At 48.3% G+C, this 71071-nt stretch overlaps 2 protein-coding genes across 14 annotated transcripts; one reads left to right on the top strand and one right to left on the bottom strand.

Moving 5' to 3' along the window:
* Window positions 1–31104: 31104 nt before the first annotated feature.
* On the bottom strand, window positions 31105–58237 carry ERMARD (ER membrane associated RNA degradation). 10 transcript variants are annotated; one of them, XM_037020829.2, is made up of 18 exons: window positions 58156–58213; window positions 55120–55288; window positions 53491–53630; window positions 52453–52554; window positions 52082–52171; window positions 50089–50186; window positions 49518–49654; window positions 48321–48435; window positions 46708–46810; window positions 44873–44902; window positions 43682–43750; window positions 42343–42516; window positions 40095–40178; window positions 38875–38951; window positions 38186–38311; window positions 37592–37810; window positions 36260–36373; window positions 31105–33565 (listed from the first exon to the last, which is right to left on the bottom strand). In XM_037020829.2, exons 1-18 carry the CDS (start codon window positions 58159–58161, stop codon window positions 33391–33393), a joined length of 2028 nt encoding a protein of 675 aa, XP_036876724.2. In that variant the 5' UTR covers window positions 58162–58213; the 3' UTR covers window positions 31105–33390. The 10 variants fall into 10 exon arrangements, 8 of the variants coding, with proteins under 8 accessions (XP_036876724.2, XP_036876726.2, XP_036876728.2 ...); XM_037020831.2 differs by having other exon boundaries at window positions 58069–58165; XM_037020833.2 differs by lacking the exon at window positions 58156–58213 and adding an exon at window positions 57912–58147.
* A 23-nt stretch (window positions 58238–58260) lies between these two features.
* DYNLT2 (dynein light chain Tctex-type 2) lies at window positions 58261–70670 on the top strand. 4 transcript variants are annotated; one of them, XR_012124365.1, is made up of 4 exons: window positions 58261–58428; window positions 63861–64392; window positions 65768–65974; window positions 68282–69072. XR_012124365.1 is itself a non-coding variant. In XM_073219914.1 (4 exons), exons 1-4 carry the CDS (start codon window positions 58330–58332, stop codon window positions 70546–70548), a joined length of 576 nt encoding a protein of 191 aa, XP_073076015.1. In that variant the 5' UTR covers window positions 58289–58329; the 3' UTR covers window positions 70549–70670. The 4 variants fall into 4 exon arrangements, 1 of the variants encoding a protein (XP_073076015.1); XM_073219914.1 differs by lacking the exon at window positions 63861–64392 and adding an exon at window positions 70438–70670 and having other exon boundaries at window positions 58289–58428; window positions 68277–68435; XR_005062007.2 differs by lacking the exon at window positions 68282–69072 and having other exon boundaries at window positions 58262–58428; window positions 65768–68270.
* Window positions 70671–71071: the final 401 nt, after the last annotated feature.

Raw genomic sequence — 71071 nt, 5'->3', positions numbered from 1 at the left:
CGATGCTGAAGGCTGGCAGGCCTGGGACCCATGGGGCAGGAGGCAGGCTGCAGGCCCAGGAGAGTGATGCTGCAGGGCACCGGGCAGCCGGGTGGTGAGATGGCCGGGTGGCTGGACAGCTGGATGGAGGACCCTCCTCCTGCAGGGGCCTTGGACTTTCCCTTAGTGTCTCCAGCTGACTGGAGGCAGCCCGACCATGCTGTGTAGGGTCATGTATTTGACTCAAAGTCGACTGATTCAAATGGTAATACTGTCTTAAAAATACCTTCTGGCAACATCCAGGGTAATGCTGAACTGATATCTTGGTGCCCTGGCCAAGCCAAGTGGACACGTGACATTAGGCATCCCGGGGGCTGACAGCTCCCTCAGCTCCACACTGGCCACAACACCCTGGGGTCTCACTCAAGGCCAGGGTCTGTCCCTGATGTGCATTTCCTTCTGAGAGAATGTGGACGCATTGTGCTCTTCAGCCCCCACAATGCACCCACTTCAACCTCTGAAAAAAGTTCCATAAGCGAGTGCCACAGTTAATCTTACATGTCCACATCTGCAGTCAGCAGGTGTGATAGAAACCGTGGCCATTTCCTAGGGAAAAAGGAGCTCTGCCCACATCTGTGGCCAGAAATGCAGCCCACTGGCCACCACTAGGGACCCCAGGTCCCTAAACTGATTCCTACACTATACACTGTGGGTGTGTACCCCCGGACAGCGCTGGCTTCCATGGATTCCTCCTCCCAGAGACCACTCAGCCAAGAGCCTGGAAGCACCCCAGAGACGGTGCATCTGCCAGCTTGAACAGCCTTCCCAAGCACCTCCTCACAGCCAGGCCTTTGACAGACGCTCTGTGGTTTACCCCAAGGGGCTCTAATTCAGTCACACACCACATATGCTGGTTTCAAATGCAACAAAATGCAGTCAAGGCCATAGCTCTGGGAGGGTCCCGCCAAGCGGCAGAGTGGTGGCCGGCAGAAGGGGCCATGCCTTAACCGGAACCCGATGGAGTGAACAGCGCTCCCGAGCACTACAACTTCAGGAAAATGCAGCTTCTTCTGCTGGAGGTTTGCAAGCGACAGAGGACAAAAGGGGATGAAACCAAGGGGGAAGGCAAGTGCAGGAGCCGCAGCCCAGGACCAGCCATGATGGTCAAAGGCAGCCAGTGGGTGGGCACCGGTGCACAAAGGTGCAGCTGCCAAATGCAGACCAGAGTAAGCCTGCCATGTGGGGCACGCTGGCTGCTGCTGGGCAGATGGGCTACACTGACAAGGCACGATCCGGGTGGAGCTCAGGCTCACCCCAGGCGCTCATGGACTTGGCAGACTATCCTGATAGCACTCAGAGACCTCGAATGCCAGCCCAGATGCACTGACGCTAGCAGGCCAGAGCTCAGTCCTCCTGCACCATGGAGGCTGCTGAAAGGGAGGGTGACGTCAGAAGGCTGTTCTACACAGAGATGGGGGCTCAGGCTCACCTCCTCTCAAAGCAGGAATTCTCCATAAAATGTGAGGTCAGGTGACTCCAGTCCTTCACACTGACCTGCTGCTCTGTCTCTGCGGCTTCTTCCCCAGTGAGGCCTGTGCCGCAGGGCAGTGAGCAGACAGGCAGGCCCTCCAGCTTCCAGGTGGCCTGTGCATCACTCCTGGCCAGCCAGAGGGTGCGGCTTCTGAGATGAGGGGAGGCTGGTGGGCTCAGGGTGGCAGGTCGCGACCCCAAGGTATGCCAAGTGCAAAGCCGAGGTGGTCACAGCCCTGTCCGTTTCCACCCCCCAGAGCAGCAGCCATGAGCTCTATGGCTGGGAGACTGAGAAACTGAATTTTCAGTTTTATTTAATACTCATCGACTTAAATTTAAATTGCCATGTGTGGCTCACGGTTGCCATACTGGACAGCACAGCCAGTCTCCGAAACCAGTGTCTTATTTACAGACTTTCAGGCTCACATGTTAATTTATAGAGCCTAAAGGGGAAGGGAGAAAGACTCTAAACCAGCTAGAAAGCCCATCAGGGATTGGCTAAGCAGGCCAACAAAATGAAGTGACCTTTGTAAGACTCGCTTGGCACTTTTACCTTTGTTCTATCTGGGATAATGCTCCTTAAAACTCCAGTCTATTGGCTGGCCACGTACGGAATTCTGAAAGTTGAGAATCCCCCAGAATAGCTGCTGCATGCTAGCAGCACAGAAAACAACTCTGATTACTCCCAATGAACAGCTACTATGAGACCAGGCCCAGCTGTTCCCTTCATCACAGATGCTCTGTAGGTGAGGGGGCAAAGGTCATATGGGATAACAGGACCACAGAGCTGGAAGGGGCCTGGCAAGATCCTTAGTGGGTCTCTTGCTTTCTGTCAATGAAGGCTGTGTATTAGTCATCTGCTGCATAACAAACTACCCCAAACCTTAGCTTAAGCTACAAATATTTATTGTATCAATTTATGGAGCTGAGAGTCTGGGAGTAGCTTTGGTGGATGGCCCTGGCTCAGGGTCTTCTGTGGGGCCCATCATCTGAAGGCTAGACTGGGGCAGAGGATCCAGCTCTTGGATGCACATGGCCGCGGCTGCCAGCAGGAGATTTGCAAGCGACAAACCTTCAAACACCACGCCTTCGCACGGCGAGATGACTGAGCAACAGTGGGAGTCACAGGCCATCCCTCCTGACCCATTCTACAAGCTGCACAGAGCAATCAGTAATAAAATACAGGTGGTATCAACACCAAGCATTGTGGGGTTCATCTTGGAGTCTGGCTCACCCTTCTTACATCCATTTTGATCTCTCTTCATTTGAAACTCAGTCCACGTTTATGTAACACATCACCTACTTTTGAAATAAGACAGCTGAGTTCACCTCAGTGAAGAGAGTCCTTCCTGGCTTCCTAAAGCCTCTCCCGCTGCGTTGCTCCACTCAGTCAGTGCCCAAGCCTAATCCTGCCTGCCTCCTCCTCCTTGCTCGGGTTTGCCAGTGACTTGACCCCTCAAGGTCTTGCACGATGGTGTGCGACAGCAGTGGCACACGATGACCACACAGAACCGTCCCAGCTGCCCTGTGGGGTCCCCTCCTCCCCTCTCAGCCTGCTTCCATTGGGCAGAGGTCACGCCTATACTGTGAAGAGACTGTGTGTGGAATAGGAGCGCCAGCAGGGAGATAGGAGGGACCAGCCAGGGTCCGCGCGCCACACTGCATCCCCTCTGCCTGCTGGTCACTCAGCCAGCATCTGCCTGCATTTATGCAGCAAGTGTTGGCTGAGCCCTGTCATGTGATGCCCAGGGATGCAGAGCGGAGTGGCAGGGACCCTCGGGGAACACTGGCCTTGCGCAGAGCCACCAGCTCCGGCACAGCACGTGGGCTCTCCGCCCTCAGGTTCGAATTGACTCCTCCGCTTTCCCAACAATTCATTTTAAAACCGGTGAGCAGTTAGTGTTGTTTGATTACTGGATCACAACGTTATCTATCTGGAACCAATACAACATCGTACATCAACTCTATTCCAATCAACAATAAAGGTTATTTATGATTTAGAGCTAATTATTTTAAAATGCAAACAAAACAGCAGTCCAAGCACACCACAGGGACTTTTCTCCTGGACACGGTCAAACAACCGGCATCTGCACAGACAGCCTTCACGCACCTTCTCTCCCCAATCACAGGTCTGCAGGGCAGCGGATACGCGGTGGTTCTGCAGGAATCAAGCTGGAACTGACACTGATGGCCCGGGCAGCACTCCTTCTAACTGCCCCGTGGCCACTGGACATTTTTACATAATTATTTAAGGAACACAGCAGGGACTTGTGAACCCATTTTATCCAGCAGGACATGAAGGGGTTCACCGTGTGCATTTTGCCCACACCCCCATACAGTGCTCAAGCAATGCTATTCAGCAGAGTGACTCTGCTCTCATTGTTCTTACAGCCGAGCACACAGAGACGTCAGGAGAGGGGCCCTCCCCCAACCCTGGCCTGCAGTGGCAAGCCCAATGGGGCCTGAGAGCCACAGCATGGACTGGCCCCGAGGAAACCGGGTAACTCCCCATGGTCCCCTTGCCAAAGGCCCGACCTGGGGCTCGTCAGCCCAGTTTCCTGGAGGAAGCACAGGGGTTGGGCCTGCGAGCCTCCGGTCACCACACTTCCATCCCCAGTGAGTCAACGGCCCTGCCTCTCGAGCACCTTTCTCTTTGGGAAAGGAAGGACACCTCACATCCCGGGTGTGCTCCGGCACCCTTGCCCTGAGCTCCTGGCCCAGCACACAGGCCCGGGGGCTCCTCCAGAGCACGTGTCTCCCGGGAGGCACAGCGCAGCCTTTCCGCATGGGGCCTCCGGACGCACGAGGGGCATCGCCAGCCGAAAGCGCAAACAGGAGAATGAGCATGCGCCGGGCAGCAGAGGGGACCTCTCGAGCCAGGAGGCACGCGGTCGCCTGCCCCGGAGCTTGACTCCTGTGCCATGAGCGCTGATGGGATCGCAGACAGCTTGGCAGGTCACAAACTCGCACAGAACCCACCACGGCGGGTCAACTGAACTGGCAAGCAGTCGGCAGCCCCTGGGAAGGCGCATGTTGGGGGAAGCCAGGAACAGGCCCTGAGCGCTGGGTTCTCCACCTCGCGAAGGCCCTGGAGCTGTGAGGCTTCTTCAGGGGCTGGCAGAGCTCCTTTTAATGACCCTCTTCCGATCGACGGAGGCCTGGACTGAGCAGCCGGCCCGGCTCACACCGCAGCCGCGGGTCAGGACTTCGGGCCAGGCCGCTGCGCCTCCCAAGGGCGTTGCGTGGAGAGGCGCGCTCCGAAGCTGGTGGAGGGCGGGCAGGGCAGCGGCCTCCTTGCGGGAGAGAGGGTTTCTGCACCACCCCACCCCCATGTCCTGTCCGGAGCCGGTGCGCTGCATGAACCCGCCTGGGGCAGAGACCACCGGCCGGGGCCGAGCGGAGCTAGCGCAGCAGCAGAGGCGGAGCCCCGGCGCCCCCCCGAGTGCACAGGCGGGCGGGCCTCTACCCCGGGCCCGGCACGTGGCTGCCATCGTGCAGAGCCCGCGCGTCCAGGCCGCCATCCAGCTGGGAGGGACCCCACCGCGGCCGCCAGCGTGCTGCCCGGGGAGCCGGCCTCCTGCCGGGCCTGCCCGTGTCCCGCGTGCAGTTCGGGGACGCGCAGGCCGAACGGGCGTGGGCAGGATGGCCACCGGGACGGGCGGGAAGAGCCGGGACTCAGGAGGGTGTTGCAATGGGCGCCCGGCCCCGGGTTGGCCCCCAGCGGCGCTGCCCGCCCGGCTCTGCCCCCGGGAGCCCAGCGCGACCCAGGAGTGCAGGTCAGCTGCTTGCACCAGCGCAGGAGCAGTGGGCGCTCACTTCCCGTAACCTGCTGGCAGAAGCAGCTGCAGAACCTTCCAGGACCCGCCTACGCGCTCGACCACCTGCCTGCTGCCGCGACGACCTCGCACCAAAGCATGACTGTACCGTGTGCTTCTCCCCGGGAGCGCCCTGCGGGGCGGGCACCACAAGCTGCGAAGCCCGAGCACGAAACCCCTCCTCCTGGCCTCAGCCCCACGTCCGGCCCCTACCGTGGCCACCAGCCTTTATGCTTATTTTTTGGATTTTTTAAATTGAAGTATAGCTCACCCAGTATTATACTGGTTTCGGGTGTGCACCATGCTGATTCCACAGTTACATACACTGCACAATGCTCCAGGGATGTGTAGTTACCCTGTCACAACGCAAAGTCATTGCAGGACCGTTGACTGTATGCTTCCTGCTGCACTTTCAGCCCTGTGACTTATTTTTTTTATAATTGTAGATTTGTTCCTCTTGATCCCCTTTGCCTACTCACTCACCCCCTCCCCCATGGCAACTGCCAGTCTGTTCTCTGTGTTCACGAGCCTGGCGCCATTTATGAGCCTTTGTCAACGGGAGTCGTGGCCCACATTTCAGAGCTCACATAGATATAGTGGTGTAGGACACAAAAGTAAGGTTTCTGCCAAGGCCAGACTGGATTCAAGCCTGTCACTGTGTGGCCCAGGCTGGGTGTGCACAGTCACATCAGGCTGATGCCTGCGTCCAGGAGCCATCCTGGGATGCTGAGTGCGCCTCAGAGCTGAAAACAAGGGCAGGCTGGTCTGTCCGCAGAGCTGGCCTCACGGGCACCCCTCTCATGTGCCTTGTGGATGCTGCACAGAGGAAGAGCTGCCTCGGAGTGAGACCTGAACGCTGGCAAGCCCACCATGGGCAAGCCCCCCACCCAGCTGTTCAGCTGCAAGGAATCCGGTAACCTGTGTGGCTTTGTGGGCACAGCCAGAGTTTGCTGGGTCCATTTTGTCATCACCACACCCTAAATCCATGGGCTTCTAAGCACACATGCAAATATCTTCTATAAAATGACTTTTCATTTACATATTAAAATTTTCTTTTTGTGCTTTGTCTCCAACAAACTCCAAAATTCATGTTTGCATAAACTGGTGTGTCTTATTTTTCCCTAGTCAGTTCCCATACACTTGCCTCCATCTACCTGGCACCATGAAACACGGTTCCACATCTGTTTGTCCTTTCTTGCTGTACTCCTGTGGTGGCTGACTCCACAGCAGCAAAGACAGATTTTTTAAAACTGTGCAACAGAATCTTTAAGGTGTAAAACTGCTGTTTCTCATGGAAAACAGCAGCCCAGAGAGAAAGCCAAACCACAGAACATCTCCATCTTCACAACAGCAGGGTCCCTGCTGCTGCAGCTGAGGAGCATGTCGTGTGCTGAGGAAGGAACAACGGGGCCCACAGCCGGCCAGGGCAGAAGCAGATGGCAGCGAATCCACCTCCCCAACTCACCAGACGTCTCTGGAGAGAGTCAGCTTCCCTGGATATTTTCAGTAACTCAACTGCTTTAGAACTGTTCACCCCCTGAGAAAAACGAGGCACATCGTTTGTAACTTGGATTTTAGCTCCTCTGAGAGCAGAAGCCATGTTTGCACGTCCTCATCACCAGCCACACAGCTCAGCCCCCAACCCACGTGAAGCCCAGAGGGGTCGTGGTAAACAGTGATGCTAGAGTCCTGCTGGGACCAGCCTTCACTAGCAACGTCAGCTCTCGGCCCAGAAGTGGAGAGTGTGTGCAACAGGCCCCAGGGTGCAGTTGGCTCCACGTTAACCAAGTGCCTGCTAATGGGGAGGCAGCTGACTGGGCTGAACACGGGCATCCCTCAGCCTGTCTTCCTGACATGGCGACAGCACCCTCCATAGACAGCAGCAGGCGGTTGTTCCCAGGGCCGTGGGGCAGCTGTGCTAACCATACGACTAAGGGAAAGCATCCTGGCCTCTCCAGGGCCCCCTGGTCATGTGCAGCCCATGCCAAATGTTGACTGGCAATGAAGTTCCCACCTTCCAGAAGGAGATGGGCAGAGCTTCAGGGCCCCCAGCCCTGGTTTGCAGAAAGACTGGGACAATGTCCCGCAAGGTGACCCTTAAGGGCATGACCCTTGAGCCCAGTGTGGAGTCTGAGACAAAGGCCGGACCCAGACAGTTTCCTAAGAGAAGTGAGGCATGGCAGCCTAGCTGGGGAAGCGTCATAGTGGCTTGGGGTGGCACACGACCCACATGCCCCTCTCTTGCCCAAGGGGCACAAACAGCTTCAGTCTCAGGGCCCCAGTGAAGCATGTGCCCGGGGAGCCAGACCCGGTGCTGCGGGAAGACGTGGAGGCTGGTGGGTGCCCGTGATGAGCAGGGGCCATGTGCAGGGGCTGTGGAGGTGGTGCTGGGTGGGTGTGGGTCCTGCCTCCCTCCATGGTTCACCCCCGCAGTTCACCTTCTTGGTTCGAGGCCTCACCTGGAAGGATCGGAAGACGATTACAGGGTGAGGGCAGGTCATGGAGGGTGGGGAGGGCAGGCCGTGAGGTCACAAAAACAACCCTAAAGGTATTTCCTGGAAAAACATTCAAGCATTCACTGGGATTCGGTGATGGGAGGAGCTACAGATTATTCAGCAAAAATGACAGTTCTGTTCCCAGCAAGCATCCCAAGGACTGTGGAGGATCATTGGTGTGAGCAGAGAACTAAGGATCAAAAATGCCCCGAACAATTTCGGCAGCACCTGAGAGCCGAGTGGGCAGATCACAGCACACTGCCGTGATGCCCCAGGAGAGGACAGGCGTTCCGGGCTCACCCGGGGTAGCACTGCCTTCACAAGCAGGTGGGCTGAGCAGGGAAGGGCCCTGGAGAGGTGACAGAGCCTACCCAGGCAAGGGGGAGAGTGGGCGCCCGGAGCAGCGAGGCCGGAGACCTGAGGGACTGGCAGGGTGGACAGGCCTGAAGCTCTGGCCGCCACCGTTTGCCTCGTCCTCTGAAGCTGGAGGAGCCGCCACAGACTTCATCTGGGGTTCACCCGTGGGTCTCTGTCCAGCACCACTTTTCTGTTGCTTCTGTCGGACTGACAGACCTCCAGTGAATCCTGGCAGCAGGTGGGACCCACAGATATCCTGGGACGCTTGCCCTGACCACTGCAGTCCTACTACACCAAGGGCCAGGAGGACAGCAGGGGCATGGAAGGAAGCTGCTCTGATGTCGGCAGACCTGCCAGGGGCCCACAGGCCTCCAGGCACTGGGTAGCATCCTCATCAGTGATCGCCTGCTGTGTATGTTGAACACCCAGTAAACCCTACTCACTGGCTCCTTCCACTCAGCATGCACCCCAGTGTCCAGCACCCAGGAAGCACCTATGACCTCATCAGCCAGAGGGACAACCTCCTCCACATTCCAGAGGTCCAAGACTGAAACGAAGATGGTCTCTGCAGGGAGGACCTGTGATGCAGTGTCTGGGCAAGATGAAAGCCCACACCCGACTCTCCCCTCAGGGGTGGGCCACTCATGCAAGGCCATTTCTGTCCCTCTGCCACCTGGGGCTTCTGTGGCCAGAGGGGCCAGGCCTCCCTGGTCACCTGTCAAGGCCAGGCTTGCCTCCTGGTGCTCCTTACTGGTCATAGGAATGGGGCTGATTCCACAGCTGGGGCCCGGGGGAAGGGTCTGGGTGAAGACAGCATGGCAGTGAGTGTGCCGCTGATGGGTCCCAGGCTTCACGCTGACCCTCTGGCCCAGAGGCTCCCGGGTCAGCGCCTGGATTTCTGTGAGTGCACAGGCAGCTGTATGTTCAGGTTGGGTGTCTGTAGCAGAGATCCTGCACCAAACTGGGGCATGCTGAGATGACAGGATGACAGCTGCCTGTGCTTCGGTGCCCCGCCGATACCTGCTCTCACCGACAAACACAGGGCCAGGCAGCGGTGAGCCAGGCCAGGCCCACCAGGCTCACATGCTCTGCCTGCCACCAGAACGTGAACAGCTCTGCTGCAGACCCCATAGCCCAGCCTGGGCCAGGCCTCCCGTGGGTATTACTCTCTGTCAGCAGGCATCGTCCGGCTCCTGACCAGCGGCCAGGGAAGGGTGCCTTCTCGCCGAGGAACAACCGGCAGGCAGTGAGCACGAGGAGGTAGGGGCTCACGACCAGTGACTCTCCCACGGCCATGTGTACCACACAGAAAATGCTCCTGAGCCAGTGCCTGTGGAGGGGAGGTATCCGGGCTTGCTTCCCTAGCTGGGTGAGGCCCAGCCGTGCCACTGGACATCAGGGGCCACACATCCCCACAGGGACCTCAGCACAGTCAGGAAGGGAGGAGCAGGCACACGGTTGGGAAGCCAGGGCCACGTCTGTGCCATCACCCCCTCTGATGCCCCCCATGCACTGCCACCTTCTCCAGAGGTCAGAAGTTTAGGCAAAATCAGTGGCAGATGTATAGTAAGGAGACTGTTCTGCAACTCCAAAATCATGCCCAACTGTTACACAGATCCTTAGGACCTAGAAAAATAAGGTGATTCCCAGAGGTGCCCCGATTCTCTGCCATCAGGAAAAGTGATCCTCCAAATGGAGCAAGGATGGTGGCTGTTGGGGTGACATCCCACCGTCAGATCATCACACCACAAACGGGGTGCCACCCGATGGTGAGAACAGGTGCAGAGCACCTGCTGAGAGTGTCACGTGTCGGTGATTTCAGGAGAAGCCATTACAAGGTAAATGTATAAAATACGTTGAGATGATGAAACAGGCCGCCCGCCTTTCTTGGGAACCAGGGAGCAGCTGGGAAACCGTGAGCTGGGTCCCGCACAGAGGATGACGCCGCATTGGGAAGACAGGGGTCAAGTCAGACCCAGCTGAAGGTAAAACACCGTAGAGGAGCCACTGACCCACTTAGAAAGGCCAGAGATTAACGCGTAGAACTTGGAAAGAGACAAAGGATGACTGGGTGCGGCTGGTCTGGGAAGCTTGGTCCCAGCTGGGTCTGGAGCGGAGCTGGCTGGACGCCTAGTGGGAGGGTCCGCTGGGGAAGGTGACAGACCGGGCCGCGCCCTCTGAGGGCATGATGTTGGGATATCCCAGGGCAGCAGAGAGCCCAGTGGGGTGGGGGTCGCGCAGGGGTGGGCGCAGGGAGGCGCGGAGAGGCGGGGACTCTGGCGACCCTGGGGAAGGGATGCGCGCCTCCGCCCACCATCCTGCGGGGCTAGCACATGCCTCTGGCAGCCAGAGGGCCTGAAGTTCCCTGCGGAGCCCACGCAGCTGCCCAGGGGTGAGGATGCAGAGCGACTGAGTGACCTGCGCAGCCTTCCCGGCCCACCTTTCTCCTCCTGCTGCGCGCTCCCCTGCCACCTCCCCACCCCTCCCTCCCAGGGGAGACAGAGGCTCCCCACCTCTCTGCCTACTTTTCATCTTGTTGGATTTGGACACCAACTCCCCCCACGTGACCTCCTCCCAAGCCTCCAGTGACCTTTCAGGAAAAAGTGGCCCATTTAGTGGGAGGCATTAGCCACCCCACAGCCCACAGGGGGGCCCTGTGCAGGTTTCCAAGCAGCCCGCAGGCAGCACCCCCCTACCCAGGGCGATTCTGTCTGCCCAGGCACTTAATTAACTAATTACGACCTGCCGACAGGGGTACATGGATATGCTCTGAGCAGGTTTTTCCCTTACAGTGCGTGTACAAGGGGCCCTGGGCAGACATCTGATCTCCCCTGAGGGGAAAGAGTGGTAATCGGCCCTCCCATCTGCCAGAGTGGCTGTGCACCCATCCTGCAGTCCTGGCCTGAGGCAGAAGGAAGAGGCGGGGGTGGGGCTGGGGTCTGGGGACCCCCAGGAGGGCGTCCTGGACACAAATGGCATTCAGGGCCCCTGCGCGTCCTGCGGACCTGCTCTGGGTATGACCCTCGGGGCTCTGGGATCCTTTCAGGCAGGCAAGCTGGGTGATGAGGCGGAAGGCTGCCCCATGATCACAGCGCTTCCAGAGGCCCATCGAGCCAGATATCACATTTAGGTGACAGGCTGATGACAAGTCAAGATAATTGCGGCCTGCGGCCTGGCCGCCCACAAGTCTGGTTTTCTAATCACCATGGAGGAAACAACCTGCTCTGGGTCATTTACTCCAGCAGAGACGCTGGCCTGGGAAGCCCCGGGTTTGCCCAGAGACTGGCCACCAGGCCTGCGGACTCCTCCCACTGTGGGTAGAAACCTGGGGGGTGCTGGGGTAACAGGTCACTCTGGGCCCTGCCCTCAAGACCCTGCCGGCCCAGACCAGGGGCCGGGCCTCCGAGGGACCCCAGAGGAGCTGGGAGGCCCCCCTGGACGGCCGAGAGCTGGCAGGGCACTGTGTGAGTGTCCACTGGTGACACCGACTCGGCCCTTGGGTAAGACAGCCTGGCCACAGCGCCCTTTCTCGGGCCAGGGTCCCAGGAGGCCTCCCCAGCCTGAGATCTGGGTGTGCTGGTGCACTTTCTTCCTAATGTTTTGGGGCAGAACCCTGTCCTTTCCTCCCTCGTCCAGCTTCTAGACGCTGCCCACAGTCCTCAGCTTGCAGCCCCGTCCTCCTGTTCGCACATTCCAGTACACCTGGGGTACACTGGGCCCACCGGAACCCCCAGTCCCCCTGGATCACCCGTTTCAAGGTCAGCTGCTGGAAGTATTGGTTCCATCTGCCTGAGGTCACCTTTGCTACGTAAGTGGACACAGTCACAGGATTGGGGATTGAAACACAAATATCCAGGGGGGACCCAATTCCCACCACACACCCTAAGAAAATGTTAACTGAAAGCTTTAAAATCTGCAAAGGGAAAGCTCCATCTGGCTGGTGAGAGTGGCTGAGTTTCTCTCTCTGATCTGAGAAATCTGTGCCTCCAATGTGGTATGTGTCCTGGAAACATTTACTGTGCTAGAAAAATTCACAATAGTCTACAATGAGTGCAAACATCTTCTAAGGTAACACTTGACTAATAATAAATTAGGACATATGTTTTTAGCTTGAAATAAATAGACTTCCCAATCTTGTGTGTTTTTTTTAAAAACTTACATACAGTAAAACAGGACTTAGTTTTTGGTACAGGGTTTTATGAGATGTGACACACATGTAGAGTCCTGTGACCCCACTAGAGACACAGAGCATTTCCATCTCCCCCAAAGCCTCCTCATGCTGTCCTCCTGGGTTCACAGCACCCCTGCCCTGTACCCGAGGTGTCTGTACCCATGGTTCTGCCTCCAAGGAATGTCCTGTAAGTGGAACCGTGCAGCACGGAGCTTTTGTGCTGGCTGCTTCCCTGCAGGGCGCAGCGGCGCCCTCGCCTGCTGCTCTGACTCCCTTCAGATCTCCTTCCTATGGAAGTGCCGTGATCTGCACACTCACCTGCTCAAGGACTTTGGGCCATTTCCCCGTTTTTTGAGGGTTCTGCATAAAACTGCTAGAAACTCAGTGTCCAGGTGTTTCCCAGCCCCCGGGTCATGGAACATGTGGGCCTTATGCTAAGTGTACGTTTCCCAGGAAGCTGGGCTGCGTGCACGCACACCTCTCCTAGAATGGTCTGGCCCCCTGGCAAGTCCCTTCTTCTCCCTCCTCTGAATTGTTCTTTGCTCTTCTTAACTTTTGCTTTAATGAAACTTAGGATCAGCTTGTCAAGTTCCATAGTAAATCTTGGAAGTCTGGTTGGGATGGCATGTATCGCATGGGCCCCAAGGGGGAGAAGCTGTATTTGCAAAATTGGTCTTCTCCTCTGTAAGCATAGTGTTTTCCATTTGTCCAATATTTCCTTTTTATGTTCTTCAACGTTTCTCCAAAGATTTTGCGCATCTTTCTTAGGCTTATTGCTATTTTACAAATAGCTTTCATGCTGTTATTCAAGATACCTTTTTTATACTATTACATTTTCCAGTTGAATCTCTTTTTAAATTTGCCCTAAAATTTTAACATACATATCTTACTGTAATTTTATTTTTAACAAATCAGAAATTGCTTAGTGTGTATATGTGTACATATCTACCCTTCCAAATGATTTTAACATTTTAAACCACTTTCATATAAATATGAAGTGAGTCCCTGACTTTTTGCGTTCAGTATTTAATCAAATATCCAGCTTATCAGTTTCTGTGCTTGCCATTGTCCTGAAGACACTAGCATTTATCTAGGTCTGGTTTTCTTGCTAAAGACCTTTAATAACCCTTTTAGGGAGGCTTGGAAGTAGAAAACACTCTCAGCCTTTTTATTTCTGAGAATGTCTGCTCTGTCTCATTCATAAATGATAGTTGGGCCATGTATAAATTCTTGTGTCTCTCCCCACCTCCAACGGCACTGGTCCTCACCTGCTGTTGTTCATTGCTGCGGGTGGGGGGCAGCGTCCCGTGCCGGCCCTTCAGTGGCAGCAGGGCTGCCCCTGGTCTTGGGGCTCTTCCCTCTTGAGCCTGGGACGCCTCTTGATCCATGAAAGTTCTCCAGATGTCACCCTATCTTCCCTGAGATGCACACACACCCTTTCACTTTACCTTCCATGTCTTTGAACGGCTCTTTCATAATATTTTAACATTAAAATTAAATTTTTCTGTAACCCTTAGCACCACTTCAAACCACTAAAATTCTCTTAGTTTCCATCTGTTTTATTCTGTCAAGTTTTTTAAATTTAATTTCAATGGCTCTATTTTTAGTTTCAAGATTTCTAATCTGTGCTTTTTCAGGTCCACCTGCTTTTTAAAATTTTGTCTGTTTATATTTAATAATTTCGTTTTTTAAAAGGGGCATCATTTCTTCATTTATGCTGTTCAGAACCCTGAATCTGTCATGTTTGGTCTCTGTCGGACCATCCCTGCAGTTGCTTTACCTGTGGGCTGTTCTGAAGCCTCCTGTTTCTCCTTGCTGTTCAGATTTTAACAACTATATGGGACGGACTTTTTCTCCCCCGCCCTGCTCCTCCTTGTCAGGCCAGTTTTGGGACCTGTGGCGCTCTCTCTCTCTCTCTCTCTCTCTCTCTCTCTCTCTCTCTCTCTCTCTCTCTCTGTAGGACATTCTTGTCCCTGACCCCAGGCATGTGGTAGAAAACTTTCTGGTATACTCAGCCGGGATGTGGGAGATTTCTGACATCACAAAACCAGCAGGCACCTGGCGCTGCCCTCGGCTGGGAGGGTCTCTTCTCCTGGGCACATGGGCTGCGTGCCGCGCGCCTGCCCAGGCCTGGAGCTCACAGGGAGCCTCACCTTCCCCACCTGGTGGCAAGCGCTCTGCATGGAGCCCAGGGCTCAGTGGGCGGGTGACTTCAGACCATTCCACTGCTGCACCATCTGCCCCATCTCTGGTCTCTCAAGAAGCCTATCTTATTTTTGAGCCTGACTCCATCTCTCTCTCCACTTTTTTTTTTTCACTTTTTTACCTTTCTGTGTTTCTTCTGTTACTGTGTGTTTGGTTCAGTACGGAAGATGCTGAGACACAATTTCATGCAGCCAGTTTGACTGAAAGACCAAGAAAAGGATTCTTCGGCTGCACTGGCTCTTGGTCCACATGGATGATTCTTGGGTCAGATTCCTCCCCTCCTCTCCCTGCGGCCATCGGGGGAGGATGCAGACTGTTCCTCTGTGAGCTCGCGGCCTGTGCAGACTAGAGCCAGGCTCTCAGCCTCCACGATGTGTCCATCGGCCCTGCAGGAGGGTCCATGGCACCCTGGAACCCCCCAGCCCCACAGGACCTCCCTGAGTGCCCTCCACACGCCCAGCTGGGCCACAGGGGACCCGGGAGGCTGGTTGCCCTGGACCAGAGGGGCTCCCACAGGCCCGCTGCCCAGGCTTGTCCAGCCTCAGAGAATGTCTAGCTGTCTCCTACCCACAGACAGCCTCAGCAGGCAGGCCTGGGTCACCCAGAGCCACACAGCCGGGGTATCAGGGTCCCAGTCCCAGCCATGTACCCTTGCCTCTGCTCTCTCTCAAGCATGGAAATTTCTGGGAGGCATCATCTGTCTCCCTGTGTCTATGCATTTCTCTCTTTATCCAGCCCTTGGGGGCTCAAGTTTTCTGAAATTCATCTCTTTGGGGGCCTTAAGCTTCTCAGCTCATCTGTTCGTTTGTTCTTGTGAAGCAATTCCTGATCCTGACCCTGGGATTTACAATAAGAACCGTACATTTGGGTTGTGCCCCTTTTCTGGCACAGAGCTAGTAAAATCTTTGCAATTTCCAAAGTGATGAGAACCATAAAGGTGTCTTGTGTGATGTCAACGGGGTGACTTTGGGAAGCCCTAAGGGTGGGGGCTGGCAGCCGGGGACCTGCCATGGGATTAGGAGGTCGGAACTTTCAGTCTCACCTCTGATCTCCAGGGAGGGGGCTGGAAGTTGAGTTCAATCCCCAATGGCCAATGAGTAATTAATGGTGCCTTTGTAAGGAAGCCTCCATAAACCCCAAAAGAACAGGGTTCAGAATGCTTCCAGGTCGGTGAGCACGCGGAGACTGGAGTGGCGGCGCAGTTGGGGGGCACAGAAGCTCCTCTGTCCCTGCGCTGCGCCCTCTGCGCATTGCATCTGGCTGTTCCTGGGTTACATCCTTTTATAACAAACCCAGCACCTAGTCAGTGAAAGGTTTCTCTGAGCTCTGTGCGTTGCTCTAGGAAATGAGTGAGACCCGAGGAGGGAGGGGGTCCTGGGAAATCTCCCATCTGTGGCCTGCGGGTCAGAGGCCCTGGGATGGCCTGGCCTTGGGGTTGGCGGCTGCAGCGGGGGCAGTTCGGGCACTGAGTCCCGCCCCGCAGGGTCTGGTGTGACCTCTGGGCAGACAGGCCAGAGCCGCACTGAACTGTGGGACATCCAGCTCGTGACAGAGCCCCACCCCGGCTGGGTACAGAGATACAACCAGGACGGTGGTGTGTATGTCTGGGGCCACTCAGGATGTGGGGGACACTTCTATGTCTGTTAGGGCATCCGTGCCCTGTGTATCATGGCACCTGGATGCCTGCACGGTGGGTCTGTGTGTGTAGAGTACATGGTAGTGGGACACAGCGAGGACAGCCCGGACTCGCAGGACGGGGGCTTCCAGCCTCAGGAACTGGTCGGAATCGAGATGTGCTGTGAGTGTGAGGTGCCCGCCAGGGTGTGAATACCTGAAAGGATGTGAAACATCTCAGGAACAGTTGTATAGTGACTGCATGTTGAAATGGTAGCATTTGGGGTACACTGGTTCAGTGAACTGTGGTGGTAAAATGGGTTCTGTTTCTTTTCATTTTCTGTGTCACTGTCATGGCGTCTCTACTGGCCAGGGAAGCGTTCCCAGGGTGCTGGCCTGCACAAGTGGAAACACACCTGGTTGGAGGGCCTTGTGCGCCTGGCGTGACAGAGCCGAGTCTGGGAATGAGGGCTCAGGGAGACACTCTGCCCATGAGCAGGCCAGCACCTGTGCCCCTAGGAGCAGCCTGTCGGAATGCTGAGCGGCTGCTCACATGACACGTGCTGTCCAGAGTCTGAAACACGCTGGCCACGTGGCAGTCACGCTGCAGAGCATCAGGCTCTGAGTTTGATCTTGCCTTCACGGCACGCCGTCCACAGACATGGGGCTGGCCCCCGTCCAAGGCAGGGGGAGACTTCCAGACCCAAGGCCAGCGATCAGTCCCCAGAGGCCCTGGCATCAGGGCCCCGGGGCACTCCTACCCCCAGCCTCTGGCCCCGTTGTGCTCACACACTGGTGGTTGAAAGGCCCCGACTCAAAGGGCAGCTCAGACCTTTGCCCCCAGGAACAAAGGCACGAGATCAGCTCCATGTTATCAGCCACGTTGTCAGGCATGGAAGTGAGTGTCGCCCATGGAGGCCTTCGGTAGCCGGAGGGAATCAAAGACCAAAGGAAACCCTGGAAGGTTTTGTGTTTCCAGGTCCCAAACAGGTAGCCCGGAATCACCTTTAAAAACGGCCTCAAAGGGCCGGAGATGAAGCTCGGATTAGTGTCTTAATCTTCAGCAGAGGCCCGGGGTAGGGCCCAGGGACGGAGCGGTATTGTCTGCGCCATTGCGGGCGTGCAGCCGGGCCGAAGGGCTTTGTGCCTCTGGACCCCAGCCCTTTGACTGGCTCTGGGGGCGTTCTCCGGAGCTTGGCCAGCTGACTCGGCTGGACAATGGGGTTTGTCAAGAGGCAGATGAATGGAGTCTCAGGCTCAGATGGGGCGGTGGCATTGCCCCAGTGTTCCTGTTTGGACAATGGAGGCTGGGTATGAGTCTGAGGGCCAGGGGAGACCCCCCGCCAGATGCTAAAATACACTCTGGGGCCTCTGCCCCCCGCCATGTTCAGAGCCAGCCCCTAGGGTAACCGAATCAGATCAAAATGGCCTGTTTTCTGGCTGCCACCCAGGCCCAGGCACACAGCTTGTGCGACTGTGGACACGGGGTGGCAGGAGAGAGAGGGGGGTCCCTGAGGGCCTGCCCTTTTCTTGACCTTCTCAGCAGCAGTTTTGAGGGTGATGGCATTGCACACGCACATGGGGGACAGCGCCTGTCCAAAAGGGCTGGTGGCCACTGTGCCTGGGATGTGGCATCACATGCTCCAGGGGTGGTCGGGGGGACCGTGGTGCCAGCTGGCCTTTGATGGCCGCGCGTCCTGTGAGCAGATGGGGAGCTGCAGCTCCCGGGAGGCACATGAGTAGAGGCACCTTCCCGGCAGGGCGAGCACTGTACACCCGACCCCCCTGTCCTGCACAGCGGTGCAGGGCATCAGCACAGGAGCTGCGAGGGCGTCGGTGGCTGCCCGCGGTGCAGGAAACAGGAGTGGCAGCCTTTGCTGGGACCTTGGCTGCCCACCAGGAGCTCTGCACAGCCAGCCAGGCCAGGCGCCAGGTGGCGGCCATGCTGGGCCTTGGGCCTTCCTGCCCAGAGGGGCCAGGACAAGGGGAGAGGGACCCCTGCCCCCGTTTGCACACACTCATCTGCCGAGCAGCAGGCTCTGTCCCGGTTCCTCACCCGGAGTCAGCCTGGGACGGACCAAGGTCCACAAACCTGGTGACACTCTTCCAGTGCAGACAACACAGGACGGTGGCGTGGGTCTTTACGTGGATGGTGAAGAGCATGTATCTCTCCATTCATACTGTGCCTGAAGACGGACTTGTCCTGGGGGTGTGCCTTTGTAAGATGCCAGCAGGGAGGGAAGTGCAGTTGCTGCCACTGGGAAGAGTGAACGGACAGTGACAAAGCCACCACTCCAAGTTTATTGGCACCAAGTGTGAGCGGGACACAGAGCCACACACTTTGATATGAGCCCTGAGACCTCACAGGCACCAGAGGCAGCTCCAGGCCTGAAGGGAATTCAGGGTGGCGCTGAGGGCCTGGCTGCCTGACCCCCAAGAGCTGGAATGGAGTAGCTGGCGAGGGGCATGCTTCTGACGGGTTCACTGCACAGGCTTAGCACCTGCAGGATACAAACATGCAAATACTTAAGCCTGTTTTTCAGGGGAGGCTCCTCGAGGAACCTGTGCCTTGTCAGATTCTCAGACCAGAAGGGCTATGTGAGCTCTGCAGGGTGCAGAGCATCAGCCAGCAAGTGAGGGGCCAGCCACCACCCTCCACACCGTCATGCCCGTCACACCTGCCACCAGCTGTGGCATCTGCTGCTGGAAGCTGCTGACTGGAGCTCACGGACCTTGACAAGGACACGAGTAGATGAAAGAGAGTAGTTACCTTGGGGACATGATCATAACGGGGCATCGGCCAAGCTGAGAATGTCTGAGAACATGGGACATAGGGTGTGTAGAAAAGAGTGATTGGAGATTTGGAAACACTAAAGCACGAGGCTTTTCCACTGAAAATCTGCTGACTAGCTTTGCGTTTCACCAGACATAAAACCGCACTTTGTTTATTTGGGTGGGTTGGGATGGGGACAACCAGAAGAAAGCTGGGCATCTCTCTAAGGCCATTTTTCTGCTTCGAGAAATAGATTGTGACACAGCATCCTGCTGCTCTGGACAGGAAGGCGGACAGACATGCACAGACACATTTACTGGCATTTCTGTCACTGGTTTACAGCCGTAAGTGGGGAATTTTGAGCCACAGTTACCTGTCGCTGATTCAACCTTGGGGTTTCCGTTCTGATCAGGAAGGGCACCAAGCTGCCTGTCTTGGTTTCTCTATGATGAAAACAAAGAGGCTTAAAATGTTCAGGCTTTCTGGAGGAATGGTGTTTGCACGTCCCTAAACACTTACTCTTAGGGTGAAAGTTTCAGGATTTGTTTTTCCTTAAATTTATTATCACAAAATTGAAAACTTATTTTCTCAGAAACTGCCCATTTTCTGGATCTGTACCTGGTCTCAGAAGCCAACAACCTACATTTCTTACCAAAAGCTCTGTGTAAACACCTAGGAATCTGTGGCCCATGTAACCTAGGGACACACGTGCAGGTCAGGAGGGATGAGTTAGAACAGAAGCAACGACTAACAAGTCAGGAGCTCAACAACCAGTAAGTGAGGGGCTCCAGGCCACTCAGCTGTGAACTGCCCCACCCGTGCAGGCTTCAACCTTGGATTTCAAACTCTACTGAGGCACAAAACACTAAACTTTACTTCCACAAACACACGCTGGTGTGCTCGTGTCACTGCACCTTCCACGTTCTCAAACATTACCCAGCTACACACACAGGATCCTGGGAACAGAGTAGCCTGTGGGCAGGGACACCGAGGGGTCACCACACAATTCTCTGTACTTTCCTGTGGATCCTAAACATGAAAAAAAGTATAAAAAACAGTTTTTGCTAAGTGGGTTCTATTCTCAGAACAGAAGGGTCTGGTTTATGAGAGTGACATCTATGTAGATTCTGAAGCTCCCTCACCAAGAATTTTTCCAAAACTGGACATAAAAAGACAATCTTCATTTCAACATCTTTTAAGATACAGTTTGTTGAATTAGGTGATTTTAATAGATTTTTTAATGTAATGAAGCTTAATTTTGAACCTTCTATTAAATATTTTAAGACACAAAATTTTGTAATTCACCCTTTCTTAAACCAGCTTTTTGTTCACATCACCGTCTGGGTCTTGGGCTCTTCTAACCGGGGTGCAGCTGCTCCCAGGGCTCCAGCACGTCCACCTGCAGCCTGCGGAGGGCAGTGCGGCCAGGCCACGCCATCCGCAGCAGAGCAGGGCTTGGCCTGCACGCAGAGTTCCCTGAGGCCCAGGACCCCACCTCCCATATGCATGGGACTCCACGCCGCCACCTAGTCTCCGGCCGCTGCTCTGTGACTATTGGGCCCAGGCAGCACCCAGCCCAGTTCCTGGGTGGGCACAGTCGTGTAGCCTTGAAGACAGGCCTCCTGGCTGACCGGGCACGTGGCCTCGAGCTCAGAGCAGCCCCTGCTCCCCATGTGCAGCCACAGACAAGGTCACCTCACAGCCACCAGATGAGCCTCCGTGGAGGCTCATCCCCTCTACTTCCTATTTCAGGCCCCTGGCTGCTTGCTCTGCTCGGCTGATTCACAGCTCCAGGCCCAGCCAGGCCGCAGGGACCAGGTGTGAGGGCTTGAGTCCAGCCCCAGGGGGTAGGGCTCCAGGGCAGAACCGGGGGCCTGTGCAGAGCAGGGTGGCCCAGGCTGCACCTACCTGCAGAAATGCCCTTCCACTCTTGGGTCCGGATACCACACTATCATGTGGTCCTGTGGGACTGAGAGGTGTATCAGGCCTAGGAGACAACAGTGTTTCAGGAATGAGGTGGGCTTCGCGTTGCACCTCTGTGACCCTCCTGCCCCAGCACCTCCATTGCCACGGAAGCTGGTGCTCAGGCAGACACAGCACCTCAAGAGTCGCTCCGTGGGTTCCCTACTAATGTGCTTTCTTATTTCTTATTTTGATTTTTAAAGGGACATTAAAAGGTGTTCATCGTGTCCAATTAGATTTACTGATTTTATTTTTACTTACCTACACACCAGCCTGTGCCCGCCCATCTGTACATGTCTGCTTTGATCAAGAAAGATGACATAGTGTACACTGATCTCTTCATTTAAATATATAAATTATATAAATACTCTTTCTCAAACTCAGGGAAGAATATAAGCTTTTAAATAATGAGATGACTGCACTAGCGCTAAGCTTTTTCTGTTGCAATATTTTGTTAAATGAATTCAAAATGCTGTTGAACTCCAGATGTGTAAGAAAACAGTATATCTTTATGGAGAATCAGGTTTTGAATGATATAGGCTGTAAAGTGCAGCTATATATAATGACACGTCAAACTAAAATTCAAAAACCTTTTAAAAGCTAGTTTCAAAAGTTGGTTATGGGTAATTTGTTTTGTCTTTCAACAGATCCAAGGATTTAAAAAAAACAGGGTCATCTTCACAGAAGCTGGAAAAGTATTTGATAAAATTCAGCATTAAAAACTTTAATAAGATGGGTGGGAAGGGAGGGATAAGGGGGGGAAAAAGAAAGGGGGCATTATGATTAGCATGTATAGTATGGGGGGGGCAAGGGGAGGGCTGTGCAACACAGAGAAGACAAGTAGTGATTCTACAGCATCTTACTATGCTGATGGACAGTGACTGTAGTGGGGTTTGTGGGGGAGACTTGGTGAAGGGGGGAGCCTAGTAAACGTAATGTTCCTCATGTAATTGTAGATTAATGATACCAAAATAAAAAATTTAAAAATAAGTAAATAAGTAATTCAGGAAAAAAAACTTTAATAAGACTAGGTATTTTCTTAAAATTTAAGTTTCATCTCTCTCAGCCTGAAAGAATATCAGTGAAGACCTACAAATAATAAGAAAATTTAGTAAGATGCCAGTGTAAAAACTTATATAGAGAAACCAATAGCTTTAGAAGATATGATAGAATAAATTAACCATTTTAATTAGCCAATAAACAAAGGTAAGGTAGCTCAGAATGAACTTAAGCAGGTGAAGAAATATGTGGAAAACACAGATACCCTCGGAAGATCACGTCAGAACATTTGATCAGGTGGAAAGACTCGTGATGTTCTTCATGAGGAAGACGGTATTGTGCAGTGTCAATTCCCAATGTATTTTATAAATTAATGCAACATGAATAAAAGTAGAAGTGAGTTGAGGTTTTCCAGGATCTTGGTGCTTTTTATTATTTTTATTGTTGTTGTGGGAAAAAGAGAAACAATCTGATTCTAAAGTTCAACTGGAAAAAGAAACAAGCAAAAATAGACAAGAAAATCCTGCAAAGAGTTAAGGAGAGGGATGTAGCTCTACTAGCTCTTAATCAGATAACAATCTTTTTTTTATTAAGGTATCACTGATATATACACTCTTATGAAGGTTTCACATGAAAAACATTGTGGTTACTACATTCACCCATATTATCAAGCCCCTCCCCACCCCATTGCAGTCACTGTCTGTCAGCATCAGTGTAATAAGATGCCACAGAGTCACTACTTGTCTTCTTTGAGCTACACTGTCTTCCCCGTGACCCCACACACACCATGTGTACTAATCATAATGCCCCTCAAGCTCCCTCCCTTCCCACCCACCCTCTCCCATCCCTCCCCTTTGGTAACCACTAGTCCCTTCTTGGAGTCTGTGAGTCTGCTGCTATTTTGTTCCTTCAGTTTTGCTTCTTTGTTGTACTCCACACATGAGTGAAATCATTTGGTACTTGTCTTTCTCCGCCTGGCTTATTTCACTGAGCATAATGTCCTCCAGCTCCATCCATGTTGTTGCAAATGGTAGGATTTGTTTTCTTCTTATGGCTGAATAATATTCCATTGTGTATGTACCACGTCTTCTATATCCATTCACCTACTGATGGACACTTAGTTTGCTTCCATTTCTTGGCTATTGTAAATAGTGCTGTGATAAACATAGGGGTGCATTTGTCTTTTTGAATCTGAGATCTTGATGTCTTTGGGTAAATTCCTAGGAGTGGAATTCCTGGGTCAAATGGTATTTCTATTTTTAGTCTTTTGAGGAACCTCCATATTGATTTCCACAATGGTTGAACTACAGATAACAAGCTTTATAATTAAAATATTGTGGACCTGGCTTGTGAGCAGACATACAGAATAAGAGACAAGCATGGAAAGAACAGGTAGACACAGAAATATGCAGGAAATTAGTGCATAATAATGGTGACATCTCAAATTAGTAGGGAAGAAATCAGTACAATAAATGGCATTATGACAGCTGAGTAGCTATCCAGAAAATACATAATAAAAGATAAAAATTGCACCCATAACTCACACTGTATCTCAAAATGAATTCCAAATGCATCAAATATTCAAATGTTAAAAATAAGATAATAAAAGTACTAGCAGAAATCATAGGCCAATTGTTTTATAACTTTGAAGTCATAGGAAGACTCTTAATTAAAACTGAAAATCCAAATGAAGTAAAAGAAGGATTTATAAATTCAACTTCTGAATATGACTAAAAATTCTGAATAAAAAAAACCTGTCATCAGCAAACTAAGACAGACAATGAGAAAAAATATATATTTCACCTATTATCACAACCTGTGTCTTTAACATACAAAAAGACAAAGGTCAGTAACCCACTAGACATATTGGCAAAACTTTAACCAAATAGTCCAGTGAAAAGAAAATACAAAGGGATGTTCAACCTTATTAATAATAGAAAAGCTATTAGATTGGCAAAAGTCAAAATATTTTTATAATATTCAGACTATGGCCACAGAGGTACTTTCATACATTAGAGAGCAAATTTTATAACCACAAAGAAAATAATTTGGAAACAGCAATAAAACTACAAATGCACAAATCTTTTGAACAACATTACTCCTAATTGATTCTAAAAATATATGTAAAATGACATATATGAGAGGCTTTTAGTATAGCATTCTTTTTATAAAAAAAGATTTGAAACAATTTAAGTGTCCATCAAAAGGAAACATCCATACAATAGAATATTATACAGCTTTTAAAAGATGGGAGCTCTCCATATACTAATAGGGAGATTCTCCAATATATACTGTTAAGCAAAAGAGCAAGATATAGTATAGAATATATAACATAATATTATTTGTATATTTAAAAACAGGGAAAGTAAAAGCATATTCATATTTGTTTGTATATGCATTTGGAAACTCTAAGGGTACACACAAAAAAATTACAACTCATAAGCTTAACATATATAAAGAGTTCCAAAAAATCAATAAGAAAGAATTTCTTACACAGAAGAATATACAGAAATTTGGTAAGGAGGATGGGGATGGAAACTAGACTTTACACTGAATCCCTTTTCATGATTTTTAATTTTTAAGATATGTGAATTATTAGCCATTCAGTTTACATTTAAAGTCAAATTTTAGGGGACAAATTATAATCTTTGTTTAAATAATACTCATTCTCCTTTATGTTTGGGTCCTAAATAATAAATATTACTATTTTCCAGCTGGGCAGACTTCCTTTGCCTTCATAGACCAGTTGTTAGCAAGATAGACAAAAAATTTAACTAACATATTATGTGGTTTGTATTTCCTAACAGGTCCAGATAACACAATCTGCTTTTTCAAAAACAAGTTTATTTCCTTAAAATATGACTTCTATTTTCTCTTTATCTCTCTGCCTCACTAATTTTGGACTCTGACAAACCAGTTTATTAGCTTGCTCCTCAGTCCCATTTGGCCACATTGTGCAGAACCTAGAGCAACTTAATCACCAGAACCATCACACCAGTGGCCAGGGGCTGCATGGGAAAGGTGAGTCCAGGCGTTTCTTGTTATCGCCTTTAAGCAAGAAATGCAGGTGACAGGAACCACAGCCACCTGACTTGCTGGGAATGGATAGTGAGGAGACCCCTGAGCCTGTGGAAATACAGCCTAAAATCACCCCGCTGGTCGTGGAAGAGGTAGGCAACTCCGCAGAGGTCTGCCGGATGGGGTTGTCTTATCTGCTGCTGGCCACTGAGCCCCTGTGGAATCATTTTAACCCAGACATTGCAGCCTGCCCAGTCCTTCCCTGGGACCCATGAGTGGGCAGCCAGGAGAAAGGTCAGAGCTATCCATCAAGCCCAGGGATCCTGGAAATCGGTGTGAACCCCAGGGAGGCTGAAGCTGCAACCTTGCAGTGCTGACAATGCCACGGCTGGCCTGGCTACCTCCCACCCAGCACCCAGGCATTCCCCACCCTCACTTTGGCCCACAAGGCCTCAGCGTCCAGTTCAGGGCCTGCTCACCACTCAGCCAGCAGCCCACCTTCTCTCCGACTGGAGTCCAACACCTGTGTGAACATCCCACCAGTACCCACATGGGGATCTTGACTTGGTGTAAAGATAGCGTGAGCACAGGTATCTGCCTCACAGGGCTGCTGAGAGGATGGCAGTGATGATGCAATGTCAGGTGACCTACACAGAACACAGGTGCATCAGGAGCCGAGTGGTCACCATGGTCACCGAGGCGGCTCTGCCCCCAGAGGCCTCTGTCTCGCTGGCCTTCAGCTGGGTGGGTTCCCTCTGCCCCCATAGTGGCCTTGGACCCTGTTCTTTACTGGGAAGTGTGCTCAGCCCCGTTCTCATGGGCTGAAACACAACCGGCCCTTGGAAGCCAGCCCAGCCCGCAAGGACTGCCGTCAGCTTCCTCCAAGGGGACAGTCTCTGCTCCCCATCTCCTCACCCGCCACCCATGCAGCCCCCTCTGCCTTGTGGTCTCACTGTTCCCCAAGGGGCAAGCACCATGTCCTGAATGCTCCCCTCACCTGCACCTGGGGAATGTATCGGGACCACAGCTGAGAAAATGGCAGAAACATGTGCAGATGACAGGGCAGGTGCTGCGGCATGAGGGTCACTGCTCCCTGGAGCATGGGACTCGGGTCTGAGATGCAGGGAGTCCTCCGGGACACAGAGAACACAGGGCCTGAACTCTGACATGCTCTAGAGAGGCGGGCACAGCACTCCCCCCAGACCCGCCAGAGGCCCCGGGCCCAGACAGGCAGCCCTCCCTCTGGGGAGCTCCCTGGGAAGCAGCCGTGGGAGACCTGGGGAACCAGCTGTGGGGGCAGAAAGCATGCAGTCGCGGCTGCATCCTAGACTGCCTGACAGGCTGTTGCTCTCAGGAATGAAGGTTCGATGCTTAGCAGATCAGGAGTGTTAGGCTTAAAAAACAAGCACAAAGTATTTCTCGTAGGAGCTGGAAATTCTAGGTCTCGAGCACTGGAGGACTCTACATCTTCTCACCAGGCGCAGGCAGAGACGAGAGCAACCGTGGGGTCTGTGCCAAGCAGAGCCTGGCACCCCTAGGCCCTGGGTAGCAGGGAAGCGGAGGAAGGCCTGAGGCATCAGGAAAGGGCTTTGTGGCATGTCTGCCTGCCTGTGGGGTGCTGCCCCTCACAGGCCCATCTGCAGGGGTCCACAGCTCACATTTTGCCCTGGGTCCCTGATGTGGGGCACGGCAGCTGGGCCTCATGGAAAAGCACCACAGAGCAAGTTGGCTCTCCTCACTCCTGATGCCTCAACCGTTAACTCACCCTAGGTCCCCTTCGAGGACGCAGTGGGCCAGGGCCAGGAGGCAGCACTGGCCTTCTCCCGTGGGAGTGACTGCAGCGTATCCCCCCTGGGGAACCCACAGGCACTCAGCTGGCTGATCCCCATGTGCTGAGATGCATCAACTGAGGCTTCTGCCCGGGAGAGCCGGCCCCAGCCTTCAGGCACTGTCTGTGCCCCACAGCAGGGTCCCTGCCTCCTCCAGCCCCATCTCAGGGCTCCCCCTGGCCCCCTGCTCCCACTCTTCACTCCTTGAAAGTTAGCTCACTTTGTATTTGTCAGTTAAGCCATTTCGTGTCCATTTCCTCGAACCCCTCCTGTTGACTGAATCCTGGGCAGCCCGCACACCTCCTTCCCTCGCCTCTTAGGGACGGAGCACCCTGCCCCGTGGCCCCTGCACCTGCCGACCCCCCCCCACCCCTGGGCTCTTACGCGAGGACTCCTGTTTTTGTCTGCAGACCCCTCCCCACGCGCCCCAGGACTGTCCTGGGTCCTGGAGACGGCTCATCACTCCTCAGCCCCACAGAGCCCTGGTGCCCCCTCTGCCTACTCTACTGCACCCCGAGTTTCCATTCCCTGCTCCTCAGCACCCAGGGCCCCAAAATAACACAGAGCCAAGGACGTCCCGAGGCCTCTCCCGTCCTACTTCTGCCATATTTCCTTCTTCGAAGCCCCAGGCTCCCCCGCACCGTGGGAGGCTCTTCCCACCGTGTCCGCTGCTTTCCGCCGCCTTCTGTGGTCAGGCTGCCAGCGCGGCTCCTCCCCGGGTCCGCTCATACCCCGGGCCCGCCGGTCACGTGACAGCCCCGGGCGCGTCTCCCTCTGCGGTTAGGCCGGGGCCGGCTCAGCGCCCGGGGCTCCCCGCCTCCCTAGCGGGACGCCTTTGCGTTTCGTTCTGTCTGTTCACCGTGTGACCTGCATCCAGGCCAGAGACAAACGGCGGCTACCAGAGGGGAGACACCGACGACGGGGCCGCTCCGGGAAGAGGCCGGCGAGGGGGCAGCGCGCCCCTGTGACCCCGACGCCCGTGGAGCTCGCCGCCTGGTCCGCGGAGGCAACACCGCGTCCTCCAGATGGGGAGCGCGGGGCGGCGCTGCTCGGAGAGGATGCGGCCCCCCCCCGCCGCGCTGCCCAGGGTCCCGGGGAGTCCCCAGGGGCACGGCCAGCTTGGCGCGGGAGGCGGCGGGGCCCTGACCTTTCGTCGCTCCCCCGTGAAACGGGCCACTGCGCCCGGCGGGCAGCACCTCGCGGGACCCGGGAGGCGCCGGGGCGAAGCGCGCCCGCCCAGCAGGGGCCGCACTCCCCGTCGTGCCGCCGGACGCCGAGAGTCCGGGTCCGATCCCGGGGGTGCCAGACGCGCGGTGACCGGTGCGTCAAGCGCGGCGATCCGGAGGCCCGCAGAGCTCGCGGAAGGCGCCCCGCGGCAATGAGCCCGGCTCCGCCGAGGAGTCTGCGCGGGGCGGCGTCCGCGCTCCGTCACCTGCTCGCCGCTCCAGGCAAGACCCCGCGGGGACTGCGGGCTGGTGGTTCGTTCCTGGACCGCGTCGAGGAGGGGATACGCGTGCGGGCCGCCAGCTTGGCCGGCAAGTCCCGGTTCCCCGAGGGGGCGCCGGGCTCCCCAGCGGCGGCGGCCGGGAACCCCTCGCCCTCCTCGCGCATCCCTGCGGAAGGAGCAGTGCCAGCCCGCGCCCTCCGCTCTCCCGGCTGCCAACCCGGATGGGCCCGCGCGCCCTCGGCGACGCGGCCCTGCTCAGGCCCCCGGGGTGAAACCGACGGCACGAGGGGCACCCAGCCTGGGCTCGGTGGCCCTCTCCGCCGGCTTCCTGGTCACCACGGGTCTCCCCTCCTCCATCGGGAGCTGCCTTATCCCCACGTTGTCCTGATGCACAGAATGTCTCCCAGGCCCGTGTCCCCACTTTACAGCTCTAGCCTTTTCTGTCCCCAAAACCCTGAGGGGGGTCCTCTGTCCTGGCCTCCCACCCCCGGCCCCCCAAAATGGGCTCTGCTGGATCCGGAGGGCAGACGGGCTCCGCGGAACCGGGCTCACTTCCCACCAGACGGGGGGCACACAGGGAGGCAGCTGCCAGGCACCGGCGGGCTCTCAGATGTGCGCATAAAGCAGTAGGCGCCCGTCTGCTCTCGTCCTGAAGCTCCAGCGGCTCTGCGGGGAGGTCGGGCGGCCTGTTCACCTTATGCACGCAGAGGCCCGGCGTGCAGCATGCCCAGCAAACACGAACACAGGATGTGTCGGGACACGCCTGGATCTGATGGCTCCTGAACGTCCAGCAGAAGCAAATCCAGTGTCCACACTGTCCTCACACCTGCCCCTGCCTCCTTGCAGGTCCACTATACGTGCTGAGGGACAGGGACTTGAACAAGCATTTAGGTGTTAAGCATATGCAGAAAGGACATTTCTTCTTCAGAGGAAAATGACAGACAATACATGCAGAAACATGGGAAAAGAATGCTTTCATTTTATATCCACCAATTCAGGCCAGATTTATCAGTGGATGCTACAAAATGGTAGAAAGGCTACTGAGAAAAGTATCCACAAATAACTCATCACATAGTTATTGATTACAAATAAAAGTTTCCTATTAAGGAAGAAATCTGATGTCACCCCACCCATTTACCCAAGGGATCGCCAATCTTCATGTCACCAGAAAGGAAACAAACGTAATGTGTCCCCTGCAGTGGAGAACAGGAACGACACAGCATCATACCTACACACAAAGTCCTGGCCTGATGGCTGAGGAAAACATTCTATATGCAGGGTTGAACTCAAAAGTGTTAATTTGAGGAAACCATCAAACATCCCATTTGAGTGACATTCCGCAAAACTGATTTGAAGTCTTCAAAAATGTCAATGTAAATACATTTGTTAATGTAAATAAAAATGTAGATAAATAAAAAGCTAGGGAACCATTTTAAAAATGAGGATAAGTTACTGCAGGACGGAGAGCTGATGGACAGCTGAAGAAGACACAGAGCAGACCAGGCCATTCCACCAATTTATGCTGGAGGAGGCAGTTCCCTTTTAATTGGGGGAGGCAGGATACGGGCGGGCTGCCAGACCTGGACCCCATCCCAAAGCTGTGGATTCCCCATGGACTGCTCAGAGCACTTCCTGCACCTCGTGAAGCCCAGCGCACAAAGGCGAGAAGCGTGTCCCGGCCAGCTCCTGCATCCGTGCTGGTGCAACAGCCCAGAGCAGCTCGAGGCTGGGGAGCCCACTGCTTCTTTAAGTGAACCATCTTCATCTTTGCTTTTGATGGAGAACTAATCTAACTCATCCTCAACTTCTCCCTTTTCTCCAAAAACTTCAGTCTTATAGGTATTCACTCAGCAGAGAAAAAAAAAAGCATGCAGGAGCCAGCTCGTGTAAGACACCTGTTGGCCATTCTTCAGGCATGCAGGCCCCCCGGCTCTGTCCCACTGCAGATCAAGTCCTCAGACACCGGCTGCAGAAACCAGTCTCTGTTCCAACGGTGACTCCTACTGGCAAGATGGCCAACGTGGTGGCATCCCTCAGCCCTCAGCAAGCCAGGTGTGACCAGACATTTGTCCCTCAGTTAATTCTAAACCAGCTCACCTGTGAGGTCAGAGCAGAGGCCTGCATCCTGGGTTGGGGTTGCCCCTGGGTGGCTGTGGGGATGCAGCTGGTGAAGATGAGTGTCAGCAGGGAGCAAGTTCAGAGCGAGGGAGGGAGCTATGGGCAGTGCCCAGCCAACCACTGTCAAGGAACAGGTGCGGCCGGCATGCTGGGGGTGAGGAGGTGCCGGCCAACGCAGTTCTGGCGGGCTGTGGTGATGGCTGCCATCACATGCGGCAGCAGGGGAGACCTGAAGGACCCATGTCACTCCCCGCAGGATGCTTGGCTTGGGGTCTTGGGGGCACCCACTCGCAGACCGGTTTGCTACAGATTCTCATGGGGAGACTGTGCCTCCTCCAGGGCCAGACCAAAGCAGGTCAGCGTCCAGGGCTGTCTGCATCACACCTGAGGCCCGGCGAAAATCAGGGACCCTCACTTGAAAGGCAGGAAGTCCTGCCTAAGGTACAGAATGGTAAAGCCTTTCCTTTCCTTCATTGGTCTCTGTTACGGACTAGATTGTGTCCCCTTAAGTCTGAATCCTTGTGCCTCAAAATGTGCCTGACTGTGGAGACGGGGCCTTTACAGAGGCAATCAAGGTGGAACAAGGCCTTTAGGGTGGCCCTGAGCCTACTGGACTGGCGTCCTCACAAGGAGGCCAGGACACAGGTGCGCGGGGCCAAGCGTACACAGGGATGGCTGTGTGGCGAGGCCTCAGGGGAAGCCAGCCCTGCCCACACCCGGGTCTCCAAGTCCAGCCTCCAGTGAGCAAACTCACAGTCTCTCTGCCAGCTGGCCATGGTGTGCTCACTGATATCAAAGGAAAGAAAAATTAAACTTTAATATGCTAACATGAATGAAATCATGATGTATCAATCACCCTTATACTGTGCAGAGCCAGCTTTAAATGTAAACATAAAAGCATTTAGCTCTCGTACCTGAAATCACACATTCACATGCAGCCACATGGGGACATGGCCCCAGACTAGCCCTGCTGTTTCTGTTCCCTCTGAGGCGCTCCTGGCGGGACAGGCCTCAGGTGGTCCACGGCCCTTCCCTTGGTCCTCCTCCATGGGTGTGGCAGCTCACACAGGGAAGTGACCGGGTCAATGCCTTATTTCTGCAGAAGCCACAATCTCGGTGGCTTAGATGACACAAATGCCCTCCTTTACAGCTGGGGTCACAAGTTAGACAGGTCACGGTCTTGGAAGGAAATCGGTTTGATTGGACATTGGTGGCCAAGGTGTGAAGACTTCTGACAAGGACCAAGAGGTCTGTGCGCAGCCCTCTAGAAATGTGTGTGCAGACGTGCCACGTGCTCCCGCCAGCACTAAGGGACACAGCCTGGCTGCGGACACCGGGGACAGCCTCCCGTCAGTGGGGTCACAGGACGCCTTGCTGTGATGGCTCTCACGGTGCTGCTCCTACGAGGTGAAGCCCACCTACAGCACTTCAGCAGCAAGGACTCCTACAGGCCCTGTGGAGCACTGCGGGTGATGCCCCGTGGGGCCTCAGCCTGCCTAAGAGGATGGTCCCGACTGCTGGTCGGCACACAGGGTGGCTTCAATGGCCAGCACACAGTCCAGGACACATATGGAGGGGGCCTTCCTCTCACTGCCCCTAACGAGCCACTGGCTCATTTCACGACTGCAGCTTCAGATGTCCTCAGCCCTAAGGGTGGCACACTTTCACACAGGAACACAGTGGCCCGCAGGCTGAGGCCACCTGGCTGTGCTGGACACCTCATGCCAACTAACTGGGACAAAGAAGGGCTGATCAGCGGCTTGGGTGACTGCTCCCCACTCCCTTGGGGAGACAGCAGTCCCCACAGAGAGCAATGGGGAGAGCACCCACACCTCTGGGGACCCAGGCACCCCATTCCCAGGACAGAAGTCGGTGGGAAGTAGTGCTGCCAAGGCTCGGGGGCTCACATCCCGCGGGCGGGGTGTGGGCCAACCTCCGGGCGCCAGCACAGAAGCTTTAACAGCGGTGCAGGCACTCCAGGGGCGGCTCGGGCAGAGCAGCCCCATGCGCCCCTCGTGGGCATGGTGTGTGCTTCTGTGGGTCAGCCAGCTCTTACTCCTCCCCCTTCCCACTCCAGTGCCAGCATCACAAGGGTCAGCGGTGTGGCTCATCTCACAAATCATCATTTAAATGAGGGCATGTCCAAGGGAGGCTGCAGGCACACTACAGAGAACATCCCGAGAGGGAAATGCTGGTATGCGGTGTCTGGGGCAACTGCACAAGAGAGCTGCCTCACGGGGGCAGAAGTGTGGTCTTCACTGTCTTTACACAGGAGTTTAGCTTAAAAGGGGCTGGTGGGTGCTGAGCTGGCGGAGGCAGTGGTGCTAGAGTCTGTTGTCTCCCAGTACTACTTCCCCTGCCCATGGGTCTCCTACACTGAACACCGAAGGACACTGAACGTGTCCTTCCTGGGGGGCAGGCGGGGGAGGCCTGGAAGGTGGGGGAGAGGCTGTGACTCACCAAGGACGGCCACAGCCAAACACAGACACCGACCTGAGCCCAGCGCAGCCCCAAGGGGGCTTCCGGCTCAGGGAACCACCCTGGCAACCGCTGAGCTGGGCCCTTGAAGCCGGGCGGTGCCGGTGGTCCCTCTCTAGCTCCACCCCTGCAGTGACCCTCCGGACCTGGCTCCCTGGCTGGCCTGCGCCTAAGGAGCTGCTCCTCCCGACTCGGACCCTGAGAATTGGACTCTGCCAACCTTCTTCTCAGCTCAGGAGGCATGATGGGCCCAAGCCCTCCCTCGTGCCTGACGGCTGGTCCAAGGTGGACATCGGCTCGGCCTGGCCAGTGGCAGTCTACAGGAACAGGCAGGTGAGCAGCAAGACAGGAGCCCCTGCTGCTGGTGACAGATGGCTGGTGAGAAGCAGCCCCCTCGGGACCATATGTCAGGGAAGGTGTTGGCCGGGTAGTCCCACCAGCTCAGGAGCAGACCGGAATCTGCGGGGCGAGGGCACCTGAGCCCTGACCAACCCTGGAGCCACCTGCCTTTGCGTTTCCAGCTTACATGGTGTCAGGTCTACTCAGGTTGGGCTCTCAGATGCAGCCACACTCAAGATCTTGACTTGTGTTTTCCTGAGGTCAGTCTAATTTGTGGGTTTTGGCTAAATGTGTTAACATTTGCTTCTTCTCACTGAAAGTCCAAATTCTCAACAGAGCAGTGTGTGTGAGATTGGTAATTCCACTCCACTTGTTCTTCTCTGGGCTGGTGTAAACCACCAGGTTCTCAGTGTATTGCAAGATCGACTTTAAGAACCTGTTTTAAACAAAGAAATTAATTAATTTTATTATAAAATGCAGAAATTTAAATATGTTCTCATTTTGGAATTACAATTAAAGTATTATACTTAATTTTTGGCTGCAAATTCAAGAAAAATACATACAAAATGTAAATAAAGAGCATACAAATTAGATGAAAAAGAGAAACGCTGCAGCGTCTGTGTCACCCGAGAGGACGGGCTCCTGGGAGTTTGCCGACTTAACTCTCTCACATCCAGGAATAACATTTTTAAGTGATGGAACTTAGTTTGAGATAGGATCTTAGGGGCCACGTGGATCACACTGACAAGCACCCCCCGCCCATCAGGCGTCCCTGGGCAATGTGCCTCCGCCCCACCCATCAGCTCCTCTCCTCCACGGTGGAGAGTCCACCACCCACAGGGCACACATCCCACTATAAGACAGCGATCGCTGTAAGGCTTTCCTCATGACAAAGGGGGCAAGAATATACAATGGGGAAATGACAGCCTCTTCAGTAGCTGGTGTTGGGAAAACTGGACACCTACATGCAAGAGGATAAAAACTGGGTCACTGTGTGCCAGCAGACACAAAAATTAATTTAAAATGGATTCAACACCCAAATATAAGACCAGAAACCATAAAACTCCTAGAAAAAAACATAGGCAGAAAACTCCTGAACATCTGCATTAGTAATTTTTTTTGGATATATCTCCCCAGGCAAGGGAAATAAGAGCAAAAATAAACATGTGGGATTATACTGAACTAAAAAGCTTCTGTACAGCACAGGACACCATCAGCAGAACAAAAGGCAGGCTATAGTACGGGAGAATATATTCATAAATGATTTACCTGATAAGGGGTTAACATCCAAAATATATAAAGAACTCACACACCTCGACACCAAGATAATAACCCAATTAAGAAATGGGCAGAGGATGTGAACATTTTTCCAAAAAAGACATACAGATGGCCAACAGATATGTGAAAAGATGCCCCACATTGTTAATAACAATCAAAACCACAATGAGGTAGCACATCACACCAATTAGAATGGCCATTACCCAAAAGACAAGAAATAACAAGTGTTGGTGAGGACACAGAGAAAAGGAACCTTCCTGCACTGTTGGGAATGTAAACTGGTACAGCCACTATGGAAAACAGTATGGAGGATCTTTAGAAAATTAAAAATAGAAGAATAGCATAAGATGCAGTAATTGTACTTCCGGAAATTTACCCAAAGAAAACAAAACCACTAATTCTAAAAGACATATGGACTGCTATGTTTAATGGAGCATTATTTACAATGGCTGAGACATGGGAGCAATTGGAAGAGCCCATGGAAGGGTTCGGGGATGGAGCAGCAGTACATACACACAACGGGGCACTGTCAGCCACAGACAGGAAAACCCTGCTGTTCGCAACAACACGGACAGAGCTACAGGGCACCATGCTGAGTGCACTGAGTCAGACAGAGACAAGTACCACAGGATGTCACTTATATGTAACCTGAAATGCAAAACAAATGAACAAACAAAAAACAAAACAAGCAACCCAGAACCAGTCACAAATACATTGAACAGACTGGCGGTTGCCAGAGCGGACAAGGGTGAGGGTGAAACAGGTGTAGGGGACAAAGAGGGACAAACTTCCAATCTTAAAAAAGTAAGTTGTGGGGATGAAAGTACAGCAGAGGGAAATAGTAATATTACCTCCATATGGTGACAGATGGTGACTAAGCATCGTGAGCGTTCTATAATGTGAGTGCTGACTCACTACATTGAATACCTAAAACCAATGTATGCTGTATATCAACTATTTTTCAGTTAAAAAAAGAAAGACTTTTCCTGGTGATGGGGGGAGTCTAGTAAACATAATATTCCTCATTATGGAATATTATATATTCTATAATTATAGATTGATGATACCAAAATAAAATACAATAAAAAAAAGAAAGACTTTTCCTTAAAGATATTCATCAAAATGTTCACAGGGGGTTACTTCTGATTGATGGGAACAAATGTCATTTTTATATATCCCAAGTCGCTCTAAAATTTTCTCTGACTTTTAAGTTTGAAAATTTTAAAACTTAGAGGTTAAAATAACAATGCAAAAAAACCCACAGAGCCTTTGTGCAGAGTGGTCGTCAGCTGGGGTGGCTCTACACTCCAGGGTATTTGGCAGCATCCAACCCATTTCTGGTATCACACCTGCAGGGTGCTACACTGCCACCCACGGGGGTGGGGGTAGGGGCCAGGGCCGCTGCTAAACGTCACACAGTGCCCTGGGCAGCCCCCAGCCCCAAAAGAAAAACCCAGCTCAAAGGTCTAGTGCCAAAGTCGTGCGTCCCTGGCCCAGGGGCACTGACTGCCAGCATCCTGCACATGGGCTACGCCCGCAGTAGTCTGGACTAGGCCTTGTAACGAAATGCTGAGCTCCCCTTGTCACGTTCACTGCACACGCTGAGGCACCTGCAACCCGCGAGCACAGGCACTGGCAACTCCCTGTGCGCGACTGTGCGGCTGAGGGCCTGGAAGCTTTCCTGTGGAAGTCGTATTTCCTCCTGCAGATGTACCTGCACAGGTGTCGAATCCAGAGGCGAAAGAAGGGCCGACCAGACGTGGGGCTCAAGAGGATCAAAGGAAGTAACCAACGGGAGTGAAAGTCATTTAAAATTATCAAAGCATAGTTTCATTCCCAACGACACACTCACTTTAGATACCGCTGATAGTCGTGAGTATTTTTTGCACAAACCACATGAACGTTGATCAATTCCAGGGCGATCAGCAATAAAATCAGGTGGAGTGCAGAAGACAGAAGCTTAATGCTAAAAATAGAGAAAATAAGTTAAAACATGACAAACGTGCTTTTCACTTTCATAAGGAAAAAATGTTTCACCTAACCAACCCTTTTCTCAGGGGCCCGTAAATCCAAACTTCTCAGGAAAACCCCATGTCTGCAGTTGTTTTCCTAGTGACCGGGAGACCCTGGCCCTGCAGGCCAACCTTGCCCCAGCCCCTCCACTCAGGGTGCTGGTTTTGGCTGACAGAGCTCCCACGTCTTATTCTGAGCTGTAGCCCAGCTTCCGGCAGCTGACGCTGCTATTCGGGCACCAGGACTGGCCAGCTTTGCATCCAGGGCCTCCACCTGGTCCTCGTATTATATGCCACCCACCAGCCTCTTTCTCATATGATGTTCAGTAAGGACTCTCACAAGAAGAAACACGAACGGCCTAAAAAGAACCTGTGTTCAATGCCTCTGAAACTCAAAGAAGTTCCAACTAAAGTAAGATATATTTACTATGAAATGGTAGAGGTTTTTAAAAATACAGTTGACCCTTGAACGACATGGATTTGAACTGCATGGGTCCACTTATACTTGAACTTTGTCAATAAAAATATTGGAAATTTTTTTGAAGATTTGCAACAATTTGAAAAAACATTTCTCATGCTTAGTTTATTATAAAAATACAGTATATAATACAGCATACAAAGTATGTGGGAACTGTTTAATAAAGGCTTCTTGTCAATGATGAGCTACTAATAAATTTTTAGGGGGTCAAAAGTTATACACAGATTTTCAACTACATTCACATTGTTCAGGGTCAACTGTATATCCTGTTTTGGGAATGATGTAACAGGCATCATCATATAAACCTGGTGTAACCTTTCAGAAGCACCTGACAAATACCTATTAACAGCTTTATGGATGAAGAGGCCACTCAATTCAAAATACTGTCTTTTGTCTAAACTGGTAATTTCTTAAGGATGTAATATATTCCAAAATACAGAGTGTAAGTGAAGAAACCACAGTCCTTACACCTGAGGTCATCTGCTGTTACATTTTAAATCCAAATACTTGTTTGGGTCAGTAGAATCCTTATTCCCAAATGCCAGAATCACAAGCATTGGGTCAGTAGAATCCTTATTCCCAAAAGCCGGAATCACAAGCGTACTTTATAGCAGTGTATATCGTAACTTCCTCAGAAAGCAAGCATCAGGCTGCACCCCAAGGCAACTCCCCCAAAGCGAGGTGAGCCACACACCTGCCCAACATGTGCAGGAAGCTCCTCCTCTGCCGGGAGCGCAGCCGCCTCTCCGCCCAAAGCTGGTGCCTCTGCTCCAAGGAGGCAGTGACCTGGCCGGACACCTGGGCGCAGCACGTGCTCGTACTCTGCAGCACCGTGATCACTTCCAGAACGGCTCTGGGGCAGAACAGGGTTGGCACCGGGACGCTGCAGAGGCTGCCGAGCAGCTGGGGCCACCTGCGGGGGGGAACAAGCCTTGTGACGGGCAGGCCAGCGCCTGCTCTTCACCGTTCATGTTACGCCTGGACCGCCCGGGCAGGAAGCTTCTGCAGAGGTCAGCTCACGTAGTTTTCCACTCTGCCAGTATAGCTGTTACACAAGCCAGATTACAGGAATGCACGCTTACTTGTGAGCAAAGTACTTTAACTGCCAGCAGACAGCCCAACAAGTGCAGACAATCGAAGCTTATCTGATGTTCCTCTTGGGGACAGCAGGGCGTGATTTTAATGCCACCACCAGGCTTGTACAATTTAAAACACAGAAAAGCTAAGTTTGCAATCTCAACTTGCATAATTCATGTTTTCACAGTTTTCAGGATGTCCTGAAACTTACCTCTCAGGAGGAATATCATCCAAGTCCTCAAAAACACAATGACTCTCAGGCACATGGCGGCACAGCTCACACATGATTTTTATAATTAAGGCACTGCAGGCTTTTGTTTCAGAATCACCTTCTAATCTGAAAAACAGAAAATATTCAGATACATGACAACAATAAGATGCCCAATTAATGCCTGTTACAAAACAATGCTTATTTCAGTGGTTCACTGAGAAAAGCACTTGACCTGCAACTTCGTTTCTCCAAATATAAAATGAAAAAGCTATTGGAGACAGCGGTAAAAATGAAGGACACAACATGCTGAAAGCAGCAGTTTGTTGACAAAAGACAGCCCGTGAATCATCTGAGCACTGTTCCCACAAGATGGATCTGCTGTGCCCTATGACTCCAAACATGTGCCTCTATCCTCACTTCTCTCTGGAGCCTGGGGCCCGATTTCTAACTGCCCACTAAGTTTCTAGTGGAAACCACCCTCCTCCCCACTGACCTGCCTGTTCCCAGCTCCTTGGTCTGTGCTGACAGCCCCACCGCTCATCAGGCGTGAGCCGGGGGGTCACGCTCCCTGCACCGCCAGCCCTTGGCCTGGAGCAGGCACTGAGGCTTGCTGATCCCCTCCTGGGTGCTCCCCAGAGGCTGATGCTCGCTGACACCTGAGAGGTCCGTGCGGCCCAGATGGAACTCACCTGGCTGCTCCCCTCTCAGCCTCTTCGGGCAGAGGCAGACAAGGCCAGGCCCTGATGCGCTTCTCACAGCTCAGCACCTGAGAGGAGAATGCCTAATTGCTTTTAAAGATTTTAGAGCAGCATTCCAGAAAATATGCTGTTGAGTCATTACAGATGTTGCAATATTTTTGTAAAATCGTTACAGATCTTAATCATTTTAAAACTAGGTGTGGGTCTTAGCTATTCAATACACTAAGATATGGGAAGGCCAATGAAAATACAGGGGATTAGCAGGTAGTCAATGTCTAGGGTCATTGTAAAACATCTCCACAAATTCTGTGACACCCCTTCTGTTCTGAGCTGGGGTCCATGACCCCCTCTGATGAATCAGAACTAGCTTTGGGGAGTGTCCTGCTACCAAGAGGGTTCCACCAGAGTCCCTGAGTCCAGTGGGGTCTAGTTTGGCGGCCTTGTGTTGGGCTCTATATACCGGCTGCCGTGGAGCAGTCCGCACAGGCTGGGGACCTTCTTGAACAGCACTAGGCTGGTCACACCTCTACTGCTGATAGTCCCCTCTACCTGACGTCATCTCTTCTAACATGCCATCAGTCAGACTCAAGCTTCTCCAGGCACTGGTCCTTCAGTTGCCTGTCTCCCCCTAACCCACTATGTGCTATTTTACAGTCTCCTTTTAGAGAGCAATCTCAGTGGTGAATTTCGAAGTTCATTAACTGTCACATTGTATTTTTGGACACAATCCCATTTCTGCCCTTAGTACCACCTTCATATCCTACTATATAACAATCAAGAACATAAGCTGATTTCCACATTGGAACTTCCTGACAGACATGCTGAAGGTTTGTTGTTTGCTTTAATTTACAGGTTAATAAAGTTGGTCTTAGATGGTAAAGGGAAAGCTGACGTGTCTCACCGCCGACCAGGAGAAGTGCTGGTAGTCCTGGGTCAATGGCAATAGTAACAGCCCACCAGAGTGCTGTGCTCTTCACCTCCCGGTGGTCCCTGGTAAGCACCAAAACCTCCCAGAGAAGCAAATACTGCCATTACTTCAACTGCTGGACATGGAGCCTGCAGCTCAGAGAGACTGAGTGACTCGGCCACAGCCATGTGCCTGCAGAGCATGCTGCAGACATAGGCAGAGCTGCCAACCGTGACAGGCCAGCCTGCACTCCGACAGCTCTGCAGAGACGACGAGCACCCCACATGGCCTGCATGCAGCGCACCTGTTTTTTAAGCTGAGCAACAGGATGGAAGTGAGCGCTGTACCCTTCTGCAAGACTCACCAGTGACTGGATTGCCGCTTTTCCCTGTTCAGAAAAAATAGACAGCTGTTACTACAACTTTCCACTAGGTTTGTGTTTCCTTCCATTGAATTTTAGGTCACGTAGGATTCCCAGTTTCTCATTATTTTCCTTCACATAATTCTATTTAGCTATAACAAAGCAAAACTCTTTATTAAAATTGGTTTGACACAGTAGTCAAACCATAACCAACAAAATGATTTTAAATGAAGCCGGTTAACAATAAACTACAAAGGCCACATCCACTTTCTGTCCACAAACAAAACCAGAAATAAATAAGAAAAGGATTCCAAACAACAGGAAAATGTAAGAAGCTCCTAAAAAGCCAGAACACAACAGGGATTTAAACATTACAAATCAACACAACTAATAGGGAATTACATAACAGTCACTGGACATTCAAAATATCAAAAAAAAGAAGAAAAACACTATTTATAGCTGATACATTTACATAACTGTAAAATCCAAGTTGGTTGACTGGAAACTGTTAGAAACAAAAAGAAAAGTCAGTGGGTTGATAGTTGACAAATTTAGCACCCAAAACTCCCTAGCCTTCCTACACACAGGCAGGCTACCTAGAGTTCCCAACAGCACAAAATAAACAAAACACCTAGACACTACCTGAAGACGATGTACACTCAACATTCACTCACGAACACCTGAGGCCTCCAGGAGGGCAGGCAGTGCTCTGGGGGTGCACAAAGGCCGCCTTCTTGGGGGCAGCTAAGACATACATGGTGTGAAGGGTGGTGGTGAGGCCCACGGGGATCCAGTGGCCCCACGGCTGGCACAGGGCAGCCGTGGAAGCCCAGAGGGAGGCACTGGGGGGGCCACTCTGGCCATGGAGGGGCCACAGGAGGGAGCCTCAGGGTCCAGGGGAGCGGTAGGCTTACAGATATTAAACTGCAAAATGAAGGTCAGTAAAGACATGTGGAGTCCAGTGCACAACATACACATGTTTACTCTCTAAATGGTGTGTGGCCACCCTGCAAGCAATTTGCAAAGAAAATAAAGTTAGATTCTCTCACTCCCACATTTAATAAATTCCAGCTGGATCAAAAGACATGAATGGAAAAAAAGAACTATAGAAATACTAGGGAAAATATATAAACATAAATATAAAATTTTGAAAAGTAAACAGTCTTTTAAGAATAATTCCAAATGCATCAGCCAAAGACAAAAAACTTCAAAACACAAACAAGCAACATGCTCATTGAAAATGACAAATAAAACAGCAAAAATAAAACTGCATAAAATGGAGCAAAGACATTAACAGGCAATTTACAAGAGAACTGCAAACTTCCAATAAATAGAAGAAAATACAGCAAAATAATACACAAGTAAAAATGAAACAGCGTCCTACTGCTTTCTTTTACCTTAGAGATTTACTTTTGCACATTTACTTGTACGAGCCCCCAAGCAATGAAGGTACTGACTTCAGTAGGGTCATCAGGAATTTCCCACATTAGAGACAATTAGAGCTCACCTAACAGGTCAGCTTAAGCAAGTAATACTGTATTGATCAAGTGGAATGCCAAACAGGTGATAAAATCAGGCAGAACACAGGAGCCAAAAACAGACTCGATGGTGCCATGAGCCCCCGTGGGGAGCCCTCGGAGCGGGGCAGCACATGCCCAGCCACTCACGTGCATCTCTGGGGGAGGAACCCGAGGGCTCCCACTTCTGTGTTAACTTGTTACCTATGTGAACTTCTAAGCAATATTTACAGTAATTACTACAATTACTACATTAGTCTGAAAAAAAGAATTAAAATACCAGTAACAAACATTCTAACCTATTTATTTTAAAACTAAAGAATTAGTTTATCAATAGATGCAAGTACTACACCCTGCCATAGCTTGCTGGCATGCTTAATTAATCCTGTTTTATACTTTGTTCTTAGGTTTGCAACATCCTATTGTTAAAAACAAAAGCAAATGCGTCTTAACTGAGTTAAATTATTTTACATTAGATTAAATAATTCTGACCTGTTACAGAGGATACACACGCATGTCATCAAGCCACAATTACCTGTTGTGATGAAGGCACACTGTAACTCAGAGACATCAAAACTAAAGATTTAGAGTTAATTATATTTCAAAGTAGCCTACATTCTTTCATAGCTGAATGACAGTGACCCTAATTACTGGCTGTCCTTCCTATACCTTACCTGAAATGATGATGACAGGTCTTCGTCAACAAATCTGAGTAAAAGTACAATGGAAAATGCAAGCAACTGATCTGCTGCTTCTTTTGGAAACTCAAGTAGATTAATTTCCCCATGGCTTAAATGATCTCTTATACGGGGACCCTCCTGATGGTTCAGGAAATCCCACAGAAATTCCTTTCAGGGAAAAAAAACAGAAAAAATTTTGTTACTATTCTTAGCTGAGGGAGGAAATGTTCTAAGGCCCAAAATGGACCACGCCTGACACATGTGAGGAACAGCAATGTTCATCTGCACACGCAAGAAAAAGTGCCCCCAAAAGACTGATATAATCAGTCATATAACTGCCAAGTACCAAACTGGGATTCCCTCTGGCAGGCCCTGCCCTCTAACTGCACCTGCTGCTCAGGGCAGGAATCCCACTGGCAGGCCCTGCTCTCTGACTGCACCCGCTGCTTGGGGCAGGATGGACTGCAGTGTTCAGAGGATTGACCACTACATGCACAGAGCCACATGGATGGCTCCAAAGCTAGTGAACCAACCCCAGCCCTCCCTCACCCTCCTCCATGAAGCGGCCCTGAGCTGTCCACCAGGGTGCCCACTTCCCACGCGGAAAGAGAAATCACCACTGTGCAGTGGGTGACCTCAGCCCTGCTCTCTGTCTCCTCACGCCTCTCCCAAGCTGCTCACACAAGTCTGTCCCATTTCTGGAGCCCTTTACAGCACGAGTCCCAGGCCTCTGCTCCAGGGTGGAGTGGAGAGAACCACGGAACCACTGCCCCAGGAAACTGCCAGTGGGCAGAAGTGTTGCAGAATCAAGATGGGAGAGTGTTAGAGAAACTAGTTCAGTCTTCCAAGCTTCCTGATGGCAGCAGGAGACGCCTGAAAGCACACACAACCTGCCTCATGTCACACAGCAGGACTAGGACCTGGATTGCCAACTCCCAGTTAAATGGATAAATATAAACTCCTCTTTTCAGTCCAAAGTAGACTCCTCTTTCAGTCATAAAGCACAAAAAGTCAGTAAATAGCAATCAGCTCAACGATGAACAATTCTCTCACATCCAACACTCAGCCTTCATCTCCTCTGACTGCCACGGAGGTGCACAGAGCAGACACAGGCCTGTCCCAACAAGCCAAGAACTGTTTGAAGCTGTATGCAACTAGCCTGAAGCTTAGTCCCAGAGCTGGAGTCAGGGCTCAGCAAATCCCTGCTGCACAGGTGGCCTGAAACACAGGGGAATGGTTCAGAACCCTGCCACTAGCCAGAATCGTTTCATTTTGGAGAACAGCCAGTCACATAAATACAAGAATGTGGATGAGAACAGGCCTAATTCCTTACCATGGCAGGCCCTCCAAGGAAAAGGGGAAGTTGATTGATTTGACCATCGTTCAAGTGTTTTGCCAGGATCTGCAGTACCAAAAATAAGCAAACTGATTAAATGGTACACACACACATGCACAGAACTTCCAGAGTCAAAGGCCACACTGTCTTTGGTACAGCACGCCACGTGAGTCCCAAGGACACTAAGCACATTGGCGATGGTCTCAAGAATAGCAGCTGCCTGTGCGGGTAGGTCTTTCTAAACCAGTGTGACTCTAAGAAGGTATGTATTGTATCTTCTTCATTGTGCACATGTGTTCATGTGTATTTACGTGTATATGCACATGTATATCTCTGTACAGATATGTGTATGCGTGTATTGACTCATGCATGCATGTGTGTAGGAAAGTACACATCAGAGCTACTTTCTGAGTCACTTAATTCACCATGGACTTTGGAACCCAACCACCCAATGCAATCCTTCAGACCTAGTCTTACAAAGATGTGACTCTTCTAAATTAATCTTCATGATATCAAACATATTTAAATAATAGCCAATTATTTACCTTATGGAATAAACTCTGCAGGAACATTTTTTAATTCACCCACCGGCCACCCACTTAGGAATCTAGTGGTTATCTTAAAGGCAAAACTATCTGAATGCCCCCATCTCTGCACAAACATTCCCTCTGTCTCTCCTGCAGGCGAGCTCTGCAGTATCGGCTTTAGGGCAAGAGAATTACTACCCAGGATCACACACATGCCACTATAACTCTACAAGTCATTAAAGGTATTTTCAATGGTCATCTTTATTATTCCAGATTTTCACTCTCAGAACCACATGACCAGTTCGCAGATTAAATGCGTGAGTGTCTGTGTACTCCTAACAGTGGCTGATGTGTATTTCATGTGCAAGGAAGTATTACCCTTAAACCTAAAATGTAAGCCTCAAATAATTACAGCATATAATGTTAGTATCTCTTGGCATTTTCCAACTTTGGCCTTTTATAACTTTAGAAACTAGGCCAATAATATTGAGTCTCAAAATTAGCCTGAAAACTGTATTTACCTCTATGATAAGCTTTCTTTTCCTTTTTGGCTTATATGACTATCACTATTTTCCTATAAGCATATGATGCATGGCTGATTTTTAATTTGTATTTTAAAAGAGTACATATTTTGCTTGTTTCAAATCTTATGTTTACTTACTTCATCAAAAGTGGTATAAAGAGCTGTTGACTTCAGAAAAGGAAAGAAAAAAATAATTAAAGCAAAATACAAGTAGAGTAACATTATTTATAGAAGGAAAAAATTCTAGCACGCAGCCACAAACATGAAATATTCTTTTGAATATAAATATCTAGCAATGCTTCAGAACATCACTGACAACATAAACACATTGTAAAAGTGAAGCTGGCCATTGAACCGCGTTAGAACACTGCCCTCACATGAGGACACACTCTGTCCTTAGCTCACATTCTGAAAGTAAAGACCCTGTAACTTCACAAATCATTACTTGCACAGAGTATTTCTACTGATGGCTGGTATGTGTGTACAAGTGAGCACACCCGAGTATTTTCTCCACCAAACGGCCTTTGTTTTTCACGTGTCCTGGTGTCTCAGCAGTTTAAAGACCAGGCTCTGGGGCAACGCTGCCTCAGCATCGGATCCCCAATTCCAAACCTTCTAGAAGGGAAGCCCTGGACACCTCCCCTCACTTAGGTTTCTCTGCAAAGCAGCGCAAGTTAGAGCAGAGGCACGCGCTAGAGGAGCTTGGTTCCCGGAGCGGTCGGACAGGAGACAAGCTGGAGAGAGGCTGGGGACCACACTGTGCTCCTGAAGGTGTGAACCTGGCTGGTAGGTGTAGGGACACCTAAAGAGCTTTAGGCAGATGGGACCATCCAGGATGGTAAGAACATTTATTAATTTGGAAAATAATTAGCAGCAATGTGAGAATGGATTTGAGAAGGAAGAGAACCACGAAGATCAGCTGGGAGGCGAGCTCAGGAGGGCACAGCGAGGAGGCCAGGTGGTCTCAGTGCTAAAGAGATGGGGTGCAGGGTAAATCAGGGGCAGACGGAGCGGGTGAAGAGTGCGAGGTGCTGGCGAAGCACGGGCGGGGGTGAAGTCTGGGGCCAGTGCAGCTGGAGGACAGGGACGACAGGAGAACCAGAGGACAGATCTGTGGGAGAAAAACACGCCATCCTGAAATAAACTAGATCTGAGGTGCTGGGGAAAACGCAGATGAAGATACGCAGCAGACAGGCAGCACCCCAAGAGGAGAAGGAGGGCTGAGGCAGAGACCGAGCGCTGGGCCGCTGGAAGGTAGTGCCATGAACTGCCCTCTTAGCACTGCGTTACCCACGGCAACAGCTGCTGATATGCTGGGCTTTCATTTTCATTGGGTTCAAAGTCTTTTCTAATCGCTCTACAGAGGTTCACACGCAATTGTGTGAGATCTCCCACAGAGCACATGTAGAGAGAGGACAGGGTTGACCACAGAATTCTGAGGGATGCCTACATACAGGGGCAAAAAGAGGAAACTGGAGAGTGAAAGAAACAAGAGCACACGATATTCCGGAGGCAGCATGGTCTCCCTCCCCCGCCTGACAGACCTTCTTTCAGCTAACTGGCGCCTAGCCACCCAGGAATACCTCCAAGCCCCCTGGAAGTTCTGGCCAAGAGGAAGCAGTGCCCTTAAAGAGGGGCTCCCTGTAGACCACAGACCACCTCCTGGGGTTACAACAGTATGCCAGCAATTATGCTTCAGAGAGAAAATCAGTGGTTATGACTTTTATGACATCATTAAGTTTAAAAAACTATTGGAGATATTATAGAACTATCAAAAACAATCGTAAGCACAAATAATATAAAATCATTATAATAGAAAGCCACAAAAAATGACAGTCAAAACTTCCAAATAAAGTTCTTAGCTAAAAAACTCAATGAACAACAAAAATAAGATGTTAAAAATTTCAGTTGGCACAGAAAACTATCAGGAGAACATCAACAACCATGGCAGCCAGCCATGGACGCACATGTACCTCAGCGGTCAGCAGTCTCTGCGGACACTGGTTGACACCGGCGAAGACTTTCCTAAGTCCCGCCTCCAGCTGTGTCAACAACAAAATGGCACAGTCAGCAAACCTGGGAAATCAAAGGAAAATATGCAAAACTGTTTAAAAAGTAAATGTTGGAAATGTTGGTGAGGTTGTGGAGAAAGGGGAACCCTCCTACACTGCTGGTGGGAATGTAAATTAGTTCAGCCATTGTGGAAAGCAGTATGGAGGTTTCTCAAAATGCTCAAAATAGACATACCATTTGACCCAGGAATTCCACTTCTAGGAATTTACCCTAAGAATGCAGCAGCCCAGTTTGAAAAAGACAGGTGTACCCCATGTTTATCGCAGCACTATTTACAATAGCCAAGACATGAAAGCAACCCAAGTGTCCATCAGTAGATGAATGGATAAAGAACAGGTGGTACATACACACAATGGAATATTATTCAGCCATAAGAAGAAAACAAACCCTACCATTTGCAACAACATGGATGGAGCTAGAGGGTATTATGCTCAGTGAAATAAGCCAGGCGGAGAAAGACAAGTACCAAATGATTTCACTCATCTGTGGAGTATAAGAACAAAGAAAAACTGAAGGAACAAAACAGCAGCAGAATCACAGAACCCAAGAATGGACTAACAGTTACCAAAGGGAAAGGGACTGGGGAGGATGGGAGGGAAGGGAGGGAAAAGGGCGGGGAAAAAGAAAGGGGGCATTACAATTAGCATGTATAATGTGTGGGGGGAGGCACGGGGAGGGCTGTACAACACAGAGAAAACAAGTAGTGATTCTACAACATCTTACTACACTAATGGACAGTGACTGTAATGGGATTTGTGGGGGGGGTGGACTTGGTGAAGGGGGGACCCTAATAAACATAATGCTCTTCATGTAATTGTAGATTAATGATAACAAAATTTAAAAAAAAAAGTAAATGTTGGCAACAATACCACAGTAACAGAGCTGCATCCCAGATGTGCCAACATGCACTCAAAGCAAGTAGGGCATGAGGAGCAAAGGCTTGTGATTCTATGACTATTCTCCAGTGTTTTTTGTGTGATGAAACATTTTTAATAGCTTCAGCCAAATAAAATGCCATCAAAGATCTGCTTAATTCAAGTCATGACTTCTTAAAGAAATGCAAACAGCAGGATTTCAGTGGTTCTCAAGACCTACAAACAAGGGTCAGGATCACAGACCTGAAAGGAAGTGAAAGCCACTGTCCTCCTCACATCTGCACGCAGACGCTCTGCTGCTTGGGGACGTGAAGGCAACTCACCTCCTCTCGGCCTCATGGTTCTCTAACACTGAGCACAGTATTTCACTCATGGTAAGAACTCAGAAAATTATCTAAAAGTTGCCTCTAAAAGATAATTATCTTTATTAACTGTACCAAAAGGATGGTACGTAATGTTAAAACACAATTAGGTATCTTTCAACTAATTACATGTTGATATTTTATGCTCAGCTCTACTCCTAAGTCAGCCCCACTTTTATTAGATTCCAACAGCAAAAAAGTGTGGACTATGGAAGATTTTAAGGACTGGCCTCCACATCATCAGTAACCACCTTTGTAATACCGCCCTTCGGTTACCTGTGTGACTTGAACTTGATTAATGCAAGTTCCCAATATGGCAACATGCTTTTCAGCACAAAAGTGGACTTCCTCATCCCTTCTTCTAACACCGAAAGCACGTCATGTGTAACATCTGCAAAAAGGCAAATACATTAGCCTCATCACACTTGGCCATGGGGAAAAGACGTGAGACACTGGGGCAGTGGTACTGACACACTAAGCCGTCTAGGTCCCTGGGGCAGCACACACTGTGAGGACCCTGCCTGCACCAGCAGCACAGCTCCAGGGGGCGCGGGAGCTCCCGGAACAGGGGGTGCGGACAAGCACACCTCCCAGTGACTGAGGCTCCAGCTTCTGGGAGTTCAGGACTGGCCAGCTGACCACACTGACCAAGAAAAGATAAACACCTCTGGAAGATACAGGAACCAAGAATAAGCCCCGAAGTGAACTATGAGCCCTGGGTGACGACATGTCCACCCTGGCAACAAATGCACCATGTTGTGGGGATGCTGACAACAGGGGGCTCCCAGGGGAGCATGGGAAATCTCTGTACCTTCCTCTCAAATTTGTAAACTTAAAACTACCCTAAAAAAAAAAAAGGCTTAAAAAATACATACTCTGGACAGTCACCAAAAGGGTAAATGGCTCAAAAAGACTAAACAGCCAAGATCATCAGCTGATTCCTTCACAATTTCCATCAGCAAATAAGGTGTTAACATCTGTGTTGCCGGAGTGGAAAGGGGTGGGCTTGGACCAAACACTTGGTTTAACTGCACTTTCAAAGCTTTGTGCCCCCGCCCCAATAATATGCAAAGGGATTTGTCATGGGGTAAAAAGGAAGCTATAGGAGACCATTTATACTCGTGACACTCTGGTCATCGGCACAAAGGCACAAAACTCACAGGATGAGGGAATGTACATAAATTACAAAATGGCCCGAGCCATCTACACGCCAGCACACCTTTGGGACAGCCTGAGTCCATCACTAATACTGACCCACGTGGCCGTGACTCTCAAAGACCCCATGGCCCCTGGGGGCACAGTGGGAAGAGGTAAGGTTTTATGTGGCACATTCAAAAGCCTTATGCAATTTTCAAAGGCCTCCTGCCACTGAGAACAACCATTCCCCCAAAAAGTTCAAGTCTTAACACTATTTAATGGCTTTATAAATATCCTGATGACAAGACAGGGACAAATGTGAAGTGCCGTCCTTGCCAGGGAAAACGACTGCATCCTTCAAGTCTGGCAGAGCCACAAAAGGTCGGTGCGCCAATGTGGCTCGTGTACGTCGCAGGTGACTCTGCAGCAGCTGACCCAGTCCCACCATGAGCAGCAGCATCATTGAACAGTACCTAATGGGAAATGCCAGAGATCGGTTAGAAAAATGACTCAGTCATACACAGGAAAAAAAAAGTTTAAAATAAAGCAAAACACCATTAAACTGCAGGAAGTCTCCCCAACCGGCTGCAGGCATTGGTAGGAACTGACCTGTGCATGGTTAGGGAGAACATATCTCGGAAACCTGTGAACTGGAACCTTCGTGTCCTCCCCCTACCCGGAGGCTGGGCATCTGGTCTAACCTCCAAACTGCCTCTGGGGTGGAAGTCAGCGAATCACAGCACTGCCACCACTCCTGTATTCTATTAACATTCAGTTCTGTCTTCAAAGCCTGTCCCAGATCTCTCTTATCTTCCTCAAAATACATCTCTCCGTAACATGAAACTCAGATAAAACAAACTCTTAAGTATACCGAAAAAGAAAGAAAATCACTTCACTAGCAACCTACTTGGGAGGAATCTCCTGCGGGGATGCGAAGCCATGCCATAAGACGTTCCGCAGGTTGAGTCCATGCGGGGAACCCATGAAGACCCTCAGCACATTCACCTGAGGGGGTAAGAGCAGCAGACTGCGACTGACCATTACCAACCGAATGAGCCAACATAATATTGAGACACTGCCCACTTTCTTCTTCAGAATGAACAGCACACAAAGGTGTAAAATGCCAGGCGCACTGTCCACGCACCCACTGCTCATCGCCCGCGACAGCCTCTGAGGAAGGCACTACTACACTTGCCCTGTGCAGATGAGAAACGCAGCGTAAGGCCACGGTGTCGGAGGCCCCCAGGCTATACAGGGGCTGAGCCTGCCCTGGCCATGCTTTCATACTAGGTACCAAACGTGCCTAATACCTGGAAAAAATAAAACAGAATGTGATAAACAGGAACTCCACAGGAAGCGTGTGCTTGTGAGTGATGCACAGAGGGCTGTGGGAAGGGCTGAGGCCTCCCCCATGGAGGCTCCAGCCCCAGGGCCTCCACTGCTTGGCTGGAGAGTTGAAGCTCAGCATTCACTGCTCTGTCCCTCCCTCTGTAAAGGGAAGACACACCCGTGATAGGGATCCTGCTATGGGGCTGTAGTAATACACTTCTACAGGTGACCTCTGGACACCTGCATGACCTCTTGGGAGCACCACACTTCAGAGGAGATTCAGAAAAAAATGGAAGATATTCAGGGACTAAAAGAATTCAAAACATCACATGAGAAAGAACAGCTGAGCCTGCAAAGACTCAGCAAAGGAGTGAAAGCTGTCTTCATACACCTAGAACACTGTTGCTGAGAAGAACAAACAGACGCTCTGAATTCCCAGCCGCGCACAGGACCAAGCAAGAGGGCGGCGCCAACTCAGTGCCAGAATGGTCACCAACCAGAACAACGGTCCCACGCTACTCCGGGAAGCCTGCACACTCATGTCAATTTTTAATACTTTAATATCAAGTCAATGTAATGTTAACAACTATAATATCGATAATTTAACATTAAGTTAACTGCTCATACCATCTGGACAATCAGAATATATATGCCAACTAATTAGTAGAATCATCTGGAGGCTAAAAGGGACTGCGGCCCACAGGCATGTAACAAGAACAAGTCTAAAAAGCTGAGTGCTGAAGAGTTCAGAGTAACAGCCACAAGTCTGTACTTTATCTTCAAACCATACTGCCCACCAAAGAGCCATCTTTAAGCTGACAAGCAGAAAGGATCAACCATCGAAAGTGGGAAAGCTTTACGGGAAACAGATTTCCTCTGTGAAAATGAGTCTAGCATGTAATGGAGTACATGGCCGCTGTATCGTCCTGGTGTGGTAGGCTCAGCTCTCAGAAAGTCGCCTACAGGTTATTCGTTAGTCCCAAACCATCTTGATCATGTGGCCTCTGGAAGATTTTTTAAAAGTATATAGCTATGCATGTTTTTTTAACTAGCATTAAAATTTTTTTTTCACTGTAAGTCTGAACAGTTGCAAAGGGCATAATTTCCCACATGTTAAAAATAGTTTTTTTAGAATACAACTAGACTAAAAGAGTGTGATAAAATTTAGAATAAAAGAGTATAATAGCATGCTTTAAGGGCTGACATTTTACTCTAGAATAAGTTAGTATTGTAGTTGTTCATACATGATTAACAAAAGTAATGGACTTCAAATTGTCCCTCTAAATGGCCCTGAGGCTATTACACTCTAGGTCATCACACCGGAGGCCATCACATGAGGTCATCACACCAGAAGCCACTAAATCACACCGAGACTCAGGGCAAGGGACGGGTGTCTTTTGGTTGGAACAGTGGCAACTTTGAAAAGGGAGGCGGGACAGGAGAGAATGCTTGAATCACTGACATAATGTATCTTCTTCTAAGGCAGCATCAACCTCTGAGACACAGGGCACGGCCACCACCCCTTGCTTTGGGCAGTGGCTGCTCTACCAGTCTGAGGGGAGCAAGCTTACCACAGGCTGCCCGAACACCTGTGTGAGCTCTTCAGACACAAGAAGATCTCTTAAAAGGAAGGGGCATTCCTTCCCAATCAGCAAAAACACCTAAAATTCAAACAAAATTGTTAAAAATTGCGTTACAGTGAGCCACATGACATTAAAAAAACACCACTAAAGCAATGGTTTGTACAAATAAGGGGAGAAAAGTACTACAGACACCAATGTTTTGATTTTATAATCACTCACAGAAATGTTTTAAAAAATTTGTGCCAAATGATCATATTTTGTGGGACAACAATAACTAGAATCAAGAAACCCAAGTGCAACTGTGAAACTTTTCCGTTTAAGTTCTTTAATGGACCAACAAAGAGAGTCCTTGCGCGTACATCACCCAAGGCCCGTTCTAGACAGGAGGTCAGCTTCATCAAACTGAGAGAAATGGCAGGAGACTGACGACTTCTCAAAGATTCAAAAATTTCGGGAAATAACTGTTTGGAATAAGACATATGTTAGAATCTGTGCTGTGCTCAATAAGATATATTTCTCAAAAGAAATACTCTAAGTAACAATACTACTAATGAAATCCAAACCTCTAAAGAATTCAATTGACATAATTTTAATGACATTTTTGGTGTAGGCAAACATTTGCTACATACATACAATATCTAAAGAATCAAGAAAAATACTTTAATATGTAAGAAGTTTTCTCACAGTTATCTCATTTAAATGTTTATAGAAAGAGTAAATCTGGGATAATTGTCGATTGAAAAGTCAAATATTTTGACCTAATCTTATTTCCCATTTTCATTAGCTCTTAAAAATAGATAAATACAAGGCTGCTCAGCCTGCCACTTAGGGTAACTACTGCAAAGGGAGAAGGGGTGACTCTCTACATCAGGGAATTCAAAGTATTAGAATTTGTTTTTTTAACAGTTGCGCTCTATTGCAGTCATCTGATGTGCCAAGTGAAATGGTTTGTTTGAACCAACCAAGCAATCAAACCAAAGTTTGGGTGTGACCCCAAACCACCCCTCCTCCCTCCACTCACCCCAAAAACCATGCCTCCCCACCTACAGTCTCCTGGTCCCACTATCTCAAGAATGCCCTACTATCTGTCCATAGTGCTCCTTTTTTCCTGGAGGTGTCCATTTTTCTGTCCCTGGATCAGCCACCATGTGCCCAGCTACCTCCTGAGCCTCCAAGCCTGATAACACAACCAAAAAGGACCTTCCTTCAAAGGACATATTCTCAGCTCAGGCCTGGAGACTCTGCAGGACAGTTCCAAGTGTCCCTGGCAACCCCCAAGTCTCTGTCACAGGTGGGTAGCCCAGAGGACAGGGAGACCCCTTTAAAATCAGCAAGTAATGAGGGCCTCTGAGTGGAATCTGCTGTGTTTTATACCTAAAGGTGTTCAAAAGCCAAACCTGTGGAAAGTGTGTCCACTGGAGCCACGGTGCACACTGGACTTCAAACTGCTCCCTGGTCAGAGACGACAGGTGTGAGTGGACAGCCTCACACACAGGGCCCAGCAGCCTCACGCTCCCACGGTAATCCAGATCCTGGGCTTCAAGGGTAAGAAAACAAGGTTTAGTACCACAGATCCACATCATGTGATGAAAAATGTCTAAATCATCAAAGAAAAAGTGCCCTAATTATAACATTCCCACAAAATCAACAGCCAGTTTATAACTGAACTCACAAAAGACACACAGATGCTACTGGAAGATTACAAAGGGCTTATCTGTTTATAAAAAATACATCGACTATAATGTGGGAAGGGGGCGCGGGGAGGGCTGTGCAACACAGAGAAGACAAGCAGTGATTCTACAGCATCTTACTACGCTAATGGACAGTGACTGTAGTGGGGTTTGTGGGGGGGACTTGGTGAAGGGGAGAGTCTAGTAAACATAATGTTCCTCATGTAATTGTAGATTAATGGTACCAAAAGTTAAAAAAATAAAAAAAGTACATCTACTGTCAGGAGAATCTGGAAAATACAGAAAGGTTCAAACAGAAGAAAAAATATTTTCTTCAAGTTCTTTACCTATAAGTTTATATAAAACCAGTTTCAGACTGTGTATGTATTATTTTAACCTGGTATGTTTGACATCATCACACTGTGAGATTTCCAGTGACATTAGTTGTTCTAGAACATATTCATAATGCGCATCTTTTATTGTTTAATTTTTTTGTTAAGTTTTGGGCTGAATATGCACAGGGCTCACGATCCAAAAATGTAAAAGGGTGAAAGTCTCCCTCCGGGCCCCCCAATTCTCCTTCCTGTAAGACCTATTACTAATTCCTTGGGTCTATTTGTACTTATACATATTCAAGCGAACAAATACACACTCCTCCTATGTTTTCACTTAGCTGTACAACTTAGATTCCTGTCACCAGGAGGACAGGCCTCCTTCCCGCCCACCACTGCACAACATTCCCGCATGTGCACCCTTCCTGGTTTACTGGCCACTGCCTGACATCTGGCTGTTCCAGTGTCTTTTCTTTTTTGCTGTTAAAACTGCCGCAAGGAATAGCCTTGCACAAACACACTCTCACGTGTGTCGGTGAACCTTACAAATTCCTGGGAAGGAACTGCTGGGTCACAGCACCTTTATTTGTAATTTTTTTACAACTGTTATTAAATTTCCCAACCCATATCCTTTCTCCAAAAATTGTACAAGAACACCCGGAGACATTTAAAGTAACTGTGTAACATATTCCCAGTGATCCCTGCCCTTCACTCATATGATTCTCTTCCTTTCCCCCCCACCTAGACTGCTCACCAGGAGCAGAGACCCATACCACACATGGATCCTCAGCCCTCACTCTTCCCCACCCATCTTCCCACACTCAGTTCCCTTGGTCCAGCCCGGTAACTCTTCTCTGGCCTCAAGTCCCTCTTTCACAAGGATTCATTTCCTCTTTTGAGTTAGGCCGGTATTACAACACCCTCTAACCAGAAGCAGCAATACCAGGAAGGGAAATTTTACAGGTGAAGACCTTTTAAAAGCAACAGTACTGACAGATGTCTGGGGTGCAGAGAAAGGACAAACCTGACACTGTATAAATTGCACAGTCTGTGATTGTCTTCCAGCATACTTCACCACTCTGAGTTACAATACTATTGATGTCACAATTTTCTTTGACTTCAAACCCGAGTTTACAGATCATATCATACACTGAGGGCGAAAGACATGTGGTAATAGGATCCTCTATTAGTATCTGAAATATAAAACATAAAAGATATTGTTTAACAGAGGTAAAAACAAAGGAATACTTATTATTATTCAAGTCACAAGAAAATTCTGACGTACAGAATTTACTCAGGCAGGGCTACCGTTAACACACATTCTGAGTATCATGAGAGCTGTATGATTAAAACATTGTGGTAAAACATTAAAGATAACTTGAAATGTGGAAAAACATTTCAAATAAATGTTTTTAGATCTGAAGATATTTATGATGATATCTATTAAGACAGGAGTCTGCAGAGTTCAGCATGTCTTATGGATCATGTGTTATTCCTGCTAGCATTCCTTTACCATCCCAAAGTTATCAAAATACACAACTTTTAAATGGGGAGTGGGACAGCAGAAAACCAAGCATAATGAACTAAAAGAGAAGTAAAAAGGATACTTCTGCCCCCCAAAAGAGAAAAGGAACTGTAAGATCCTAGGTGTAAAAAGCAGCAAACCACACTGCTTTTCCATGAAGGATTAAATAAAACCAGATGCCTTGTAATTATCTCCACACTACACTGAGATCATCTTATAAACTTGCCAGGAAGTAACATTCTGGGTCGAGAGCAAACCCAGGGGCCTCTATTTGATGGACTGAGTAAAGGGTGTCTGTGGTCTAACATGAGGGATGAAGTCCTGGCAGTATCCAAATTCGGAAATGGGCCAGTCAAAGTCCCTCCACCCTGCTCAGTATCACCCTGTCCACTCTTCTCGTCCCTCAGGACCCTAGCAGCTTCATCCCATAATCTCCACCTTGCCCATGATCCAATTTTCTGCAGATGCTAGTAGTTAAAATATTGCCCACGAAACTTCAGTGTAATATTCTGTGATCTCTGTAACTGAGCAGAACACATTCTGCTCAGCCAGTCAGGACATCTGAAGGACAAAGCAGGACAACAGGGCAGAAAGGGACTTATTCTTGCCACCTGCAGCCTGAGGACTTCCTGTCCACTTCCTGTTCCTTTGAGAGGGCCCTCAGCAGCAGCTGATTCTGGTCTGCAGTTTCCCATTACAAGCCCAGCTTCACCACTGCGCCCCCACCAGACACCACCTCATGTCCAGCACCTCCTCTTCAAACGTCTGTTTCCCAGACTCTCCCAGACCCCCCTTCTTGTCTCTGAACAGCACAGCCTCCACCTTAGATGTCTGAGTTCCAGCTATATGGGCCTCCGCTATGTCTCTGATCCTTCCCTTAGTTCCCTAAAGGGTAGGGCAGAGTTGCCTCCTAAAGCGGCTACCTCCATGATACTTCTTATCCTTTAACACACCTAGTCAGAAATGTAAATCTTGTTAACTCTTCACTTTAAATTCTCAGTTCAAAGACTAGTATGTTTTTCTCCCAACTGACACAGAAATATAACTTTAAGGGTTACTTTCACATCCAAAGGGACTCCTTGCACTTTAAAAAGCATTTGAACTCTAAATGAATGAGCCCTACTTCTGGAGTGACAGATGGCAGGCAGAAATATTTTTTAACAGCCCGTCTACTCCTCTAGTAAAGTGAGCCCTGGATATGGCAAGTGAAGTTTTCTTTTGGTGTAGATGCCCTGTCAGTACAGATGCCCCTCAACCAAACTGTAAGTTCCTAGAGCACAGAGACCAGGTGTTACACAACACTGCCCCCAAGACACAGCACAGCCACCTGTGCACAATACAGGAATAGTAAGAGTCAACTGAATGATTGGCTCCTCTTACACTGGGCTGAAATATACTCTTCCAAGTTCCACAAATTTCACCTTTTGGGAATGAACCCCATACCGTAACAAGACACATAGTTCTAGCATTGGTCTTCTAGGTTGACTTTTAAGCACACACTCTTGGACAAAAAACCACACTGTTCATTAATGAAAAAATCCAACCCCAAACCAACAAACATTAGGCATGCAATACTTTGTCCCACATGACAATTAAATACGTTGTCCTGTGTATTACAGCTATAGACATGTCTCTCCCCCTTCTGGAAGCCAGGAACCCTGCACGTGTGTATGGATGTTGTGTGACCACCGACATCATTATTCTTTGACACTTCAGGGTCATGCCCAGGGCAACACGGGGTAGTGCAAACGGCCTGTGCTGAAGAGTTTAATTTGAATTCTTCCTCAAACTCTTCCTACCTCTTGCCTTGAAAAAGTTGCTTAACATGTCTGAGCCTTGATTTTAACTATAAAATGGTGCAAAATACTATCCGTTTTTAGGATTGCAGTATCCAGAGATAATACTTGGGAAGCACCCCGCACATAGTACTAAAAGAGTAAGTATGCCTAAAACTGACATTAGTTTGATATTTAATGGCCAGAGGAGAAAAATGAATAAAATCCTTATTATGAGGCAACCCCCACTGAATCTGATCTACAGCGATTGAGGCTTTATGATTCAGATTGTTACCAAAGTAGCCTAAAAATGTGGAATATAATTTTAATTTAACTTAAGGTAGCCACCATTACATACTACACGCCCTCCGTTAGGGGCGAGGGCGGCAGGACACACGCTGAAAGCAGCCCGCGCTTCTCCCGCACGATCCCACCGGGGCCTGCAGCCGCCAGACGCGGGCTGGGAAGCGCGCTAATTCTTCACGGCTGTGGCGGGGAGCGAGGACCTGACGCCACCTGGGGTTGGAGGCGCCAGTAACGAGGCCGGCGCGATTCGGGGCGGGTCCCGCCGCCCGACTGCAGCCGCGGATCAGAAGATGGCGAGGATGACGTGCCCGGCGGCGGCCCTGACGGGCGAGCATCCCACCAGGACCCATCCCGCCGGGGCGCGCACCCTCGCCGCTCCGCCGCCTCCCGTCCCGCTCTCGGCGCCCAATGAGCGCGCTCAGGAACCTCGGGGGCTCCCCGATCCCCGTCATACCTCCATGACTTCCGGCCCCTGGCCGCCCGCGTCGCGGGATGACGTAACGCCCCGCCCACCCCCCTGCGTCACACTTCCGGAGCAGCGCGGGTGCGAGACTTCCGCTGTCGCGGGAAGCAGCGGAGGCGTTAGGGGCGTGATCGCGAGGCGCTCGGTGTTTAGCGACGCGGGGCTATGGAGAAGCGCGGCCGGGGCGGGAAGGTGGCTGCCGGCCCGGCCGAGCTGCCGCCGCCTCGGAAAGAGAGGAGGCCCAGCATGTTCGACAAGGAGGCAGTGAGTGTGCAGGCGGCGGGACCTCCCGTTTCCCCCACCCGGAAGCAGAGGCGGCGCTCGGGGGTCCCGGCACCACCAGGGGCGGGAGAGGCACCCAGAGCGCTCGGCAGCGGGTCCCCGGGAGCCACCCGGCGCTTCCATGCTGTTCGCAGAAGTCCACGTGACGCCGCCGGCGCTGCCGGCCACCGAGGACAACGACCTCGCGCACCTAACAGCGGCGGGGTGTTTTATAGTCTTTAAAAACAGCCTCGGTGTTTGAGGAACGTACAGGGGAAAAAATGAAAACATTCAGCCCATTAACTTCGTGTCTGAGATTAATGAAGAATGTCACCTGTTGGTGTGACGCTAGGTTTCCCTGAGACCATAGTCTGAAAGCCGTTGTTGTAATCAAAGCTCCAACTTTTATTGAAACTTGAAATGATTTGTCAAAACTGTAGAACTGAGTCTAGAATCTGCTCTGACACTCCGTCCACTTGTCTGATGGTTTCTTTTCATACCTCCTTCATGGGGCTGATAATTGATAGGGTAAAGGAGAGAAAACAGGCAAAACACTAATTTTTAAAGGTCCTAACACATTTAAGGTAACAACAAGAATCCTCAAAAGAAGTCATGGCAGTGTTTGAAGTTCTGATGACAGCTCTTTGATGTCTACATTTTACAGAGGAAAGAACTAAAGGAGTACAAATAAACAGGCCAAGTTCAGAGCAAGACTAGAAATCTTAATCTGTTGGACTTTAAATTTCATGCTCCCAGAAACTGCTGTATTACCTGGCAATAAGTCTAAGTAACAGGTCACCAGCAGTAAACAAAATTCTGTATTTTGAAGCAGACAAACTTGCCTTCTTAAAAATTAATGCCTACTAAAGGTCAGAATCTAAAGGGAAGCACACAGGTACACTTGGTATACAGGCCGACATCCGGGACTGAGGCAGTTCTCGCTTATTTGATAAGTATATGATCGATCATAGCTGTCTAAAATCTAGGCTGCTAGAGGTAAGAAATTTGCATAGGAATAATTGAGAAGAAACAGAAAGGATCCCACAAATGCTCACTAAATGTGCCTGAGGACAGTTAAGTACACCAAAGAGTCAGTTCAGACTTTCCCAAGTTCCTGAACATAGAAAAAATGGGGACACACCGTTAAATCAATGTAAATACTTTTACCTGTCCTGCATCCATTTTTTTCCTTCCAGGAATCCATCTCAATTTTCTTTTGGAGAATTAACTCATCCTCCATTAGATAAGAGTCTTGGTGGGACTGTCAGTCACTCCTTAGCTTTGTGGTGTGGATGAGAGCAAAATTAAGCTAATTAGATGACCTCTTCCTGGAATAACACAAATGGCTGAGATTAATTCAAGTTGAGGATGGCATATTGAAGAGCCTCACATGTGGTTCTTCAGCCTTCTCTCCCATTCCATGAGCTACCCCATAGCTTTTCAACTAATTATATTTTTGCTTAACTAGAATCAGTTCCTATGGCTTTCAACCAAAATGCCCAAAACCCTAAACAGATAATTAAAAACTGAATGGTTCATCTCACTTGGGTACATGCATTTGAAAATCTTAAATACTAGCAAATAGCAAGTAGAAGTACATTAATGTACATAGCATCCCATGACCAAACTCAGTTTATTCCACGATTATAAGTAGACTCAATGTAAGGAAATGCCATTATCAATAGGTTAAGTCTTTAAACTCAAGTTGTTTTAGGAGATGTCAAAAAATTGATTATATTTAAAATCTAGTCCTAGTTTTTAGAAGTGAAAAGGATTCTTCTTAGTAAAGGGATAAAATGCTCTTCATACAGAGCATACTAAATCACAAGGCCAGTATTATATACAAGGAAGAAATGGTAGATATGCGAGATTTCAACATATTAGAATCTCTTATTTTTAAATGACACATAAATGCCCTATTCCAAAGGGAGTCATTTTAGTTGTGAGCCACTGTCAATGATGTAATGTAGTTGCATCACTTGAACATATTGTGAGGAAAAAGATTACCCTAAAGGAGCATTTTCTTGATAAAGAATTTGGATTTAAGAGATTTGGGATGCTAATGAGGCCTTTGTTCTGCAACTAAAAACAGTCTGACAAATGATCAAAGTGTCCGATTTGTTTCTGATGAAGGACTTCTACTTGGAGCCACGTGGAGTAACTCCCATCAGAAATTCCTGGAAATAACACAATTCATGAAACATTTGTTTCCACTGGTTAGATGTAAAGTCAGGATAGTGATACTGAGAGTGGAGAGACAGGAAAGGTGAGCACTAAGAGTCCGCCTAACTTCCTGCTGGGTAGCATATTCCAGCCCACACCTTAGGGAGAGGTCTCACTTGGGTACCAGGGTGGGTCAAGGTGGTATGAGTCTGCAGAGTATTATGAGAGGAGAGAGATAAACAGATAGTTTCAGAGATGCGCAGATAATTTTCCTCATGTTCAAGTTAGTGCATCACTGTGTCTGGTAAAAAACTCCCTCTTGCCAGAGAAAGAATCACGCAAAAGGACAAAAACGTCACTGGATTCACAAACCAGTTTTTTTCCACCAGTAAGAGTAGAAAACCATGTAAATCACAGGGCATTGCTTTAAGTGCCAAGAAGTGTATTGTCTCCGTGACTGGAGTGGGGGGTGCCCTATACGAGATATCTCTAGGCCGGCCTATCAAAGCTTAAAAACAGGCCTCGGGAATTAACCTGTTTCTAAGTGACTACGTTTTAAATGAAAAATATAAGAATACAAAAACATACAGCAAATAGGAAAGGTTAAATTCACAATGTTTGATGTCCAATTAAATATTAGCAGACCTACAAAGAAAGGAAAACAATCCAAAATGAGAAGAAACAATAAAAACAACCAGAAATGATTAAAAGATGTATGAAAGGACACTAAAGTAGTTATAAAAGATACTGTATTAGATTCATTTTCAGCAAGTTAAGGCAGTTATATAACATAGTGTAAAAGTTACTATATTCTGTATTTTCAAGCATGTAGAGAAAATATTAAGCATGTTAAATCCAAATCAAATTTCTACAGTGTCAGAGATGTAAAATTAATTGAATGGAATTAGCAGATTCAGTGCTGCAGAACAAAGAATTAGTGAGTTTGGAGACAGCCAGAGAAAGTAAACCTAAAAAAATTAGGAGACATCATTGAACTATAGGAAAATTTCAGGCAAAACATTTATTCAGTTTTGCATCACAAAGTGAGAGGAAGATAAGGGACAAAAAATATTTAGAGAAATAATAGATGAGAAATTTCCAAACTTCATTAAAAGCTATAAAACCATGAATCCAAGAAGTTCAATGAACTTCAAGCACAAAAAATGAAGAAAATTACGCTGAGACATAATAGTCAAACTGCTTAAAATAAGCATTTTAAAGTTTAAAGACAAGTAGGAAAAAAACATGAGAACAAATTTAAGTAAATAGGAACAAAGATGAAATGACAGTAGACTTATCAGAAACAGTACAAGCCAAAAAACACAGGCATCTTTACTGAAAGATACCTTAAAGTAGCTTAAAAAGGGAAAACCCGTCAGCTAGAGTCCTATACTCAGTAAAAATGTCTTTGAAAAACAAAGGCAAAATAATGAGCTTTTCAGAAATAAAAGCTAAAAGAATTCATCACAAAGCTACTATTAGAAATATTAAGGTCCTTAAAGCAAAAAAAAATATGATACAAGATGTAAATTAGACAAAGCACTGAGAATGGTAAGTATATAGATAAATACATTTTTCCTTATTTTAAAATCTTTAAATATAATAGATTAAATCACAAATAATATTTGGTTTATGTTATCTGTAGAAGTAAGATGCATTGCAATACTAGCACAAAGGCCAGAGGCCTAGAGGAGGAAGAGGAAGGACACCATGGTAAGGCCCTTGTGCCACATAGGAAGTGATGTGATGTGGTGTGAAAGGAGGCTGGTAAGCATAGCATACATCATAATAAGCACCAAAACCACCACTAGAAAAGAATAAAGCTAATAGGCCAAAAAATGAGATAAAATGGAATCATTAAAAATACTTAAGGATGCACAACAAAATAAATGGAACAAAGAACAGATGGGATAAATACGAAAACATGAAGGATTTAAACAACCATGTCAACATGAAATGTAAATGTTATGAACACCCATCAGAGATGGTCATACTGATTATAAAAGCAGATGCAACTATATACTGTCTGCAGGAAACACTTCAATATAAAGACATAAATAGGTTAAAATGAAAAGGGTGAGGAAAAAACCATGTGAACACTAATTGAAAGCTGGAGTGCTTATTTCATTTCAGTACATTTCTAAGCAATATTATAAGCAGTAAAGAGGGTCATTTCATAATATTAAGAGGTCAGTTTATCAAAAAGAAGATCCTAAATGTTTATGCATCTAAAATGAACTTTGAAATACAGGAAGCAAAAAATGTCAATTATTTCCACTTGCTGAAATAGACATCCATAATTACAGCTGCCAATTGTAACACACATCAATATCTGTATCATTCTCTCAATAATTGATAGGTCAGGTAAGAAAACTAGTAAGGATATAAGGTATTAACAATACCATAATCCAACCTGAACTAGCAGACTATTACACAATGCTCCATGCAACCACAGCTGAACAAATATTCTTTAGAAGTGCACATGAAACATTGCTACAATAGAGCATGTCCTGGGACATAAAACAAGTCCCAATAAATTAAAAGGATTCAAATCATACAAAGTATGTTCTCTCGTCACATTGGAAAAAATTAGAAATCCATAATAAAGCTATGGATAATTGCATATTTGCATATAATTGCATTAGTCTGAAAACTAAATGACACACTTCTAGTTAGCCCATGGGTAAAAGAAAACAAAACAAAATATTTTAAACTGAATGAAAATTAAATTTGTAGGGTGTAGCTACAACTGTACACACACACTTTGGAGATATTTGGGATTCAGTTCCAGACCACCACCATAAAGCAAGTACTTCAACAAATCAAGTTAAATGAGTTGTTTTGGTTTCTCAGTGCACGTAAAAGTTATGTTTATGCTATAGTCTATTAAATGTGCAATAATATATCTTTAGAAACAGTGCATATACCTTAATTTAAAAATACTGTATTGGTAAAAAGTGCTAACCATCATCGAGTCATCAGTGAGTCAATCTTTTGCTAGTTCGTGGAGTGTCCTACTTCCACGTTTATGGCTACTGATGGATCAAATTGGTGATTGCTGAAGTTGAGGTGGCTGTGTTAGTTCCTTAAAAGAATGAAATTTGCTGCATCTGTTGACTCTTCCCTGCACAATTTCCCTTTATATGATGCTGTTTGATAGCATTTTATTCAGTAAGTTTAGTTGGAGTCAGTCCTCAAAACCTGCTGCTGTTTTAGCAACTTAGTGTATGTAATGTTCTAAATCTTTGTTTTCCTTTGAATGGTCTTCACAGCACCCTCACCAGGAATAGATTCCATCTCAAGAAGCCACTTTCTTTGTTCATCTTTAGGAAGTAATTCCTCATCTGTTTAAGTTTTACCGTGACAGGCAGCAATTCAGCCATATCTTCAGGCTCCACTTCTAGTTCTCTTGCTGTTTTCCCCACATCGGGAGTGACTTCCTCCACTGAAGTCTTGAACCCCTCAAGGTCATCCATAAGGGTTGGAATCAACTTCTTCCAAACAGTTAATGTTGATGTTACAAGCTCTTCCCATGAGTCATGGATGTTCTTAATGATATCTAGAATGGTGAATTCTTTCCAGAAGGTTGCAGTTTACCCAGGCCCATCAGAGGAATCACTATATATGGCAGCTATAGCAATATGAAATGTATTTCTTAAAGAAAAACTTAGAAGTAAAAATTCATAGTCATAAAAACCAACATCAAGAAACAAGAAAATCTCTAACAACTTTACATCAAGAAAACAACAAACGAGGTAGCTAACTTCAGTGGTGAAATGCTGAATGTCAAAAGCATGGAATAATGTATGTACCAAATCAACACACTTTTGTTATCTTTTCAATTAAAGGCTTGTGAATGTTACCTAAGTAGTTATATTTATTCAAAGAGAATAATAATAAAATAATGAAACAATGAAGGATAATATCTTCATGACCTCAGAAAGACCTTCCTTGCACACATCTCTGCCGCCCTCCATAGAGGCCACTCTCGTTTCCAGCTCTTTTATGTCATCCCTGGGTATTCTGAATACATGCATGCGGATTTGTGTTTGTGCTTATTTGCATTTATAGGTAAATAGACTATAGCTCACTAGCAAGATGGTATTCTTTTTAATTTTACCAAATGAATAGCCAGGAGCGAATTGGAGGATCTAGAATTTGGCACCTACATTATCATAGAAGTCTATCATGATGGATTTCCAGGCTGGGTGGCAGCCTTGTCCCATCACACAAGGGCTCTTAAATCTGAAACTTCATTTCACAATTTAAAAAGTAATTTCTCTATCACCTCACACCAGTAAGGATCGCCACCATCCAAAAGAAACAACAACAAATGTTGGCAAGGTTGTGGAGAAAGGGGAACCCTCCTACACTGCTGGTGGGAATGTAAATTAGTTCAACCATTGTGGAAAGCAGTATGGAGGTTCCTCAAAAAGCTCAAAATAGAAATACCATTTGACCCAGGAATTCCACTTAAAGGAATTTACCCAAAGAATGCAGCAGCCCAGTTTGAAAAAGACAGATGCACCCCTATGTTTATCACAGCACTATTTATAATAGCCAAGAAATGGAAGCAACCTAAGTGTCCATCAGATGAGTGGATAAAGAAGAGGTGGTATATATACACAATGGAATATTATTCAGCCATAAGAAGAAAACAAATTCTACCATTTGCAACAACATGGTTGGAGCTAGAGGGTATTATGCTCAGTGAAATAAGGCAGGCAGAGAAAGACAAATACCAAATGATTTCACTCATGTGGAATATAAGAACAAAGGAAAAACTGAAGGAACAAAACAGCAGCAGCAGAGTCACAGAACCCAAGAATGGACTAACAGTTACCAAAGGGAAAGGGACTGGGGAGGATGGGTGGGAAGGGAGGGAGAAGTGGGGAGGAGAAGAAAGGGGGCATTATGATTAGCATGTATAATGTGGGGGGAGGCACGGGGAGGGCTGTGCAGCACAGAGAGGACAAGTAGTGATTTTATAGCATCTTACTACGCTGATGGACAGTGACTGTGAAGGGGTATGTGGGGGGGACTTGGTGAAGGAGGGAGTCTAGTAAACATAATGTTCCTCATGTAATTGTAGATTAATGACACCAAAATTTTAAAAAATTTTTGAAAAAGTAATCTCCCTCCCCCTCCTCCGCCTCTCTCTCTCTCCCCTCTCTTGTAGTATGCACAAGTCTTAAGAGAAAGACTGAGAGAATCATTTCATGGTGTTCAGTATGTGGAACCCCCGTTTCATGACTCAATCAGTGACAGAGGTAAAGCATGGAAGAGGACCCTGGCAAGAGTGAAGTTCGCCAGTTTGTACAGAATGGAGCCGTTGAAAAAGTTCCAAGCTCATTCAGTGGAAACTAAAGTCCAGCAGATACTAAGTGTATGTTGATAGATATGCATGACACCAACATCTTAGCTTTGGGGGTTTGATAATCTCAAGATTTATGGCAGTATAATTTTCCTGATGGATTTTTTTGTAGCATTTATCTCTGAAACATGAAAGTGGCTTGTAGTCATACTCAGTAATCTTCACGTTGATACTATGAGCTGGATTAAAGGGAATATTCTTTTGTTATTTCATTCAACTCAATCATCCATAAATTAGCTCTCAGGTTCCATATTTCTCCTATATATTGGAAGAATGAGTTTAAAAAAGAACATACTATGTATTCATGTGTGAAAAATTGGTTCCTGACTACTTCAAAACATCTTAAAGACCCACTTGTGCACAAACTGTCTTCATCTTCAAGCTGACGGGAATCTAAAATTCACTTAAGACAGTTGTGCGAACCAGTCTAGTCCAGAAAAGCTGCTTCAATTTTACAAAACTAATATTAATACCAATATTATTTATACTACTTTTGGCATCTGAGGGCTACATTGCTCAGAAAGAAATAATTCCCTTCACCATCTTCCCCAATAAAGGGTCAAACTGAAACTTCTTTAATTGTAGGAGTTTGAGGCACCACCTTTTCTGAATCCCCTTTCCATCTTTGCTTTCTAGTCTGAGCACCAGACACCCAGGAGATTTCTGATGATCAGATTCCTTTTGTGGGACCCCATACAGCCTAATCCCACTCCAGGAGTGTTTTAAATTTAATTTAAAACTAATCCCCCCTCCACTTTATGAGGTTCCTTCAGTAACAACTAATGGGAGACAGCTACTATGAAAAAAGCATACGTGTAATTTATTTTGTGTGAATGATTAATAATCCTTTAATCATAACAAATTGAATTACTTAAATGATTTAACCTTTATTAGTATAGAAGAATAGTTAAGAGACCCTTCTCGAGCCTCCCTCCACTGCAGTAGAGACATATTTCCAAACTGAACTGATTGTCAGATGATACTTGTTAAAGATACTATGGCTCATGGCTTCAGGAAATAAAGACATCCAGCTCAATTTAATACAGTAAAATAATTACCGATTACCTTCTACTCTGACCTAAACACTAATAGCAAGCACTTGTAAGAGTATACATTTTGGTGCATTTCTTATTCAGCCCTAGCACATATGCCAAGTTCAAATGTATTGCATATAGAAGGATTTCAGATTGTATTTACATATGACAACATGTAGAATTGTGTTGAGCATAACGGGCCAGTAAAGCTTACTGGGTATGTAGGTAGACGCTATGGATCATAATAAGGCCAGAGATTTTCACTAGGTTCTGGGACCATTGAACATAGTTAGAAAAACAGAAATAATATATACTGAAGGAGCTTGGGGATATCATCCTATAGCAAGTGCTCATTATTTAATAAAAAAGAGTGCTTAAGTAGATAAAGCCTGGGATCTGTTAGGAAATTCAGAAGAGAAAATGGATGTTGCTAAGTGTCTGAAAAATAGAACCACAGACAATGTCTGAAGGAAATAAATACCTCTAGAACCAGTTTTGATCCAGAAGCATTCTAGAAGGGAACAAAAACTTAAAAAAAAGGCAATTTCTTTGGTTTTACATGCCTGTAAAATTAGCTGGTAGGAATCCATCTGTTATCATTAGAACTCAGAACATAGGTTAATTTATCATGGGTTCAAGTCAGTCAAAGGCATGGCTGTCTGCTCACCGGATGGTCTAGGTCTGCGCCGTGGTCCCCATCTGTCTCCCCCTAGTCATGCACTAATTCATGAATAAACGTATGAGAGACCTTTGATTTCCTTTGCATTCTCCTGGAAGCCACAGGAAAAAAGTTGAGTGAGAAGCCATAGGGAGAGGGTCAGAAAAAGGGGGCTTTAATTTGAGGAGCCTGAGGAAGATGGTAATAATATGATGCAGGCTCTGGGTCCAAGTAACCCTTGCTCTGGTAAGCCCAAATCTGAATTTTAGCAAATATGTAAATTCTTAAAAGATTTCTTTTCTCTACCTAATAATTCCCAGAAGCTTTCTTTTAAAATTCCCCCGTGTTTCCCTAATAACTATCTGATAATTTAGTAAAGGGCAACTTACAGCTTAAGAGTTGGGAATGAAGAAAAATTGAACATGATTTAAGAAACAAAATAAATGTTCTTCAAAAATTGTTATTGAAATAAACCAAGTACAACATTCATTTGAAATGACATGGTTGGGAATAGGTGTATTTTTTGAAGTTGTATGTATTATTTAGACACATTTTCTACTTGAATTTTTATTTAGAAAATATTTGGTTTGAAAATTAAAATATTCTCTTAATTTTTTTAAAGGAAAGTCTTAAAGATGTCAAATATGATGATAAAGTCTTCTCTCATTTATCGCTTGAATTAGCAGACCGCATATTGTTAGCAGTCAAAGAATTTGGGTACCACCGGTATAAGTTCATTATAAAAGTACTATTTATTCAAAAGACTGGTCAGGCAATAAATGTAAGTATCCACTGAGCCAGCCTTCATTGGTTCAAATGTAAGATCTCTCTTCTCTAAGGACTTGGTGTTTATTGTAATGTCTCCAAGGCACTTCAAGATCCTCTTGAGTAAAAGGATACTTCTGTTAAATATATTTTCTTTCACTGTAAATTCTTTGAAAAGTGCTAACCTAGAAATTGCACTTTTCTATTAGTAACTTATTAAGTTGTATGTATACCCTGTTCCTACCATTTTTGACTATCATTTAATAATTAATAAACCAGTAAAATTGTTTTGGGCACTAATGAGTGTTAACACAACTATGATATATGGACCATGATTCTCGAGGAGTTTTTACTCTAGTCAAAGAAATAAGGCAGCACATTTTATAAAGTTTAAGAAAGTAAAAGATGCGGCTAGAGTAGCAGCCTAGGCTTTGGGTCCGAGTGTCCTGATGTGATCCTGGCAGCAGTGCACTGCTGTGACCTGGACGTAGCCTTTTCATGTATCAGTGGGGATGATAAAACCTACTTGCTGGAGTTGTTGGGAGGATAAAATGAGATTATCTGTTTTAAAATCCTTAATGAGGTCACCAGCACAGAGTCCTCAGTAGACATAAGGTCATTGTCATTAACAAATGAAAATGCAGTACCGATGGGCTGTGCAAGTTACCTGTGTGCTGGGAGTGGGTGTGTGCGCACCTGTAGCGTGCAGAGCCCCGGTGGTGGGTGGGGGTGGGGAGAGGGCTGCACAGGCAGAGGGCGCTGCCACACAGCGGGCAGCCTGATGGGGGCCTGGCCCCCAGGGAGCCCGAGGGGCCGACGTACACCACATACACACTTAGGAGGGGGGAGGCTCCCAGATGGTGACAGGTGCTCTTCCAGATAATTAAGGCGGGGTGATGTGACAGTCACAGAGCCACTCCTTGGGATTGTCTAGACACAGGAAGACCCTCCTGCAGCTGAACAAGAGGAAAGCAGCTGTGCTGAGATCAGGGAGAATTTACAAGGGTACAAAGAGCCTAAGCCAGGGATCGATTTGCTGTACTTGATCAATGGCCGGAGTGGGTGCCTGTATTTAGACAGCATGACATGTATCAGGTAACATCACTCCACAGCAAACCGCCTGAGGGTCCAGCAGCCTCAGACCACAGCCAGTTATTTGCTCATCATCCTGTGGTCAGCTCAGCCTGAATTAACCATTGGTTTTTCTGCTGGTCACACTGATGTGCTCGCAGCCAGCTGGTAACAGTCGGGCCTGGAGGTCCAAGGTGGCTTTGCTTGTGTGTCTGATGGCTGAGACGCTGGGGTTCTCACCTGAGCCATCATCCTCCCATGACTGAATGGGCTTCCTTCCACTGGGGTCTCCTCAGTGTTCCAAGAAGGTGGGGAGCAGAAGACCTCTGGAGGTCTTGCCTGGAAGTTGCACGGTGTCACGTTCCATAACTTGGGGCAGGTGCCAAGGCCAGCTCATACTCAAGGGTTGGATGACCACCTCAGCCTCTCGAGGAGGGAAACAGCAAAGGATTTTTGGCCATTTAAGATCTACCACAGGAAAGTAGGCTGCAGTCAGATCACTGTGGCATTGTAAGTAAAGGAGTCAGGATTTTCACTAACAGTCTGTGTGTATAATCAATGCCATTTCTTCCTTGCAAGACAAGGACCTAACAAACTTTCAGTTGAGTATCTTTTAAGGTTGGGAAGAGTAATTCCTTATCATGGGCTCTAACACAGCAGAGTAGCAGTGTATGCAGAGCTACTAGACCAGCATCACAGAGGGCCTCCCGCTCCTGCCCTTGCACACACTCTGCTGAGGCGGCCACTAAGGTCCAGGAAAAGAGAAGGTGGCCCAGGAAGCATCATTTTTAAGTCTTTTCAAGAAAGGGAAAATTGGACAAATTACCTTTTAAATAAACCTTTCTAAGATACTAAGGCATCTTAAAAAAAAATCAAACTTGTATAGATATAAAAATTACCACTTAACCTGTTCAATCTGAAGTTGACCTTTTTAAACTCTCTCGCAGATTGCCAGCAGGTGTGTCTGGGACGTTGCATGGGACAGCTGGGTTGCAGCTAAACATGAGACTGAGACTTACCTGGCACTGGCCTTAGTGTTTGCTCTGTACTGTGAATAGCTCTCTCATGCGCCTGGAGCACTTCTCAGCTTCTCCAAGGACACAAACCTGCAGGCTTGTGAATCCGTCATTTAGGTTGCTGTGTTTTTATCTCTAACTGGAGCATCTGAATTGTATTCAAAAAAATAAAAGTTGGATTTTTACTTTCATACTTAACATTTTATTACCCCAAAGTATAAAAGTACTTACAAAAGTATAAATACATGAGTATATGATTATTTGAATAGATGAATGCTTATAGTGGATTACAATATGGGGAAATAGTCATTCTTGTTAGATTTAAGAAAATTAGAATTTGCTATAAAAAATTAGGACACAAGCTTGTAAAGTGTCACATTAAGTAAATGTTTAGATTTTGGAAAACCTTTAAAGGCAGATGGATTTGAATGGTATTTTAATACACTGTATGCATTCTTTTGAAAGGAATGACCAAGCTTGAAAGGAAGACATTAGCATATTTACCCCTTCCCTAACAGACAGCTGCCTCTCCCGACAAAGTGCTCACAGATGTTTGTCTGTTAGT

This window comes from Manis javanica, chromosome 13, assembly GCF_040802235.1.
Source record: "Manis javanica isolate MJ-LG chromosome 13, MJ_LKY, whole genome shotgun sequence".
Classification (NCBI taxonomy): Eukaryota; Metazoa; Chordata; class Mammalia; order Pholidota; family Manidae; genus Manis; species Manis javanica.
Note: the sequence above shows the minus strand (reverse complement) of the source record. Positions and strands in the feature narration are given on the sequence as shown.

Coding starts and splice junctions, on each gene's coding strand:
- DYNLT2 (XM_073219914.1), top strand. CDS start 58,330: ATGGAGAAGCGCGGCCGGGGCGGGAAGGTGGCTGCCGGCCCGGCCGAG. Junction 58,429..65,767: donor GCATGTTCGACAAGGAGGCA/GTGAGTGTGCAG, acceptor CCTCTCTTGTAG/TATGCACAAGTCTTAAGAGA. Junction 68,436..70,437: donor AGACTGGTCAGGCAATAAAT/GTAAGTATCCAC, acceptor ACTCTCTCGCAG/ATTGCCAGCAGGTGTGTCTG.
- ERMARD (XM_037020829.2), bottom strand. Junction 50,187..52,081: donor AGGTGTTCGGGCAGCCTGTG/GTAAGCTTGCTC, acceptor TTACCCCCTCAG/GTGAATGTGCTGAGGGTCTT. Junction 33,566..36,259: donor GACTATCAGCGGTATCTAAA/GTGAGTGTGTCG, acceptor TGTTTAAAACAG/GTTCTTAAAGTCGATCTTGC.